The sequence below is a fragment of the Brienomyrus brachyistius genome, chromosome 6 (assembly GCF_023856365.1).
Source record: "Brienomyrus brachyistius isolate T26 chromosome 6, BBRACH_0.4, whole genome shotgun sequence".
Taxonomy (NCBI): domain Eukaryota; kingdom Metazoa; phylum Chordata; class Actinopteri; order Osteoglossiformes; family Mormyridae; genus Brienomyrus; species Brienomyrus brachyistius.
This window is the reverse complement of record NC_064538.1, coordinates 28,943,691-29,012,510: the sequence shown is the minus strand read 5'-3', so window position 1 is coordinate 29,012,510 and position 68,820 is coordinate 28,943,691. Positions and strand designations below refer to the sequence as shown.

Below are 68,820 nucleotides of genomic sequence, written 5' to 3'. Positions count from 1 at the left end.
TCGGGGCAGAACTCGGGGTTTAATAGGGAACTAGGACTAGGAACAGGTACACCATCACCATACCACAATGACGGACAGCGGAGACAAGCAAGACCAGGACTTAAATAGGACAGGACCAATCAAAATAAGCAGACACAGATGGAGACGATGGTACACGTGGTACACTATGTCCGGGGTACCACTATGTCAGTGGTACACGTGGGTAATCAGGGGGCGTGGCACACACGAGGAACGTACGAGCCGGGCATGACATTTTGTGAGGGCAAATTTAATTTTTAAATGATAAAGTATAGTAGGTAAAATCACCACTGACAAAAAGGTACAGCTTACGCAACATGTGAGTAATGATTTCTGTTTTATAAAGTACTGCAGCAGAGACTCACTGGATTTACGTGTGGAAAAAATGACAATGAACTAGGAGTTCGGCTAAGGTTCCCAAAAAGGACTGGTTATTAAAGAAATCTGACAAAACCAGCTGGGTTACCATCTATTGTAAGGAATTAATGAAATTTAAGATGCTGCAAGAAATATATTACAAGACTTTTTACATTTTTTTCTATGCACACTTAATCAAATGTAGGTTAAAATTCAGATAGTGATGGCAAGGAAAAAACAGCTCATTGAACTGCAAAATATATAAAACTGGAGAATGTTTTCTATCTCTAGCTTAAGAAACAACGCTACAATTTAAACTATCAATTAATCTGAATAGCGGAAAAGCAAGCCGAGAATATGGCTGCTTCTCAAAGCTCAGGACTGAACTTGGCTGCAGCTACTATTCCAGCTGTGAGTGAGCTGTGATCCGCAGAGAGTTAACACCCCCGAGAACAGGGAGGTGAATAAAAGGCTTGGGAACAGGGCATGAATATACAAGGGCTTTCCCATAAAACACAGTATCTACATTATAGCCAGGAAAAATAGTCTAGCCTATAAAAAAACAGATTTCTGCTCTAGGAAATATCCATGTATGATATATCATGTGTCCTCAACTCCCAGTATCAAACTCTGTCCTATGCGCCTGCATATTTGCGTCTCTAAACGCAGAAGAAAGTTTTTTTTTTTGAGTACGCTTCCCCTCCTTTCATGGGTATTGCTGCTTACAGAACTTTTTGTCTAAATATCAGTAGTTTACATTGTCTTCTAGGTTGTAGCATTCATAATTATATCTTTGAGTGAGAATCTTGAAACCCGGAGTTTAGGTGTGGATGTATATATGATGTTGATAAATGTTTAAATGTTCTTCATGTTGGTGTATGATGTCTGTCAGAGTGTGTCAGCTTAGCCAGTTAAAAGCCTCTCCGAAAGGCATCCCAGCATTTGCAGTAGCCATCCAATACACTAATGTATTTCTTGACTCAATCACCACCTACTTACCATGTTTAGTTAATCAATGCCATATTGAGTTAGTGGACTAATTAAGTTAATTAATTAAGTGAGCTGTATATGAAACTTAAGAAATATATGGAATCGCTTAGGTGCCACTGAGGTGAGGTTTGGGAACTGAAACGATGTTCTTCTAGTCAGTTTTTGGAGAACAGAAGAAATTCTTTTTGCTTTTTGCTGTGTTATTGTTCACTTCCATATGTTCTAATGATATATTGTTTTCAGAAAAAAATATACAATTACTATCCACCCACCCATCCATCCATCCTCTGTATACACTTCTCCTATTCAGCGATGCGGGGTTCGGAGCCTATCCCGGTAGCTACAGGCAAAAGGTAGGGAACAAGCCAGGATGGGGCACCAACCCATCACAGGGCACACTCACACACCATTAATACCTTTGGGACTGTAAGGGGAACCGGAGAACTCAAAGGAAACCCCAGAACAGCATGGGGAGAACATGCCAAGTCAAAACATGTAGAGCGGGTACTTACTATTCAGATAAACATTGTAAAACATTTTCTTGAACTGCAAAAAACATTTGCACTGTACTGTGCTGTTATATAATTATATACAGTCGTGGAAAAAAATAAGAGACCACAGCACAATTTTTCTTTCACTCATTTCTGAATTAATAGGTAGGTGTCTGTGAATAATATATTTATTTATTGCAAACTGCAACCTGGTTCTTTTCTGTTACTCATTAATAAAGGGCGTCTTCCTTACCATATGGGACTTCAGTCCTGTGTCTAGGAGCCTGATACGATCCTATCCTAGCAGTGCACTTCACACCTGCACTCAGTGTCTCCCATTCTTTTCGAAGGTCGCTTCATATCATTCTATAATTCCCGAGAAACTGTCGGATAAGTTAACAGTAATCTCTGCCTTGAGAATGTAGCTTTCGCCTTTTATCTGGCTGGTTTATGGTCATTCCAAGTGTCTCCTGCTTCACCTTATTCTTGTGCGCTGCTGTCTAAGAAATAATGAATTTGAAAACTCCCAGGAAATTGGGAGAGAGCAAAAACGTGGACGATCTGGGGGTCCCCGAGGACTGGGTTGAGAAACACTGCTCTAGGTTGCCCTATGAAAACAGAAACTTAAATCATCCATGTTTGCGACAAAAACTGCTGTCGGCTTAACCAGTTTAAAGGGGCTGAACAAAAAATCCATTAGGGGAACAGTGACAGAAAACAAATACTATGATTAGCAAACAATTTATGAAACTAACACTGATTGCTGTGTTTGTGAATGTTGAAAAATCAGCACCAATATGGGTCTCACAATGTTCAGGGGCAGGAAAACAGACAATTCATGGTGCGGGGAGCTGGAACCGGGGCAGGGTGCTTTTAGTGTGTGTAGGGGAAATATCAGGAGAGGCAAACAAATGCAAATTTCTCAGGAAAAAGATGAAAAAAATGGCTGTTGCTCCAGTGCAATAAACATACTTTAGTATGGTCAGATTCTATGACTGAGAAGAACAGAAGAAAAAAAATCAAACGGAACAAGCAAGAAGTGACATCATGATAATGATTAGCTGTCACTGAACGAAGATAATGAACACACCCTCATGTCACGATCTGTCGAAGACGGGGAAGGTGAACAAGCAGGGAAGCAGGCTGGAGGCAGGCAAAGTCGGGCAAATGGGGATTTATTGGGTAGACGGGGAGCAGGAAACATCATACGCAGACTAACATCAATGACAGACAAGGACCCAGGCCAAGACGCGGACTGAAATACGCAAGACGGAGCAAAATAACTAGACACAGCTGGGTACGATCAGGGAAGCACACGTGGATAATCAGGGGGGCGTAGCAAACACGAGGATCGTACGAGCTGGGCGTGACACTCAACTGCTTCCTCCACTGAGGTGTGGCAACAAGCAACCAATGAAACACGGAGTACAAACTGAAGTATTATTAACCATGAGAAAATGTAACAAAACCTGCTGTACCCTACTTCTGCAGTCCAACTGAATCAATAAGAGGGTTGTTTTACATCTGCTATAAATTAGCGGTCATCTTCTGGTGAAATGTAATTCCTGTGGCAACGAGGGATGTACTTGAAGCAATTTTGTTTCCAATTCTCCAGTTTTACTGTATATGCAGTGCTGACAAGGTAATAAAGGCCCCTCCACAGTATATTGTACCTTTACTACAGTACCTACTGGATTTACTCAAACTTTTCTGAAGCTTAATATTTTGAATAATAGAGGGCATCCAATTCCAATTACCATCTATAATAATTTGTAACTTTAATACAACCATGTTGATTTCTGAATGTGTTTCAACATATTTTGATATATGCCAGGTGTTACAGGAAATGGATTTGGCAAAAACAAGTCTTAGTCCTGGTTGAGAATTCTAGGTTTAAACAAAATATTATAGAAATTCAATAAGCCATAGAGAGACTATAGCCCTTTCATAATATAGTTCAGCTTGCTCCCATCCGTACAAACTCTGTCACGGGTAGCTCCCAGAATTGTCAATAATTTTGACACTACATATACTGTACATACTGTGGGGGCGGCATGGTGGTACAGTGGTCAGCACTGTTGCCTCACACCTCTGGAACCCGGGTTTGAGTCTCCGCCTAGGTCGCATGTGTGTGGAGTTTGCATGTTCTCCCCATGTCGTCGTGGGGTTTCCTCTGGGTACTCCGGTTTCCCCCCACAGTCCAAAGACATGCTGAGGCTAATTGGAGTTGCTAAATTGCCCATAGGTGTGCATGTGTGTGTGAATGGTGTGTGAGTGTGCCCTGCGTTGGGCTGTCCCCCCATCCTGGGTTGTTCCCTGCCTCATGCCCATTGCTTCCAGGATAGGCTCCAGACCCCCTGCGACCCAGTAGGATAAGCGGTTTGGAAAATGGATGGATGGATATACATACTGTATACATACGACTCAAATAATGAATCTGAGTAGTTCTGCAGGGCCCAGTCAAAGCAACAAATATATCAGATGTTTTCATAGTGCCCAGTCTAACTATGCAGATCCCTGCCAACTGCCAAAGGGAAGGGCATGTTAGTCTGCACAGCTAGCTTGACACTACTAACAGCTCCTTGCTATGGTATTTCACTTTCACTGAATAAAAAAGAAGGGAGAAAACAGATGAAAACCTAATATTTATTCCACTTTTCCTGTGTTTCCTGTAAAATCTGTGTTAGTGTGCATGTGGATTCGGTCTATATTACTTTATGGGGCCAAATGTCCCCCACAATTAAATAAAAACGAGTTTTTTTATGTTGTAGGGACCATTTTTCGGGTCCCCACACAGATCTGTGAACACAATCGAAAAAGTAAAAATGTCAATAGTCTCATATTTTGTTTTCTTACTTATGGTTAGGGCTGGGTAGGGGTTAAGGTCGTCATGTAGGGATTTGAGTTTTCCCCATAGAAACGAATGGAGAGTCCCCACAAAGATATTACTACCTGCGTGTGTGTGTGAGTGTTTGATTATCTCGCTAGAAGGTACTTTCTTATCTTGTATTTCTTGTGTCGTAAATAATGCCCCTTTGTTCTTTCCCATTTCTTTTAGTTTTGATTTCTTTCACCCCCTAATTTCCTCACCTAATTGATGATTTACCTTTAGGTTAATGAAGACATAGTAGCTTAATGTGTTTAAACTACATAGATTAATTCTGTTTAGTTCGGGAACTTTTGGCAGAGACTGAACCAAATGCAATGACGCAGAAAGCTGCATAAGGAAATTATATCCTTCATGCTTTGCACGTCCTAAAGAAGAAAAGGCTAAAAGTCTTCCTTTAACCTATCAACCAGTGTCATATGTAAGTGATCTAGAGTTGCTTTAAAGCATCCTTTTAATGCGCTTGCCCTTTGCATCAGTACACTGTAGAACTTACTCGGATGCAATTATAGAACCAGGGATTTACATAACTGATATGCAAGTACGCATTCACCATATACTTATACATTATGCATACTTCAATTGTAGTATAAAATAAATGTATGATCATTTCTTGTCATAACAGTCCAAATACACATAAAATAAGTATGCATTTGTAGCAAGAAATTGCTGGTCATATTACTTTATACAAGAAATGTGTACTTACCAGTTATGACAATACCTGCATGCAACACTTTAATAAAGTATTAAATATATTTGCTCATGCAAGGTCACAAGGAGATTGGGGGCAATATGACGCCTTTATTGTCATTGTACATAGCAGGTGCAGTGAAATTCAACTTAGTTTACACAGTGAGTGAGACTTGGATAAAGGTTAAAATAAAGCTGATATTATCCTATTACACTACACGTTCAATTTTACATTGCAATTAATATAGCATAAGTAAAAACTGATGTTAGTTAAATCACATTGTTAAAAGACATTTGTGAATAAAAATGAGAGTGCAGGCTTATGGGGGGTTGCCCCCCCCCGAGTGCCCTCCGAGGACGTATTACCATAAGCACGTGCCCAAAAGTCAAGCCAATTAGTTACTCTCTCCTGTGCTGCCTGTACTCCAAATAACTAACTACTGAAACCTGCTAGTCTGATGGTTTGTCTAATTTAAATGTAACTACTTTGACATAACAGAGAAAGAGCACCTCTTCAGGCCTCCTGACCCACTTTTTACACTGAGCACTGTCTATTCGTCTGCTATTTAGCAATATAAAATAAAAAATAAACGATCTGTTCAAAATAAATGTGCATGTAAATTTGCTAAGGCTGCGAGTAGAGAAAAGGTGAATGAAGTAGATGTGGTGCCCCTCTGTCTCGAAAGTTTATAGGTATGTACCACCATCTGTTTAATATCAGACCCCCCCCCCAGGGGGTGACAAAGGGCACCACGTGTTTATACTAAGTGTGTGCTGTATGCTTTGGTGCTTTACATCTTCGGCTCCCAGAGAGTTGCTATCTAAGGGGGTTTCTCCAGGGGTCATACCATACTTGCAGGTATTACTCTGCTTTCCTTATTTAGCACAGCAGACATAAATGTGTCTAATGTGCTTATGGGGCCCAGTACAGACCACCTGGGCAGTATAGGCTCCAACCATCAACATTTCTTCAACCACCTGTCCTTCAATCTCCTGTGTGAGTTGGGGAATTCATGCCTTGACATTTGACATCTCTTCACACTGAACAATGTCTTTATGAGATGTTTTCAGTCCTTGGTTTCTCTCATTTGCACCATCGGATTTCTGAGGTAAAATTAATCTCACCTACATCAAATGGGTGTGAAGTTCTAGTTACAGTATATTTCATGTTTACCCTTGCCATGCCATATGTCAAGTGAAAATTAATACATATCTGAAGGGTATGTCACAAACACTATATTAATATGGTGTGTACATACTGTACTGCAGTGAAATGATACAATACTCTATTTCCTTTTCCACACTTCTTTTTGCATGTCTGCTCTTGCTCTCAATTGAGACAAACACAAACTTACTGTTGAAAACGAAGCCTAGATTCCAAATACAGGGTAAGTCATTTATATAGGTTCCCCTGGAGCATTTTTCGGTGGTTAAGGGCCTTGCGCAAGGGCCTTGAATGCATTTCTGTCAAGGATAGGATTTGAACAGGCAACCTTTTGATCACAAGCGCACAAGAGTCACACATCACGCCTCAGGTACACTTACTAGTAAATTTATTGTTTTGTGTCCAGTTCACCAGCATGAACACCTTCATTTTATGGGAAGATATTCTGTATTGCGACTCCATCACACTTGAAGAACACTTATACATCTACGCATTTAGCAGGCACTTTTCTCCAAAGCAGTGCAGTTGTGAGAGAGCTAGGCCAGCCAATTGCTGGAGTAATGGGGGGTGACGCTCAAAAGAATGCTGGTGAAATCACTCTGCCACGCATGGAATTTGAACAGGTGACCTGATAACCCCAGTATTTATTGGGTTAGTCCCGGGCTCAAACCCAGAACCTTTCACACACCACGACCGACCTGCAACCTTTTGGGCCACCCAGCTGTTTTCTTCTATAGTTTTAATTTGTAGCACCAGCAAAATAGTGCAAAAGTGTTAGAAACATCATATACTGTTGAGTGCAAAAGTGTGCACCCCCCATTGACCTTGGGTGAATAATGAAAAGAAACTCTGTTGTACTGTTCATCTTCAAAATAGCCTTGTCCAAATTAATCTTTAATATCAAATTCAAAGTTTACATCCCCTTTCATAAACCATGTAGGTATTTAACTTAAATATGTCAGATTAGGTGCCTGATCTTTAAAAAGCAATGTCAGCACTTAATGCTTGATGAGTGGCATTAGGTGTGCTTGCATGTTATTTTTGCTAGTGGGTAGATCTCCAGCAGCAAGCTCAAGCAGTTTGCTGAGAGCAACGAAAACAATGGGATCAGGGAAGCAGCTGTCAGATGACCTCAAAGTGAAACTGGTAAATTGTCATAAAGCTGGAGAAGGATACAAAACAATCTCAAAGTGTTTAGGGACACCAGTACCAACGGTGTAGACCATAATCCACAAATGGAAGAAACCTGGACATACTAAGACTCTACCAAGGAGTGGAAGCGAAAGATCTGCTAGGAGATTTGCCTGAGAACTGCATAAGGATCCAAAACAATCACCAGTGCACCAGAAAACATCCTTAGAGGTAAATGGAATAAAAGTCTACATCTTCACAGTCAAGTGCAGTCGGCACAAGTGTGGAATGTTTGGGAGAAAAATAGGCAGGAAGCCACAAGAAAGCAAACTTGGAGGATGCTAAAGAGCATGTGAACAAACCAGATGAAATTTGGAACAAGATTATGTGGTCTGATGAGACCAAAGTTGAATTATTTGGTCATAATTCACACAGGTATGTGTGGTGAGAAAAAAAAAAACTCTGCTTATGAGGAGAGGATCACCATTCCCACGGTCAAACTTGGTGGAGGATCGCTGATGTTTTGGGGGTGTATGTCTGCATCAGACCCTGGAGCTCTGCATGAAAGTAATAATGAATGCAGTCCAATATCAACAGATTTTAAGACAAAGCCTCCTACCATTAGTCAAAAAGCTAAAAATGAAGAAGCAGTGAATCCTACAATAAGACAATGATCCAAAGCGCAAAGCGAAGTCAGCTCTCAAAGGAATAGTTTAAAAAGAATAAGGTGAAAGTTGGGGGCAGCATGGTGGTGCAGTGGTTAGCACTGTTACTTCACACCTCTGGGACCTGGGTTCGAGTCTCCGCCTGGGTCGCATGCGTGCGGAGTTTGCATGTTCTCCCCATGTCGTCGTGGAGTTTCCTCCGGGTACTCCGGTTTCCCCCCACAGTCCAAGGACATGCTGAGGCTAATTGGAGTTGCTAAATTGCCCGTAGGAGTGCATGTGTGAGTGAATGGTGTGTGAGTGTGCCCTGCCATGGGCTGGCCCCCCATCCTGGGTTGTTCCCTGCCTCATGCCCATTGCTTCCGGGATAGGCTCCAGACCCCCCGCGACCCAGTAGGATAAGCGGTTTGGAAAATGGATAGATGTTTTATTCCTTTTTTCATTTCCTTTTGTATTATGAAAAAAATCAGGCTGAGCTAGAGAAAGGGAGGGAACAAATCAATGCCTGAGCTTAAAAATCCGTGTAGCAGAAATGTAATTTTGAAATGTAATTTCAAAGATTCTGTTTTGCTGCCTGTTATTGTGCTATTGGATCAAACTGTGTTAGTCTTGGCAGAAATATACTAACACAAGAGCAAGGTTACCACATTTTTTAAAGTCACCAGTGGGCACAATCCCAGTCCACTCCAGAAAAGCCCAGAAGAGCGTCTTCCCGCAGCCTTTGTTGAATGTTGTCTAAGTGAACATCATGTCTCTGGGATCACACACCCTTTCGCTGGGCTATGGGATTGGTAGCTGATGGCCATTCATCCCACTGGAGGACCCCTATTGTAATGAGTGAGAGAGCTTCACTACTACAAACAAGATATCTTCAAGGTATTGAATATTGATCTGGTAATAGGTTGAAATGTTGAACTTTGACCTTTCCATACTGTTATGTGATGAAAACCTGCAGTTGCTGAAAAGAAGTAGCACACTAATGCAGATTGATTCTGTAGCATTTTCCGTCTTTACCTTTAAGTTAAAACATTTCTAATTTCAAGAAAAGGATCTAAGATACAGATGGACATCATAACATGAAAAATTATAATAATTCCTATTTGCCAATTCATTTTATGAGATCCCAGCTCTCTTTTAGCTTGACCACTGACTGTCTTGTTGCTTTACTGTTGTCTTCAAACCAAACGCCTTTTGCGTGTCACAAATCTATCTCATCTTCTGTTTAACTATTGATCCATGTTCACATTAATACAACACTTGCTACTTTTATTATGACAGTTGGCATTTCAGGTTCATCGATCCCAGCATGATAAGAGGTTTGACTCACAAAGGTAGTAATCAGTTCCTCACATTTCTAGCTTGGGTGCACTTTGGCACAGGTCATTTAACAACAAATGCTGTTACAGCTCCAACAAAAGAAAATCACAAGGGTTGCTTGTCACGTTCCACATTATGGTCCTAGACCTGACCTTGATACCAGAAATGCAGTTCAAGCTGTGAGGCAGCTTAGCAGCAAACACACAGAACCTTTTGGGTACGCATGAAAGTTCTTTGCTCTTCGTACATGAAAACCTGCCACACAAAGATTATTAATGGATGTAAAATATTTAAATGGGAAGAAGTTCTAATGTGCTTGATGCTATTCATAGCTAATAACACACAGTGAGACTGAAACAGAGCTAATTGCCAATTTTATACTTATTGAGTGAAGAAATAGCAGGGATGCATGTTTTATAGCTGGGAAAAGATCTGGACAGAAAAATAACATGAAACCACTGTCCATTATTGCCACCTTGTGGAGATAAATTGTTAACGAACCAATGATTGCTCTTGTATACTGAGATTTTGATGTTAAATATTTAAATACATTTTCCTCTTTGGATACGACCCCATTTTACTGCCCCCTCCCCCTGGCACTCCTCCCTACCTTAAATTAATCAATCAATCAGTCTTTATTTATATAGCACTGTTTCAACCACAGGGATTACAATGTGCATTACAAACATTTTAAGAGAAGAAAAATACATTAAAATAATAAGATAAAATTATAATAATAAATTATGATTAGCACAAATGATAAAATAAAATATATTAAAATACCACCAAAAACGCGTAAGAACACCCATGTTCTCCATAGGGGAATTTAACCTTTACCGTAAAGGGGATTCTAGCCTGTACTGTACCTCACAGGGGATTCTAGCCTGTACCTCACAGGGGATTCTAGCCCCTACCTCACAGGGGATTCTAGCCCCTACCTTAAAGGGGATTCTAGCCTGTACTGTACCTCACAGGGGAATCTAGCCCCTACCTCACAGGGGATTCTAGCCCCTACCTTAAAGGGGATTCTAGCCTGTACTCTACCTCATAGGGGATTCTAGCCCCTACCTCTTCTGGGAAGTGACCCCACATATTCTCAGAAATAAATCTATAAAGTAACTGATTATAATACGTCCATGAAATAAATTCATAAAATAATCTATTATTGCAGATTATTATATGCAATGGTGAACAGATGCGCTTTCGGCCAGGTTTTGGAAGTACTAAGAGATTCAGTAGCTCTCAGGTTTTCCAGACTTTGTGACCATAGTGACTAAAAGCTGCCCCCTCCCTCCTCAGCGGCGTTTTAGGAATAATCAGTTAGTCTCCCTCAGATGATCTGAGACATCTGCCTGGGACGTAATTTACAGTCATGTCGTATCTACAGATAAGACGTCTATGTAAACATTTAAAAATTAGCAAAAGGACTTTAAAATCAGTCCTAAAAGACACAGAAGCCAGTGCAGGGATTTAAGAGTAGGTGTGATGTGATCCCTGTGTCTGATGCGTGTTTGCATTCTAACAGCGGCATTCTGGACCCGGTGTAGGTTTGAAATAGATTTCTTAGGTAGTCTAGATATGCAACATATGATAACACACCCCAGACTATGGCGATATTATGAGTGTGACAGTCTGCTGTTTTGCAGACATTGCTGATATGGCTGCTAAGCTAAGGTCACCATTGAAATGGACTCCCAGGAGTCTTCAGAGACACTGATTCCAAGTACACCAGTATATCCCTCCTCTGTCCTTAATTTCCAATAACAAGAATCTATGTTTTTTTCCTTGTTCGTTTCATAAAGTTTTGTGACACCCACAGGTTTATTTCATCTATGCATTCAAACAGGAAGCAGATAGAGCCATGTGCATCTGGAGCTGAAGGCAGAGAAAACTGTGTGTCATCTGCATACTGATGAAAGCTGAGTTTATGTTTATTTCTTACACTTGAAAGTGGTAGCATATAAAGGTTAAATAATGTAGGGCCTAAAATTGAATTTTGGGGGACTCCGCATGTAAGACTTTGAAGTTTGGAGACATAGGTACGAAATGCAACACAGTATTCACGCCCACTTAGATATGATCTGAGCCAGTTTAAGCCTGTAGCAGAAAGGCTAATCCAGGTGTACAGCCAGTTCAGCAGAATCTATCTCAATCTCAATGTCTATAGTAACAAAGGCAGCATTGAGATCTTGATCAGCATTTCTCAAACCAGTCCTCGGGAGCCCCCAGCAGTCCACGTTTGTACTCTCCCCAATTCCCTGAGAGTTGGGATGGAGCGAAAACATGGAACATCTGGAGGTTCCCAAGGACTGGTTTGAGAAACACTGATCTAGAAGAACAAGAATGGCGTGGTTACCCGAGTCTCTGTTTAGTTTTAAATCATTTAACACTTTGGGAAAAGCTGTTTCAGTACCGTGACCTGTCCAAAATTCAGATTGACTCACTTCATAGAGATTATTAGTGTTAAATAATCAATCAGCTGAATAGACACAATTTTCTCAATTATTTTACCAAGAAATGGAATGTTACAAATTATCTTATAATTACTAAGTATGTACATTACCACCAAGATTGTTTTCTCCATCAAACACTTAACAATATCGGTTTTTAAGACAAAAAAATCCTTATTTCAAAGAAAGATTAACAACATTCAGAACATTTGCCAACAACGAACTTAGAACATGTTTTAAAAACTTTGTGGGAAGAGGATCAAGAGTGCAGCTGGATAAAGTAGATAGGAGAAAATACAGACATTATTCAGTGTGTGGATTAATATCCAGGTTTTGGGGAACTCTCAGTAAAAGTGCCCGGCGGTTTTGGCAGTCGGGGGTGGCAGAGGCAGCTTCAGGTGGCCTGCTGTCCGTCATTTGGAAAACCTTGCTTTAGTGGTTCTCAATAATGTAAATTTAGTTCTTCTCAGATAAAAACCACTAAAACAATAAAATCGGTAAAATGTGGCAGCAAACGCTATTAAAAGTAGTTAAACATTCTCATATGATTTCCTATGAGTAGAGGAGCGAGGAAAACAGCATCTTAGTTGTTCGAAGTTCAAAGTTCCAAGTTAAGATAATCTAGAAACAGCAATGCCCCCCACTTCCTATCCCTGGTCAGTGAATCGATCCAGTTCTGTTGCCCCAATGACAAATCCCTCCCAGCACATATATTACTTCATCAACCTCCAACACTTAGATATGATGTGATATGGAAGTAATATATTTCTAAATTATCACAAGTGGTCCTTTCACACCCCACTGAGAAGTCTAAAACAGCAGGTACAAAAGGCAGTATTCCGTGTTTCTATATGCAGGACAGCAAAAGGTAGTGACGGTGACAAAGGATAATCGTGTTATAAAATATTAACAAGGAAAACCCTGTCATAATTTTTAGAAGGTAAGGTAGTCGTGTTTGTGACGTCACCGTCTTCCGCGAACTTGGAAAATGGCTGCCGTTACAGTGCCTCCGAGGTGGCGGGCTTTTATTCATTTAATGGTATTTGTATGGGCTGTTTATGTAGTTAATAGAAACTGCTCTCTCGCAATTACCAAGCGGCATCCCGGGGTCAACTCATACGGAGGACGATGGAAATATTTAACTTTCATCAATCTTGTAAGGCTTCATTATTCATCGATAGGTACAAGTTAGCAGCATAACTAGTTGATCGTTTTAACTAGGATTGCACGTTTAACCTTGCATAAACGATTACAATTTAATAGCAGGTGAAGCTGTTTTAGGTTTATCTTCAATAAGCGACAACATCCGTTGTTAAAGTATAAACATTTACAGCAGCTAGACGATGTTATTTAACAACGTGTTCCTTTATGCTGTACTAAAGGACAACTAGACGGTATATCTGTAAAGTGCAAGTTGTAATTTACGTAATTTAATTAGCCATCGGTTTAGTTTACTTCTTCGAGCTCGTATTTAAGACGTATTAAGTTCAAGCTTATTTATGCAATGTTTAAGTTAGGCCCATATTTAACTCTAACACAGTGTATTGTTGTGGGATAGGTTTGTATTTGTTGATTCACAATAAGTGTAGCACCAAAGCAAGATCTTTACGTGTCTGTGAAGGATTTCATTTTTGCCGTATTAAAAATACCGTATTAAAATCGGGTGCGTAGTCTTCACGTTTTTTCATGTTTCCTTGTAGACATATACAGTAAAGCTAAATTCCATTTATGTAAATCAAACAAAAACGTATCAATATGTCTAATACATTCTTCTTCTATAGGTTATGCAGGCATTGTTTTTTGGACTTTGTTGTTTGATTGATATGATCCATCAACTATTTTATGCCCCTCACGGCAGATGTCCAAAATTTCTCATTAAAACACAAGATATCTTCTTCACTGTGTTTGTGTTCCCAGTTGGGACGGTGAGTTTTCTTCAATACCTTTTATGTTTTCTGCATGCTTGAATGCCTGATGTCACACATCTCTACAGATTACTGATTAATATGGTTTTATTTTTGCTGTTTCCTCAGTTTGTATTTATCTCTTTTTGGTTCCTATATGCCATTGACCGGGAACTGGTTTATCCTAAACATATAGACAGCATTATTCCTCTGTGGCTCAATCATGCAATGGTAAGTTTTGCAATACAATAACAGCACTGTCGTACGTAGCATTTAGCCTGTGCCAATGTTATTTCTGTAACAAGAAGGGTTTCAACATATTTGTTTGCACTTTGTCTCTTTTGCACTATGTGTTTGTATCTGTGCATTTTATGTATCTCTCTGCTGCATTTCAGAAATTCTCCATAAGATCAATAAAATATGTTATCTTACCCCACAATACGTACTGCATGTAATATGCATGCTATGCCTAATTTTGGTTTTAGTTCAGATGAATAAACTGGGTGCTTTTTTGTGTCCATAGCACACAGTCATCATGCTCCTCCTTTTGATAGAGCTGTACCTTCAACCTCATCAATATCCCAGAAGAATGAAAGGTCTTATGGGCCTGGCACTCTTTTCTGCTCTCTACTTGGCCTGGTAATCTCTCCTCTATTAATTAAAGGCGTTGGCATTCTCACATCATTTGTGCTACAAATAAGCTGATTACAATGGAACCTCATCGAAAGCTGTTAAATTTACTGTAAACTTTCATTAGATTTCTACAAAATGCTTCATATCTGTGTATCTTTCTGTATCAGAATATGTATTAATCATTCAGTTGCGTAATGGTAGCACAGAGCCCTCTTCTTTGAAAACTCTGGCAGGATCTTATGGGTGCACCAGGCATCGGGGATTTGGGTATATCCCATTCTGGCCCATCTAAGCCCTGTGAAGATGGTTCTCTTCTTTGCTGCCTCTGCACTCTTCATGGCTCCCCTCTACCTGCTGGGGGAGAAGCTTAGCCACAAATACTGGGGTGATGTAGGTGAGTGACTGGCCTTATTGATAAAAAATAATAAAGATATTGGTAATAATAATTATAATACTATATTATTGTTGATGTTGTTTCATTAATATTATTATTATTATTATTATTATGGAATTCTTCAACCAGGGAAAACATTGTGACAGTTGATATGCTAGAATGGTCAAGGCTGATAACTTTTCTCCCAAATCAGTAGAACAAAAACTACTATCATTATAATTAAACAAAAGTTTGAGGTGCAGTTCTGTGCCTTCAGTATTGACATGCTGTTCATATACAGACTTGGTTGTGTTTCTGAAAGGGTCACAGAAGAAGAAGTAAGAGACCATCTGCCGTAGGAGGTGGTGTATGCTTGGTACCGCGGAGGGCTTTCCTGTTGTGCAGAATGTCTACACCAAGCAAGTAATTGTATCTCTGTGACAAGACTTTAATAGAGAGACTTGATCACTGTGAGAAGATCAGCAGACTAGGACACCATGCTGTCAGGTCAAAAAAAAAATCTGATACTCTTTTAAGGTTGTGAGATGTACCAGCTCTACATCACAGTATCTGTCACCTTGGATCATGATTTAAGCCAGTGGACAAATACCATTTCTGCAAATTGATTTTCAAAAAGCCTTTTAAAGATGTTTGGGCTTATGGTACGATGATGTACTATAATATGTATAATAATGACATTTTTGAACAAAATTTAGAAACTACTGTTTTAGAAAAAAACTGCAGCATCTCATTTATTAAACTGCTTTACATACAGTACAGTACATCTTAAGTGCAATGAATTCCTTCACTAGATTGAAATATGAATTACAAAATGCAAGCTAATGGTTTTATTCAAATTCAAACTCCTTTACTAATATCCACAAAGCTTTTAATTGTAGTTTCACTTTGCCTAGATAGGTATCGTTTATTCACTTTATGGTTTCGATTTAATTTTCATGATTTCCATTCTGAGGCTGTATTCTCATGTGTAATAAAGACTTTTACACGTGCTTCCTGGGTCCTGGTGCTACTTTGCTGCCTCAACCAGCAGAAACATCATGGACATCATTGATTACCTCCTCTGCTTTGGTGCCATAATGCAAGACGTCTTATTTTTCTTATTGGTTATTCAAATTGTAATTAATATATATGTGAAGTATAACGTTCATCTAAAAAAAAAAAAAAAAAAAACTCCTTTTAGAAAAAAGGAACTGCAGGGACAGGTTTTGAGATTTACATGAAACAGTTAACACTTCCTGTCCCAGTAGAAATGTAGTTTGGATAGTTGTGCAGTGATATGAAACGTCTGTTTAAATAAATTTGCATATTTCTTCAAAACAAGGGTCTTAAGTGTGCCAAAATAGAATGTTGTAACGAAATGTCACAGTTGAGAGGAGTTTTTAACATTAAAATGGGCAGACTGACAATAATTATGATAGATATATTATTATTGTCATTTTATTTTTATTTTATTGTTTTGTGTAGGGAGGTGAATAACACGTCAAGAAACATCCTCCGAGGTAAAATCCTTGAGGATTTTAAAGTTTCATGTTTAATTCCAGTTAACTTGCTTGAATGTTACAGGATACATAATACATGTTAAACGATCTTGTATTAATGAAAACTACTAATATGATTTGACGTGGATACAGTGCTACCAGCTGACGTAACAGCATTACAATGAAGGGATACATTTTTTCTTACAGTTTACCAACGTTTGAATACTGTAGTGTCACCAGGGGGCATGCACACAACAATGCACTTCAGGAAATACAATTAGTTCAACATTTTGTCAAGACTGCGCTCAAGACTTGGAAGACTTACAGGGGGAAAGAAAAAAAAACATTTTTTTGTTACTGAATGTCAGTGTAATTTTAATGGTTCGATACCAAGTGCGGTTCTTAGGGTTTTCTGATTGTAAACTGGTTCCAGGAGGAATCGTGCTGCCTCTTTCTCCGGCGTTGTTGTGAATTGATCCAACATGGCGACCGTACCCGTTTATTGCATCTGCAGATTACCGTACGACGTGACCCGGTTTATGATTGAATGTGACGCCTGCAAGGACTGGTTCCACGGCAGGTAAAAGCATGATTGCATATTTTGTTTTGTTTGCAGTTCGTGGTTTTTTTTTTTTTAAGTTTTGACCTTTACCAGTCGCTTTGCTTTGCATCTGAAATAGCAAAAGCGAGGCCGCTTGAAAAAAAGGCGGAGTTTACATTATGTTTAGATTAACCGATTTATTTAATACGCTAATATTATGGATAGCTAAAAATGTTTAATCGGAGATGTATTGCTGAATTAGGATCATTGCTTGTGTTTCATTGCTTATCTTTTACTGTTAACCTTTTTATTGTCGCGCCGTTGCAACACTGAAGTGATGGGGAAGCCTCGGTACCTTTTTGTGCCAGACACCCGGGAAGCATGGATATTATTCCCATTTTCAAAATCCATAAATTGTGACATAAATGTCACAGTGATCAGGCGATTATTTTATAGATTGGTAAATTCTATAAAACTGTTTTACATACTTGTTTTTTTATCGCGCTCGAAACAAAGCAAATCAACTAGCATTAAGAAAACAAAATTGCAAGGGATTTCACAAGATTCGTATAGTTAATGGGTGTTTTGTACATGCCGTTACATTTCTTTGTATTATTCAGGGGAGTGCTGGTGAATTCATGTTGTTTTCGTAGGGAAAGCCGCTGAATTGAAGTTGTTCTTGCACCGGTGGAACTTTGCCTGTGATTTATAGTATGTATAACATACGATGTGATAAATAAGTGATATAGTATCATAATTCGCAATAAATATCAAAAGACTAGTACTTTTAATGCAAGCAAACGATTTTATCCGAAAGATCCACCGCTTTCCTGGTTTAATTTACTTATCAGATTTACGCGCGTAATATAATGAATTCGGATTCACTACAAAATCGGAGCGTTTAGAGGCGACGCCTGGTGATTGTTCAGTACCTGATTTTAATGGAATGTTTAATGGAGTGAATTGTCTGTTTTCAGGAATAGTGCTGTGTTTCTGCCCTGTGTTCCTGAGGACATTATGATACATTATGTAAATACGATATAGGCATTGCTCCGGAATCCTAAAGCTTTTGTACATTTTGATCGTTGTAATAGAGTGAAAGTTACAGTGACTTGGTTTTACGTGTACGTGTCTTTATATATCATTTTTTTAGAACCGCGGAATGGGTCTTGTATCATGTAAATACAGCCAGTCCGGTGAGTAAGTCGCTGTTGTTCGGGTTTGTAGCTTTATTTCATACAGCTTACTTTCAGTGCTTTGCTGATTTTCGCATGTAAGCGTAATGTTTTATGCGTTCATTCTGGCTGTGCTGAGACGTTGTTAACATGAAGAATATCAGATGGATGGCATAGGCCTAATATAAACACTAGTGTAATTGTATACATAATTTCAGTTGAAACAATTGAACTGACAAAACAAAGCATTGTAATGTACTGTAAAACGCCCTGAGTTGTAATGTCCTGTAAAACGCCTAAACGTGCTCTGTAGTAGCAGTTTTTTAAATGGCAAATACAGGGGGATTCGAATATAAAAAGCACAAGTCAGATCTCAGTGTGGAGTTATCAGTGAGGTTGGGGGCATATGGTCTTATTTAGAACTGACAAAACTAACACTTCCAAATTGAAGCTGAATTAAATACTGCAGCATGAACAGATTTAACTCAAATTCTGTGCTATTCTTAAAATATCTCCCTACATGATCCAACTCCAATTTGTTCCATGGCGTCTACCTGTGGCGATTCCTGCAGCAGTAGAGCGCATGTCCCTGATTGCCATTTCAGTTCCCCCTGCACTGCATCGTATGCCTGTTTGCCTGTGCAGGTGTCAGGGTCTGTTAACCAGGTTTCAGGGCCAGTTGGTAGCTTGTCTCCATCTATCTATAGACATACTGTGTTGTCTGTGGAGTTGGATGATGAGGAAAAGTGTTTGACAGGTCACAAACATTTACTTTCCAGGGAAAACATCTTCTTCTTTATGATTTCCTACAGATACCAAGGCCTTGTGCAGACCGCATATATACCAGCACAAGCTTGATGCGTACGCCAATCAAATTGTTGCAGTGGCATGTCGGTCATTTCAGATTTTGAGTTGCATGCTGCTGTCTAATTCTTTCAGACTATGTGCATTAATTAAGTTAAATTAGGAGGGGCATATAATTCAAATGTCAGTACAAAAATAGATTTAAGTTATTACGATACTGTTATTTGAAGAATTTTCAGCATGTGCTGACCAGGTGGGTTATGGGTATTTTCATATCTGTGCTTGTGTAGATCAGCTTATGAATGAGGATTTGCTGGAAAGCATAGAATGTGGTGGTGTGATCATGGGGTGTCACTAATGAACCAGAAACTGTGGCTGGGATCGCCTCTTCTCTCTACCAGGAGACAATAAATGGGTGTCATATGGCCTGCAAACCTAGCCAATGTTACGCCTGGACTTCATGTAGCAAGACAAAGGGAAAATTGTCTGAAAACACTTTACGCACATTGTCTAGACTTTAGGTACACTTCCCGTCCACTTTAGGTTATTTTTAAGAAATAAGCAGACTAAAAGACAGTGAAATTAGTGTGATTGTTTCAGCGATTTTCAGTGAACTTCAGAGCATCATACTGTAATTCCTTCACCCATTTGAATAACTACTTTTTTTTTGAAAGCAGGTAAAATCTACTTTCTTCCCAGTTACTGTAAGTTAAAAAATTGTAACCAGCAGACCAAGTAACAGGTGATTATTTTATATACAAGTAGTAAGCATCCATATGTATTATAAGAAATTGTGACTTGTTACGGCAGGTTTTTTTTTTTTTTTAATGACCAAATGTACGAAAAAGTTTGTGTGATGAACTTTGACCTTGAAAAAATAAACTTATGGTACAGTTAAGTTAAAAAAGTTACAGTGCATAAGAAAAAAAAAATCTGAGCTCTGGAATGTATGTGTAATTCACACGCCAAATTTAATAAAAATCAGAAATGGTAATGCAAAGGCCTGTTGTTGAATTAACATAGAATGAAAGATCATATTATCATAGAGTGAAACTGCTTTGTGAAACACTAACAAGTCATGATCAACTAATTCAAAACTCACAGGGTCTCTCGCCAGAGAAGAGAAATTTCCAGGAGTCTCTCCTATGTCAGTCATTTATGAGTCTAGTGTTATTAACCAAGATATAATTACAAAAAAGAAACAAACGGACTGGCTGCCTACACATTGCATGCTTGGAGGCTCATATTGTGATATTGTAATGCAGGGGTGTCAAACTCCAGTCCTGGGGAGCCGGAGCCCTGTGTAGCTTAGTTCTTTCCCTGTTCCACCACAAATGATTCAGCTCAAGAGCTGTGTGGTAATTAGCACAAGGAGTTGAACCAGGTGTGTTAAATGAGGGGAAACCAAAAACTGTGCAGGGTTCCGGCCCACAAGGACTGGAGTTTGACACCCCTGTTCCAATGAATATTAGTTTGAATACAAGAAATGTTATGAACCAGTTCCCAACTCCCCACATTGGGGTAAAGCTGCCGTACTAGAGACTCTGTCCATTAAAGACATTACTGTTATGGATGTAGGCCATGAGTCATATGTGGTGGATGTTGAAGTTGGAGGTTAATTGAGCATGAGTGGGTTTTAATGAGAATATAATGTTCATGACAAGGGATGTCAGTTTTACTAATTGCAGAAACACCCATCAAATTAAGAAAGATGAACAATGAGCTGGTGTTTTAGTACTTTATAAAGTTTCTGCTTTACATTCATTGACACACAAAGAGAACTCATACAGACCTGGCCAAAAGTACTGGTACCCGTCTACTTTCTAAAAAAAGAATGAGAATTTTCAGTGAAATAATTTGAAACTAACAAATGTAATTGGCATCCACCAATGCTTACTCCTTTTTCCACAGAGCAGATATTTTGATTTATGACTAAATTTATGATTTATAAATTTATGATTGATTATTGTAAATAAGTGCAAAATGGCATGGACAAAATTATTGGGACTCCTAACAAAGAAATGGATTGCAGTGATATTTGAAGTGGTGTCTCACAGGTGTCTTCAGTTTTATAATCAGTCACTTAGCTTATTTGAATGGAGAAAGTGCTCACTCGGCTGTGTCATTGTAGAAGATCCGGGAAGACTATTTCTGAAACACTGACACAAAAAATAGCCTGACTAGTGTTGATTCATGTTGATAAGCCGCAGTTCAGAGACTGTCATTTGGACAGATGAAACATAATTAGAGGTTTAAGTCACAGCAGCTGTATGGTTCAACTGAACATCTATGGAAAGAGCTAGAACTCGCAGTTGGGAGAAGGAACTCTTCAAACATAAGAGGACTAGTGTAGTATGCTCAAGAGGAGAGGGTCCGATTACCAGTGAAGAAGTGTGGAATTCTCATACAAAGCTACGGAAAGTACCTGAATGCAATTACTGCCTCAAGAGGGTATGCTACAAAATATTAGGTTAGAGGTCACAATAATTTTGTTGATTTTTTTTTTAATTCGTTTTAATAAAAAAAAAATGTTGTTATAAATCAAAGCAAAGTATACGCTCTGTTGAATAATGAATGTTGGATGTGAATTACTCTTGTCAGTTTCAGCTTTTTCTTTTTTAAATAGTGGAAGAGCACCAGTACTTTTGGCTGTGTCTATAAGTGAAGAAATGTATACAGTATACTGAAACCTAATTCAGTATAAGAAGAATATGAAACTACGCACATGCAGACAGATGGGGGGGGCATATTCCCACAACCTTGGAGGTGTGAGCTGATAAAACTACCCACTAACCACCTGTGTCAGCTGAGCGATTCATGCTGCAGATGACGGCATAACCCAACTCTTCTCTTTGAAAGAGGTTTATTCATGATGTTGACAAGTTTGTCGCGGCGCCCTAGAGTGAACCCCACGCTTCGGGAAGCTCCTCGGCCTGTGTGTCCCGCGCAGGGCTCCGCATTGGGGATCGGCTGCCCCAAATGGCAGGAATCTCGTTTTGCTTTTTGTTTATGACTGCAGCTGCAGCTGTGAGAATTGCCAGAGCATTTTTCTGTATGTGCTGGGTGGGTCAAAGGCACTTTTGAGTCACATACGCCGGCACTGTGCAAGCTGCCTCAGAAATACACATGAAGTCTTTATATGAGAACTTTGGGAAAAGGGAGGGAATATCCATATCGTGGCCTTTCATTCTGCAATGTGGAGCTCACCCTCATTGGCTGAACCGGGTCTGATACTGAACTGATAAAGTACTGTTACCTTCTAAGAAGGAGTTAATGTGGTTGTTCCTTTGTATTGATACTGCAGTAGGTGCCATTCAACCCCAGTTTGTTAAAATACTGTAGCTGGTACTTTGGGGGTGAAAAATATCCCTTCGAAATACATTTTTGCTATTATTCGCGTATATATCGTACAATAACTTGTAAGTGATAATTATATGGATATAATTTTCTCTAATGAAAACCCCTACTAATGTTGCATTTTCTTTTAACTGTTTAGTTAAAAAACACCGCTTGCTTTTTAGAAATCTTGGTTTTAAATCAAGTCATGAAATGCATATTCAATACATTTTTATATATTTCCTTCTACAACGCAGTTGCCTGAAAGCACTCGATAAGAATGTGTGACATTACGTTATTATTTTTTGCATGCTTAATGGTTCATAATATGGGTGACATATATATATATATATATATATATATATATATATATATATATATATATATATATATATATATATGGAATATGGAAGAAGCAGAAACAGGACCAAAATTTTCCTAGTTAGGGGAAAAAAATGCCCCCTTCCCTCTAAATGTGAGATCTCAACTGTGGTCAGTGTCAGAGTTAATGAGCTAGTTGTCCATGCAGCTCGTGGTAAGTGCAGATTTTAGGCTCCAATCATCATTTCATACTTCCATGGGACTAAAACATTAGTGCCTTTTTTAAATCTGAAACTTACCTTGCAAATATTTATCTCTGCTAAATTCTGCTGATATTATAAACACATGGTTTTTATTTCGGTGCTACTCGTGTAGGCCAACATAAAACTTGGATTACCCTGTTTACGCAGGAGAGAAAAATCTTATGTTTTTTTTTTTTTTGTCCGTATACTGAGTGGGCTTTGCTGAACAAATGTTATAGCTCCCTTGGCAGAGAGAACATTACATTTAAATTTGCCTGATTTTTAAAAAAATTTTTTATTGTACAAATGCTAATTGTTATTTTATGCATTTTACACAACAGTAAGTCAGCTAATGTTGGAAGAATGCTATAGGCACACCTTGATGGAGTATATTTATTAAGCTAATTTTTGTCTCTTTCAGCTGTGTTGGGGTGGATGAGGATGAGGCTGCTGATATTGATATCTACCACTGTCCCAACTGTGAGACTCTGCATGGCAAGTCCACCTGTAAGTTCATAGAGCGGAATCCACCATCACAGAAATCACTCTTTCTGAGCATTAATAACTAACTGCTTTTCGATGCATTTGTATCATACTCCTCTTATATTGTTTTAGGTTATGTTCTGCTGCTAATTTTGGTTAATTCTGTTTCCTGAGGTGAAAATCCAGACCAAGATTTTGTTTCAACCAACCAGTTAAGCATAAAGAGTCAGAGGCGCAGAGCACTCAGCTGGTTGGCTAAAACAAAATGTTTGTCTGGATTTCTGGACCTGGACTATCCACCTCTGCTCTGCACCAAACTTTCCTTTCCAGATCTATATTGGCTGAAATGGCCTGACATTTGAAACTTTTATTATTTTAAATTATCTATGCGGATGAAAAACAGTCTGATTAAATGCAGAGTAACAGCAGTTTTTACATGTGCTATAGTGCCCATTTTTTCCACACCTTTCATAATATTTTCCTTTCCTGACCAGTAATATAATGCAATAGCATTTTTTTCATTTAAGAATAGATATCACGATCTAATTCAAATCAATATTTGTTTACTTTAAGGGTCCAGTTTTGCTTAAAATTCCTTTAAAATTCCCATAAAGCAGATTCATAACATGAAAAATGACCACAAATTGAATGTACTGCAAAAAAGGAATTCAATTCAAATAAAAAAATCATATAAAAATAAACTTTTTTTGACGTCGGACGTAACACTAGAAAATGCTGACAGTGCAGGATTTGTTGCTTTTCTCTGACTGCCTCTGCTTGTTCCAGGGGGAGAGTTTGACATTGAATTTGTGACTGTAAACTCTTGCATTCTTCATGTTCTACAAGTTGGAAATGCTTCAGGTGGTGAAATAAGTTAGTATTTCCAGTTTTGGTTGGCATCAGTTTTCAGCAGAGTTTACAGTACACAGCCCCCGTCTGCTGTACGCTGGATTTTAACCAGCCAATGTACCCCCACACCATCAGTGTCTTTTTACCATTTGTTATTCACAAAATCTCTCTTTTGTTAAGATGCTGTGGCTGCTGAACTGTCATTTTCTTTACAGACACGCAAACTTTCTCCCTCATACAGTATACTGCCATATTCACTAACTTAACCAACCTGCTGTACATTTGTCTGATCTTAAGACTGTCATATGATTGGAATCATATTTTTGTCATGTAATAGGCTGTTGAGTGCTCTCCAGTAGTGTTCCTTATCCACAGTTTAACAAAGTTTCTCATTTTCCTGTCATTTTAAATTTTATATTGCAGTAATTGTGGGCTATAGTGTTTTTGTATCCTAACCCTACAGTGTAGATGCCTAATCAGTACAGCTGAGAGGGCCTGAAACGAAAAATAAATGAGTACATTTGTAAAATGTCAGTGTATTTGTGCTGTTATTTAGCTTCTGATGGAATGCAGTGTCTTAGAGGTTTAACCAAAAGTCCAGCACAGGTGCTCATGTTGATAAATACTTTGAGTGTTGTTTTGTATAATTAACACTTTACTGATTGTCTTTATTGGGGCTCCCTCAGTGAAGAAGAAAAAGACCTGGAATAAACAGGACACTGGACAAAGCGGAGATGTCAAACCAGTTCAGAATGGCAGTCAGGTTTTCATAAAGGAGCTCCGAAGCAGAACCTTTCCAAGGTATGCACGTGTTTTTTTTGTTTTTTGTTTATTGAAATATTTCTTCTTCTTGAAATGTGTTCTGTAAATGCATTTCAAAATATAATTTTAAACAATACTCCGAATAACCAGACCATATTGGAGGGTTAAAAAGCATACAAAAAGGTGATAGTAAATTATTATAAAGGAAAGAAAAGAACAAGAAGAAAGAAAAATAAAATAAAATCAGCTTAAAAAATACAATGAGTGTTCCCTCAAGTTTATATGTAGACTGTTGAGAGTGCATACTATCTTTTCCCCTTGATGGTGGGCATGTGTTGAGTGTGTGTGTGTGTGTCTTTTTGTGTGTTGGAGAAGATAAAAACCATACATTGAGAGGTCGAGATGGAAGAGAGGAGAGGTAGGAGCAAAGGGAAGATTGATTGGAGGAAGGTTGTTGTTTGGTCAACCAAGGCAGGCCAGGCCCAGTGTGCACTGTGAGTGGGCCTGAGGGAGAGGTGTGGCAGCCCCCCCCCCCTCCATGAGAGCCCTACCCCAGGCAGACCACTCCCTGCACGTCATACTACCCCTATTCTAAAATGGAATTTGTTTGCTTGTTTTTTTTTGGCCTGTCTGAGTGAGAGAGAAAGTGCTAATCTGGTGTAATGCAGTAAAAAGAAGCAGATCATGCAGGTTAGTCCAGCCCAGGGAGAGATCAGTGGGTGGGAAAGTGGACACAGGAGGGCCACCACCCCATTGACTCATCCCTCTGTTTAGCTTTATGTGAGTGAGTGACTGCCTGACTGAAAACACATTCTTTTTTCCTTGCTGTTGTTGTTGTGCTGTTATTGCTTCTGTTGCCTGTTTGGGATCAGTAGATAAATGCTTCTGATTACAGCAAACTTCATTTCATTTTCTGTGAGCAGGTGGAAAATTTAGTTGATAAACACCAGAAAACTCTAATCCAAGGCTTTTCCATGAAGCATGATTTTATTGCTCATAATTCCTAAGCTTTCCTTAATTCACCCAGTATGGTAGGGAGACGGATTACCTTTTTATTACTCCAGATGACAAACCCTATTGCTCTTGACTTCATGTAGAACAAGGTTGAAGGATTTTTTTTTCCCACATTACTGAGCTGCACCAGTATGGGGATCTGATATATCACCCGATAGTCCAATATGCTTTCAGAAAGGAGGGGAAGAGAATCTGCCATAGAACATTAAAATACCTATGTTTCTATCAGAATACCTTTTGTAGTAACTGAAAGTGAAAGTGGTAGCCGTGACAGGTTACATCATGAATAGAGATCGTCAACCTGTCTGTCTGTGGCAAGGCTTGTATGTCAATGTTCAGTATGCAAAATATTTAACCAGACCTTGTGTCATTTTTATTACAGTTCTGATGATGTGGTTGTGAAGCTGAGTGGAAGTCAGCTAACCTATGACTATCTGGAGGAGAATGGGTTTACCGAACCGATATTGGTTGCAAAGAAAGATGGACTCGGGCTGTCGATGCCAGCTCCGACGTTCTACATCAGTGATGTAGAAAACTATGTAGGTGAGTGACAGTAGGATGCTTTGAAACTTTTTATCCAGCTCTATGTTAGCAAATATTTGGTATTTTATGTATTTTGTTGTTATCTTCAGGAGTTTCTCTTTTATACTTGGTTAATTTTTTCATGACTTATTTTCGACTTATTAGGTCCAGAGTTTGTTGTGGATGTTGTCGATGTCACCAAACAGACAGACAACCAGATGAAACTTAAGGAGTTTGTTGATTACTACTACAGCACAAACCGGAAGCGAGTATTAAACGTGATCAATTTGGAATTTTCAGAAACAAGGTAATGCTCTCTAAGACACTCAGCTCTTTTTATGAACCAGGATCCAGCGGCATCTGCCTTCATATGCTTTATATATAATACGTTTTTTTAAGTCTTTCAGATTTTGACCTTCACATTTTTCAGTTGGAATTTATGACAATGCAAGATGATACATTGAGTCAAAAACTCTCTTCTCTGAAACAGAATGGCAAGCTTTGTGGAAAGTCCACAAATTGTCCGGAAGCTTTCTTGGGTTGAGAACTACTGGCCAAATGATGCACTTCTGGGCAAACCTAAAGTGACCAAGTACTGTTTGATGTGCGTGAAGGACAGTTACACTGACTTCCACATAGAGTGTGGCGGGGCATCTGTCTGGTACCATGTCCTCAAAGTAAGTGGCGTTTTCCTTTGTTGAGAATGGTTCATTTACATTTATATTTATTAATGTAGCAGACACTTTTATCCAGAGCAAAGCACAATTGGAAAATCGGTATCAAACAGTACCTGGGGCAGATTTTAGGAATCTCTTTTCGGTGGTATTGTAAGTTTTCATGGGTGGCAGAATAAATTCTGCAGAATTGAAGCACTGATAGGTATCACACTTTCCTTTCAGGGCGAGAAGATCTTCTTCTTGATCAAGCCCACCTCTGCCAACTTGTCTTTATATGAACGCTGGAGGTCTTCATCCAGTTACAGTGAGATGTTCTTTGCGGACCAAGTGGACAAATGCTACAAATGCATTCTGAAGCAGGGCCAGACTCTTTTCATACCGTCAGGTTAGGGTGACCTTGCAATCTTCATTTCAGTGTAAATTACAACATAAAATTATGTAAAAGTTACTGGGTTTTTATGGAACAGTGTTATCTTGTTAAAGCATTACCATGTTAAAATGAATATTACTATTATTTTTTAATTAAATATACACAAGTAACTGAGGGGCATTTTTATTGGCTGCAGAAAGGTGACTGGCATGTTAATATCTTAATCTTTCTTGTTGTTTTTTTTACTCATTCAGGGTGGATTAATGCAATTCTGGCCCCTGTAGATTGTCTAGCCTTCTCAGGCCACTTTGTCCACAACCTCAGTGTAGAGATGCAAATGAGGTAAGTATACAGATGCAAATTAGATCTTTTTTACTTTATTAATAATATTGTCTTACTAAGCTGATCATTTCTTCCAGAAAACTAATATACAACTGGATATTAAATATGCGTTACTATAATTCTAAGGATGTAAAATGTCTCATCCATGTACTCCATGAAATAACGTGAGGTTTGTTTCTTCATCCCAAGTGCTTCTACACCCGGTTAGCTTTTTGCTAACAATTACCTTTTACCTTCCTCAGAGCATATGAAGTGGAGAAGCGACTGAAGGTGGCCAGCCTAACTCCATTCCCAAACTTTGAGACTGCCTGCTGGTATGTGGGGCGCCATCTGCTGGAGAGATTCAAAGGTACAGCAGAAGAGAAGAGTCGCGGACTCAACATGGGATGGATCTGCACAGTCGTTCTGCAGGTTCACCCTGCATATCAAACACCTACACTTATTTAGAGCTGAAGATGCTTAGAAATGCTGGTCAGCTTGGTAGCTGATTTGTGTATGATTTGGAATAATTGTTTAATTGTTGCATTGTCAGTAGTGTTCACTTTCACTTTTGCAGGCTTGCACAAAGCTAATAAGCAACCAGCTCCGTACCTGATTCTTGGTGCCAAAATTCTCAATGCGGCCTTCAGATCATGGACTAGAAAGCTGGTAATTTTTATATAAATCAATTAAAATTCTTTAACATTGCAGCTGCTTTTGTAATGTGGGTATTCGTATGAATACATCTTTCCTGCGAATGACTGAAGATGGTAATTGAAAACTTTCCACCTAAGGTTCTATTTAGAACAAAATGTTGCATGTCACACTGCCTTAAGCTAGAAGATAAGATAAGATAAGGAAATACATCCAGAATTGACCGTTAAACCTTTATCTGTTCATTTTAGAAGAGTGAAAACCTAAGTGATTTTTTAAGTTGCTAATACTAATACAAAAAAATGATATGTTATTATTCAGACTGAAGCTGAAATTCTATAATTTTATAGAATTACTATAAGTGGCAGAGAAGGTGGGAATATATTGAGAAAATTTTTTTAACACGAAACCTGCTTCTTATACTTTGTAAGTTTGGAAGGGTGTATTATGTTAGCTGTGAGTTGCCACCTCTGGAAGAGTTCAGTCCATCTAGCTAACGTGCAGGTTAAGCAAAGCAAAAGGTTTTATGTTGATTGCTTCATGGGATTTTGATTTGTGGTCTATCAGGGCGAAACTGACATAGATCCCGAATGGATGTGAATTTCACCCGCTTGACCAAAAAAATCCTTAGCTAGGCTGTTCAGTACTTTTTGATGTTGGGTGCTGAATTAGCTGTCCCCTGCTATATCACATACTGTATGGGTTAAATGCAGAGGACACATTTTGTTGTTGTGTGCTGTGGTGTGTCAACAATGACCACTGATCACTATGTTCAAATAATATATACTGCCCCCTTGTGGCCTGGAGAACTTTTATTCATCCCATGCAAAGCACAGTTAGAGAACGGAGTAACATTTTGGAAAGACATGAAAAATAAAACAATTAAGCAAATGTCAAAAAAAGATCAAGAAGACACAGAAAAAATATTTTATATTTCATTCTTTCTCAGTGTTAATTTTTGTGTTTTCATTTTCTTTTGCATTTACTTAAGCCTTTTTTATATTTGTGTGTGTGTGTGTGTGCGTGCGTGTGTGGTAATTCTTTTCCAGTGTCTTGTGTTTTTTCCCTTTCTGGGCCAACATAGCACAGTGCATTGTGTATTTTCAATAATGCTTTCCATGGTCTTGGGCACATGTTTATAGAAAATTGAAGGAAGAATGTTGTCGATTATATTACTCTACATTAGGTCAGAAATAACTCATCTTGTCCTCAAAAATAACTGCAAATATTAAAATATATCAATGTTATTTTTTAAAGGCTCTTCTTGAACATGAGGATGAACTTCCAGAGAATATGAAGCCGACTCAGCTTATCAAAGACCTTGCCAAAGAGATCAGGTTATCAGAGGTGTGGCATCATTTGTTTCTGTGGAATTATGTTTCTGTTTGTGAGGAATATGTGTGACCTTAGCACCTTACAACACGAATGCATTAACGTTTCTTTGTATACAGTTATATTCAGTTTTCATTCTTCTCAGATGTATTTTATTGGTGCGTGTAGTTGTACATCTGTGATTCATATTAAAGATCATTCTCAAGTATACTTCTTTCTTTCCAGAAAAGCGATCCTTTTAAATCACGAGTCCAGTTTATAATTAAGCAGTAACATACAGGAAGGAGTGCAGTTGTACTCCAATATATCATGGCTGTGATTATCTGGGCCTGTGGCCTCTTGCCTACGATGAAATCACCAAATCGTGACATATTGGAATACAACCATACAACTTTGAGTATGTTATTGCTTTTATACAAAGTTCATTGAGTAGCATTTATAAGGTAACAGTAATAAGCCACAACAGTTAATTACTTTATTATTTACAGTCCTCCTCAAAAATAAACAGCCGACTGTTGCCAGGCAACACAAAGATTCCCATGCAGCATAGCTCACTTGCTCCCAACTACTTTGCATCATGGTTCTTAGATATACCTGTTAAGCAGAGTGATACATCTGATGTGTCCGAGTGCGGTTATACTCTGAAAACAGCATTCATAGAATGCCTCTTCTCCATCCAGATTTCTTGGTCAGAATTAACTGTTGTATGAACTTGATTATTACTACATATTTGATCATATGGACATATATTGCAGTATCTACTTGCCTCCTCCTTCACCAGAAGTATTTGAAACTGATGGTGGTTGGAAGGGGATGATATTGGTGTTTGGGACTGAAAAAAAAAAGTTTTGTAATATTTCTCCCTCCTTTGAACTTCTGAAGAATGCAATGAAAGGCACCAAGGAAGACCCTGTTGCCAACACATCCATGGAGGAGCCCCCTGCCCCACCAGCTGAACCAGAGGAGCCCTTATCTCCTGCCCATGTTCCCTCACCTCCCAGGGAGAAGCTGCCCAGGAAGAAGGGGACCAAAATGGCCAAACCCCCAAAACCACCAAAGCTTCCAAAGGCTCCCAAACCTCCAAAGATTCCCAAAGTAAAGGATGAAGGGAAGAAAAAAGGGAAGAAGATGAAAGAGGGTGCGAGTTTGACCAAAATACCCAGCTCACCTTGCCAGGAGTCAAATGAAGAAGAGTTTCTCGACAAAGAGAAGGTAAGTGGATCTTCCTGATGTTCCTTTGAGCTTGCATTAAGGAAGTTCTAACAGTATCAGCCAGCAAAAGATGTGGGAGATTCTCTGGAAATCAGCAGTGCTGGCATGGTTTGACTATGATAGATTTGTAAAGTTTTTAAATGTGATTTAATGGTGTTTATTTTTCTATACCTTGTTCATTTCCTGTCAAAATTGTCTTCCAAATCTTTTCATTATCATGCTTTATCACAGGCAGATTTTTGTATCCTCAATGAACAGGCTGTAAAGAATGGATCAGAATCTACGGGGAGAGACAGTTTGAGTAAGAAAGATAATGTGCAAAGTGTGTCTGAAATGCGAGAGCAGAACAAGAACAAAACGGAAGCAAAATGGAAATACAAGGTGAGTCAGCTGGTCCTGAATGTAATGTGAATGATGAATGCAATATATTACCGTAAAATCCTTAAAAAATGATGACGTGATATCTGAATGAAATGGCAATAAAACACCATAGGGTGCTAACTTGATGTGAGATTGTACACCGATCAGCCATATCATTAAAATCACTGGCAGGTGAAGTGAATAGCTTTGATTATCTTTGTGCAATGGCACCTGTCAAGGGTGCAGTTATGTATTAGACAAGGAAATAGTAAGTTCTTGAAGCTGATGTGTTCGAAGTGGGAAAAATGGACAAGCGTAAGGATTTGAGTGTAGGGCTGACACTAATGACTATTTTTCTGTCAGATGATCTATCTGCTATTTCACAATTGGTTGATTTAATCTAAACAATTCATTTTCCTCCAGGAAATCATATTGACGATGTCATTTAAGTTAATAAATATAATAATATATATAATATAATATATATAATAATAAAATAAAATTTTATTTTAACGACAATAAACTGTATGTCTCTGCAGGGCTTTAGATAATGGACGCTGGCTTTTTCACATTATATGGCCTTTACTTACACCTGCAATTCTAAAAGTATATTAGTAGCACACCTAAAATATTATTGTGATGCCCAAAAGTTAGTCATCTGTATAAATTCAGTAGACCCTTGTGTTTATTAAATTTGGTTAGTGGAGCACGCCACATGTGAATGTTTTGAAATAGCATGTAAGTATTGAGCACTGTCACGGTGTAAGTCACGGTGAAGAAAAGGATGGCTCAACAGCCACAGCATATTTTATAAGAGGTGAGAGAGTCTGGTTCAACAAGGTAAAAAGACGTGGCAGTACTTTTTGTAGTTTAAAATCCGACACTTTTTTTGGTAAATATGGTTTTAATTTTAATTTCAGTTCACAAATTATTTTTTAAATTTATTGTCCATTTTCATTTCAGCTTTTAGTTTATGATAACACTGGTCCCAACAAGCCCAATTCGCATGATCACACACACTGGCACCGTCAGTCACGAATTAGCCCAGATTTTAGCATGGAATAGTAATGATAGAAATGTGTCATAACACACAGAAGATTTCAAATTTTTAGGTTTGGGGCTACTTAGCCGCAGACTGGTCAGTGTGCTCATTCTGACCCCTGTCCACTGCTGAAAGTGTCTACAATGGACATGTGTTGCAAACCAACAACTAGTGGGCATGTGTTGCAGATCAAGTACACCTCTTCAGGGCAACAGTATTCCCTGATGGCAGTGGCCTTTTTCAACAGGATACTGCACCCTGCCACACTGTAAAAATTGTACAGGAATGGTTGAGGAACATGAAAAAGAGTTCAAGATGTTGACTTGGCATCCAAATTCCCCAGATCGCAATCATCAAGCATCTGTGGGATGTTCGGGACAAACAAGTCCGATCCATGGAGGCCCCACCCCGCAACTTATAAGACTTAAAGGATCTACTGTTAACATCTTGGTGCCAGGTAACACAGGACACCTTCAGAGGCCTTGTAGAGTCCATGCCTTGACAGGTCAGAGCTGTTTTGGCAGCACAAGGGGGGCCTACACCATATTAGGAAGGTGGTTTTCATGTTATGGCTGATCGGTATATATTGCTTGGTACTTAAACTTTTTTTCAGAATGTTGACATTTTTTAAAAATAAAATGGGAACTATATTTTACAGTGTTTTTTTTTTTTATTTCAGAACAGTAAACCAGATTCCTTGCTGAAAATGGAGGAACACAAGAAGTCACTTTTGTCAGGAAATAAAGACAAATATGGTTTTTCATTTTCAAATAAAAAAATGTTAAGGTATGTAACTATTTTGAGTAGAACTGTGATATACTATGCAATGACATGGAGATGTATAAAATATTATGACATGTGGGACATAGTATGTACAAGACATTAATATGCATATATGCTATTCAGGCTCTTTGGCCTCTTTGTGCGTGACATTCCTGATCCCAAGTCATACGTGTGTGTTTTTGTTTTTTTTTCTTCATTTTCTTTTTTTTTTTTTGTTTTGTGTTTTTTTTGCAAAGCTGTAAAAGCCTGAAAACTCAGACTAGCACATCTGAGTTTGGGTCCTTGCATGACTTCAAGGAAGGCAAAGTCAAGCCAGTACGAGACGAGTATGAGTATGTCTCAGATGAGGGAGAGCTGAAGATCGATATTTTCCCCATGAGGAGGAAAAAGAGCCCCACCAAAAGGCCGTTATCCCGTGAGTGTACAACATGAATCACCCAAAAGGCCTCCTGGCCTTGTGTCATAGTCGACTGTAAAATCTATGTACAACCAGTGCATTTGAATGCTCAGTCAGCCACATCTAGTAGCTAGTATCAAGTTAAATGTTAACTTTATCTGGCTCAATCAGGTACCCAGATTGGTTTCATATTTCCATTCATCCATCTTCTAACCACTGGAGACTGGAAGCAAGGGTGAAACATGGTTGTGATTCAACTGCATTGCAGGGCACATAGAAGCAGATTTTCTCATATTGCACATGTGGAGATTGAGTGGGGATTCAAACTCCCAACCATGGGACTGTTAAGCAACAGTGTCACCCACTAATCCACCATGCCATCCTCAAATTATTATTTATATTACAAGTTTCAAGCATGATATGAAATATGTTGTATCTTTTTAGTTTTAACAGATGTCAAAGAACATATTCAACCGTCTAAAAAGCCAAAGATTCAGAAGAAAATTGACAAGGTAGGTGCAATAGCTTAATTTGCTATGTATTGTCTTAATCGTCTCGTATTTAGTATGTTTATTTACTCATTTTCTGATACGTATTTTAGCATTGTTTGTCTGTGTTCCCATTGAACAAGCATAATCTGATTAATTCCATTGTCTATGACATCCTTTTCATAACATTTGTTGCAGTATCTAAGACGTGATGCATTTGATCCTTGGTGTGTTTATCTTTAGTCCTGAACAACAGGTCACTTGACCTTTCATTTGAATCAGCTCCTCTATAGGTCATTTTTATAATGGGGACTGTGCTCCAGCTTAAGAAAAGAGACTTAGAAGTATAATCATAACAGTCTGCAGTTTTCGGATACGTTGATTGCCATTTCATCTTCTCTGTCATAGGCTGAAGACCACATTTTAAGCTAATTGCATGAGGAAATGTTCAAACATGAGGCACACCACATAATGATTATGGAAATGAATAACTGGCTCACTGAAGTTGATTCATTCTTGAGTTTCTTAGAGACATGTTAAACGCTAATATAAACCAAATATCAGTGGTAAATATTTATTTATAGCATGCAGAGTGGCTGTAGATGCCTTTTAAAGTGTTTTGCCAGATTCTACTAGATTTGTAAAGCCCATTTCCATTTGAAGCATAATCAACATTTGCAATAGATCAGAAATTTTAAAAGCTTTGAGACACACTTGTGTACTTTTCATAGTCATTATCCTGTATTTAAAAGTGAAGTAGTAACTAATGTTTAACTTTTTATTAAGATGTTTTAATTTAAACAAGCTTTACGCTACTGGAAATATGAATAATAAGCCAGTTTTATATATGTTTACCAGTTTATATATCCATCTGCAACTTGCCAATAACAATTTTCCATAAAAGCCAGATGACTCGTCAGACGATGAATCACTCCACATAGACATAAAAGGCAAAGCCCAGGTCAAAGGTCGAGTCTCAAAGGTCAAGAAGGAAAGTAGCACTGCAGCAGGGATTCTGGATCTTTTGCAGGCAAGCAAGCAAGTAGGCGGAGTGGATTACAATGCAGACAGGTATGGCTAATGTAACATTGCTTTTTTCCCTAGAACCTACATTTATCAGAAAGAAATCTTTAATGGCAGTAAACTGTCATTGCATACTGCAGAATAGGACTGCAGTATGCAACGGTAAGAAAAATTCATGGTATATCCCAAAATTATGATTTTAGTATTTAAAAAATAGGGTTGTCCACGGTTGACGTGTTAAAGCATTAGCATTAATTTTTAAGTAATAATGCATTATTTCTTTGATTCTTTGAATGCTTCTGGTATTTTGAAGGGAAGTTTTTAATAGAGACCTATAGTATTTCTTCCTGATTGTAAACAACATGAGAGCTTTAGTCTTGACCTTGCACAGAATCCCAGAATTCACAGCCAAAATCCAAACATTGCACCTCATTCACCAATATCATCCTTTTATTCTTAACGTTGTTCTTGAGAAAGGTTTGTATCAGATTTACGTTTTCTTAAATCACGGAATTGTTTGCCAATGTGTTTTTATAATGATGAATTCCATTGTTCCATTCCATTCAATTTTAAATTGAAAGCCTAATTTACATAGGTAAATGCCCCTGCAATACCCATAAACGGACATGAGACTAGGGCCATGTGCAAACACAAAAATCACACAAAGACAATAAGAAGTAATGATGAGAGAGAAGTCAAGAATGCTCAAACGAAAATCTAAAGACGGTGGTCGCACCGGACTCCAAACTTAAGAAAACTTCAGTAATGTAGTTCTGAAGTGGAGGTACTGCTGCAGGAAGTGAGCAGCAAACGAGCCGTCATTTTTAGTAGCATCAGTAGTGGATATAAAATAACACAAAAAGAAGCATGTGGTGGTATTGCTCATTTGAATATTTTAGTTAAAATAATATTTGTTGTTATTACAATTATCATTGTTTCGTAAAATTATAGTCATTAAAGGATTATTTATATATATTATAAATGATAAAAGTCTTATTGCAATTTAAGTCCCCTAATATCATACAAGTGGATTTGAAGAAAACACAATAAGCAATTATTTTGCACAAACTTGTCAGCAGACAAATGTACGTAAGTGTGCGTAGATTCTGTTCTTACCTAAGTTCAAATCCCGAATTACAGAATGAAAGTTGGCATCTTTGTAAAAACTGTGTTACGTGGGTTATAGGAAGAAATTTCTTCTTAAGAACAGTTGGTGAATGGGGCCCATTATGACTTTGTTCCTTTCATTTTAAAACATTGCCAGACAACTCAAAGGATAAAAATATTGTGATTTGCAATATTTAAGTTTTATTGAAGGCTAATACATTAAAATGACATTTCCAGTGATGAAATGCACTTTGAGTGATTGTCAGGGTTTTTTAAGGGTGCAGTTTGTAGTTATTGTTACATGCACCCTCTGTTTCCTTAGAATACACCGACATCTTCGGATTATTTTAGCTAGCTGTCCAACTAAGCAAAGGATGTTATTCATTGTGGGGGGAAGTGTCACGTCTGGGCATGTTTTACAGTCACAGTTTTAGGAATTAAGTCTGAATTAATGTGAGTTGAGAACATTAGATGTAACTCGTTTCTCATGTAATACAAATATGCTAGGGGCAACATGGTTTTTGCAGTGGTTAGCACTGTTGCCTCACACCTCTGGGACCCGGGTTCGACTCTCCGCCTGAGTTACATGTGTGTGGAATTTATGTCATCGTGGGGTTTCCTCCGGGTACTCCGGTTTCCCCCCACAGTCCAAAGATATGCTGAGACTAATTGGAGTTACTAAATTGCCCATAGGTGTGCATGTGTGAGTGACTGGTGTGTGTATGTGCCCTGCCATGGGCTGGCCCCCCCATCCTGGGTTGTTCCCTGCCTCATGCCCATTGCTTCTGGGATAGGCGCCGGATCCCCTGCGACCCAGGGTTGGAAAATGAATGGATATACAAATACGCTAATAATGTATTATTGTGTGTCATGGATATTAATGTGTTGTGACATCATCATTTAAATAGTGATATAGAATAGCACTAATAATTTTGTCATGTATGAGGTCAGATCATTGTGCTCTACTGCAGAATAAATCATGCTGATCGGTTTTTTGTAAGATTTTGGGTCCAATGCCTATCTAATGCCAAACTTTTAACATACGAGAAGCACCACTAAGAACCATAATACCAATAATAGTGGTTATATATTTATACATAGGAGTGCATGTGTGAGTGAATGGTGTGTGAGTGTGCCCTGCGATGGGCTGGCCCCCCATCCTGGGTTGTTCCCTGTCTCGTGCCCATTGCTTCTGGGATCGGCTCCAGACCCCCCGCGATCCAGTAGGATAAGCGGTTTGGAAAATGGATGGATGGATATATTTATACATCCTAAGAGTTGCTAATATAGTAACAAAATCAAACAAACAGTTCTTTAGCAGTCTTGTATAGAGAAAGAGAGAAAGAAATGTGGGTAAAATATAAGCAGTCATTAATAACTGAAATTATGAAATAGGAGTCAAAACAAATTTTCTGTCTAAATGACACAGGCTCCCATTTTGATAGAATTCTACAAAACTATTTTTCATTGGTGCGTGTACATTCCTCTAAAACAATGTGTCAAATTTGCTTACATCAATGACCAGTTTATTAGGCACACAACCCGCTCCACCAAATAGTGACTCATGTGGTTGCAACTGAATACATCCAGCAAGCAGACTGCGTTCAGAGGTTCAGTTACTGTTTTGAGTATGAGGTTCATGCTGTGTGATTTTAATCTTTTGATTGTTGGTGCCATACTTAATGACATTAGCTTCTTAGAAACGGCAATGTCTTGACTTCACTGAAATGGTGTTTTAAATAAAAAAACATCTAGCCAATGGCATTCAGTCACAAAAATTCACCTATCCAATAATAGGTCAGAGGAGAATGGGCAGACTTTTTGAAGCTGACAGGATGGATATAAGTGTCTGACTAACAGCTAAGTACAACAGTGGCCTTTAAAATGAATTTTCTGAATGTACAACTTGTCTTGAAGACTAGGTGTACCTGATAAAGTGGCCACTGAATATTTGTCACCAGCTGGCAGTTATCCTGTTATGTAAACTTTATGGCTGTCATGGTAACAGTTGTACTTTTTCAAAGCCGGGCTGTGTTCACTCCCACTTTTAACAAGCGTGTTGTGTATTTCTTATTAACGTAATTACAGTCAGCCACCTGCATCGCCCAGCACGCAGGAGGCTATCCAGGGCATGCTGTCCATGGCCAACCTGTCGTCTTCGGACAGCTGCCCACAACCAACGTGGAACAACAATCATTCCAAAGGAAACTTGCATGACACATTGTTAGGCAAGAAGCTGGGAAGTAGTAGTGGTGGCAATAACAAAGGTCCGGCCAAGCGACTCCTGAAGAAGACGCTGAGGAGGAGCAGCAGCCTGGAGAGTCAGGAGATGTATGATGATGAGCAAGACCACATGGATGCCTGCTTCAAGGACTCTGACTATGGTAGGGCCCGTGATCAGTGGCCATGAGAGGGCCAGCTCCCAGCTCCGTGATCACTGACCTAGCTGTTGCTGTAAAGAATTCCAAAACCCTTGCAAAGTTTTTATCCTACTCGTGCTAATTTTAAAAGGAAGGAAAACAAGTTGGAGAGGCGTCTGCTTGCTTTATTATGGATTGTGAGTCAGTACAGTTGTTAAAACGATGGCACGGTATCGTCAAAAAGTGCATTCCGTTTTTAATTGATTTAAACAATATGGCACATTTGTTTTCCAGATGATTGGGTTTGCGTTTATGGCTTGTGCTGTCAGTCCTCCTCAAAGCCGTATTGAAGAAATGACCATTTCTCTTAAACAGAATGTAATCCAGAAACACTCAACCAACACGCGGCTGTTAGCATTTTGTTAGGGGAACATTGTTTTTTTTTTAAGTTTTTGAGTAACTTTTTGTGCTGCATTTAATTTAGTGTAATTGTATATTTAGAATGAAATGGAAATGTAGAACAAATAAAATCAGATTTTTTTTATTCTAATAACTGCAAGTCGAATTGGTAATAATGTGTTAAAAGTGATAAAAATAATTTAGATAATTAAACATATTTTGACTTAATGCTAAGCTTCCACTAAGCATCATGTGTTTGATTGTGGTTTTTTTCTTAAAATGATATACTGATTATATAGAATATTATGTCGCTTCAACCACTACAGCTGTTAAAAGTGTCACATGCCAGGCTAATGGAACCAGCTTGAAAGAAACCAGCAGATAGACAAGCTTTCTAATGAAGTCAACATCTTTTGCAGTTTACCCCTCTTTGGAGTCCGAAGATGACAATCCTATTTTCAAGCCTAGATCAAAGAAAAGGAAAAGTTCGGATGATATTCCTTACAGCCCAACAGGTATGACCATTAAGATACAGAGGCATTAGGCAAGAGTAACATTTTCCATTAGAATAAAATTTTAAGATGGCAGAAGTTCTAAATCATAGACGCAAAACTACTTAATATTGCTGTTGAGTCACATTTTATTGTTGACCTGTTCAGTCAGTATATCTGTCTTGCGTCGTTGTGTTGCATAGTCCTTTTTGTGTCTTTGTAGCTAGAGTGGGCCCTTCGGCCCCTCGACTGGACAGGCCGGTTCGGGAAGGGGCCCGGGTGGCTTCCATAGAGACGGGACTGGCGGCGGCAGCAGCCAAGCTCTCCCACCAGGTTGGTGTCCACTTCCGGCCTTCAGCTGTCAAAGACAGGAACAGTGGAAGAAGATGTACAAGGTGTTTTCATGGCGGCAGCTACGCAGTGACATTGGTGATAGCGGTGAACCTCATGAGTGCGCAATGTCGGGTCAGTCTCAAGGGCAGAGTCTTTCGCTGTAACCAGGAAATTTCTGCCTCAGCTTCTGCGTTCTTGTGTCACCAGGAGGAACAGAAGAACAAGAAGAAGAAGACCTCAAAGAAAAAGACACCACCGTTGGTGGAACCCGGGAAGGTTTCCCAGGAGTGCTGCTTCCCTGAGCCTCAGCTGGACTCTCACGGCAGTAGCCTGACAGACCATGAGTACACGACCGGCACAGGCAAAGTGCAGGGAGGGCCTCAGCCCATGGCTCCAGGGGTGTTCCTCACGCAGAGGCTTCCCTCCACATCGTCTCAGAACCGGACCTCTGCCAAGGGGGAATGTGCTGTCATACCAGAAGCTAAAGGTGAGTATAGTGGTTTGAAAATTGAAACCTTAGTTTAATTTACTTTAATATTCAGGGGTTTTCTGGAATGGAGAAAGCACAAAGATGGTTATACCAAGTTCTGGTTTCCATTATGTTAAACTGGGCTCTGGACTCCCCCATGATCTTTTACTGGATGAGCTGTTGGGAATGGATAGGTGGCTATCAAAAAATGTAAAATAGGGGCAGTGGTGGCCTAATGGTTAGGGAAGTATGTTTGTGATCAAAAGGTTCGAATTCCTAATCAGCAAGGTACCGCTGAGGTACCTCATGATGTGACATACAGGTTCAATGCAAAGGACCCGTTTTGTTGTGTGCTGTGGTGTGTCAACAATGACAATTAATCACATGCTTGAGAGCAATATGCTCTTGGCATTGTTTTGAAAATGTAGTTAGCATTTGTATAAAAAGCAGTAAGATGCTTGATACTGGTGAATATAATTAAAGGTCTTCACACAATGCACTCTAAATAATAAAAAAAGAATATATTTCTGATACATCATGGGATTTTGGCTCTTACTGGATTATTATATAAAACCATCCTTGAGTGAAATTATGAGCATTAAAAATTGCTTTCACAAGAAACAGCTGTAGACCAGGTTCAGTGATGTGTCAGAACTGAAATCCCAAGTGAGAAATAACACTCAAACTTATTAACTTGTCTTTTTTTCTAGGCAAAAAGCTAAAGAAAGGAATGGCTACAGCCAAGCAGAGACTGGGGAAGATTTTAAAGATCCATCGAAATGGAAAACTCCTTCTGTAAAACAGACTGAGGAAATCAGACCTCGCTGTGATATGCGTGGTTCACATGCTAGAATTGAGCTGCATTCATTAACATTAGGAACATCAAGAGGGATTCGCAACATTGGCAATGGACGGGGTCCCTAACATATATTTTTGATTTGAAAAAGATTACAGCATATACACATTTTTGCCTCAGTTTATCCTTCATAATCTTTTGAACAGAAAATGTATAGAATATCTGATATACATATTTTTAATAAAGGTATATCTACCATACTTTGCTTAAAAAAGCAAAACAACAAAAAATACGAACCCCACGATTATTCCCACCCCTAGGGGTAATATTTAGTGGTAACGTCATACACTCCCTTTTGATTCATTTTTTTTCCCAGTTATCCCATTCTGATACCGATTCTGATCTTTATTTCATTGTTCTGCATGATGTTTCACAAATGGCTGTAGTGGTAACGGTTGCTGAGAAGTCTAGCTATCTGAGTGTTGTGTGAATATGGCATTTCATAGCATATCTCTCAGAAAGGGTTTCCTGTTGTCCCTTCAGTTTATCGCCAACAAAGAAAATTTCGTTGCCAATTCCAAAGCCACATGATGGATTCGAAGTCTGTGGTCATTAACACAGCAATGGACAACATTGATTGCCCAAATACAGCTACCGAATCTGATGTTAAAAATTTGTAAGATGAAAAATCTTGGTATTTATGAAGAAAAGCATTTATTAATTTTGGTGCAAGAATAATCTACAGGGCAATTTTTTGTACATATGAATGTATTTATTAGGTATTTATTAAATTTAGATTTTAAAAAATATATATAAATATATTTATTTTTTTCTCTTAAACATAAAATGTATGTAAACTTTTCCCACTTGAAACATCATTAGTATTTTAGGACATTTTTAATTCTGTTTTTGATGTTTTATTTTCTAGTAGCGATTTACTAGTAGTCAAGTATATCTGACCCACATTTAGAAGCAGAATAAGTAAGCAAAATGGGTCAGACCACTTTTTTATGTATTTCCTAGAATAAAGTTATATGCTTTCAATGGTGCTGCCATATTGAATGTGTTCCCCTGGGACCAGCAGGTTTACCTGGGCATAGATATCTGTACTTGCATAGAAATACTAGCACAATCGAATGGCAGTTTGCAGAGGGGGAGTCCCACGTCTGTATAAACACTACGTTGAACCTAAAGTCCATCTGATCCTTCCATTGTTCTGGGTTTCACAGCCTCAAGTGGAACTTTCTGCCCCAAGTTTATTTCTCAGGCAGCTTTGGAGCGCAGATGTCATCGGAAATATGCATTTATATGACGTTCTAATGAAAATAATACATGCCTGGAATGTAGCTTGTATATAGCGTTTTAAAACGACCTTTTGTAACATTTTCCCTTTTCTTAAGTATACATTTTTATGAATTTTTTTGATAATTGTAAATAAAAATTTACAATGGCACAGATAATGGTATACTTTTTCAGTGAATTAGATGGTGCCCTTTTTTGTTTGCTTGTTCGCAGACGTGTTGTTTGAAAAATAACATGACTGACTATGGCCCACACAAGGTAACTTGGACAAATGTAGTATTACATGGGGAAGTTGGTGGGAAACTGAAATGGTCAAAATCAAAAATGTCTTTTTGTAACCAGCTTCTTGTTGCAGTAAAACAGCAGAATCAAATGGTTTTACTCGCACCTTGTGAAATTGCCTTTCAGTGTTTTGTATTTTATATTTGTACATTTCTTAAGAGCCTTTTTTAAAGGTATTTAATCAGCCACTGAAAGTTCTTATTTAGCAATCCTAAATTAACATTGGCTTCTGTCATTTAAATTTAATCTTTGTATTTAATCTTTGTTTCATTGTAACTCCTTCACTGTGTGTGTCAGGACTGCTGTTGACATCACTGCATATCTGAATGTCATCACTTGCTTCACAACTGTGTAGGTATAACCATCGACTGTGCTTTTTGTTTTTTTGTGACTCAGTATGCACAATTTTTACAGTTTACTGTAGTTACCCATCCCTGTGTGTTGCTTACCTATAAAAGTCATGTGACTCCTATGTATTCAGGTACAGACTGCTTCTGTAATTATTTAACTATTCTAGACTTCATTTGACAAATGTGTGATGTGGTGGCTTACTTTTAAAGATGTTCCCATCATTAAATATGTGCTCTGCATTGCAGCAGTGTAAGGTACCTTTGTGGTCACCTTCCTTTACTAATGAATGTCGGCTCATTTTGTTGTTATTTCTGTCACGTCCTGCCCATCATGTCAGTTCGACCCTCCTGTCTCCTCCCTAACGTGGCCCTGAGCTACACCTGTTGCTTGTTACCCCTCGTTTGTCTGTGTATATACGTACCTGTTTTTCCCCAATCCAGTCACTGATGTCGCTCCTCCTGTGTGCCTGTGTCCTCCCCCGTACTCGCCTGCTTGTTTTGACTCCTAGCAGTCTTGCTTGTTTCCCGTAAACCCCTGTTTGAAGACAGCCGTTTAGTGAACAAGTCCTTCATCTCGCTTCTCGTGACATTTTCCTTCAATTAGGTTGTGGAAAGCAATTCCGATACGAATCCTGTATATGGAGAAGTTTGTGTTCCAGGTATGTTAGTTGGGATTAGGAGCAGCATGGTGTGCTGCCCACTCGGCAGTTTGACTCGAGTTCATAAAAATAGCAGAGCCACTCCACAAGTAGTTGCAGTGTAAATACAGGCATAAACATTGTGGTTATCTCTCTTTAATTCTTTTCATCTTATTCATGTAAACAGCCTTTAAGCTCCAGGCCCCTGATCACTAGCAAGAAGCTAAGATACATCTGGCATGGTTTCGCATCACACAAATTTCAAAATGTTGTTTAATAAGCCTACATCACCATTTTTGGTAATTTGTTAAAACAACCACAATGTTCTTCATAAGATGCATTCAAAGGAATGAAAGGATTCAGTAACCCCAAGCAAGGACTCTCAGCTCTCAGAATTTTGAGCCTTAATGTATTATACTCCGTCATTAATCCAAGACATCTAGAAATAGTTTCTTTTTGCCAACTGAACAACAGATTGTATTTGGCTATGAAGCCTCAAATTTGGATCTCTTAAATATTTTGTGGTATAATTTACACTGAGTAGTAACTGAAGCATATATCACATGTACTGCCAGTGCACTTTTATTGTAGTACTATCCATGTATATATATGTATATGTATATACATGAACAAAACTTGATAATTTTGTAATTGTGACTTGGCACAATGCTTTTAATAAATCGGCAAATTTGTTTTACACTCTTCCCTGGCCTGCTAGCCCCTATTGTTACAAGAATTTGGCTATTCTTATGTATGGAAAATAATTTGGACATGAAAATATAAGTCTGAAATAAGGATCAGAAATATGTTTATTGTTGATACCAAGTAGTGATATAAATGTTCCTGTAAAAATCAGAAAACAATTTAACATAAAAATTATTATAAAATGTGTCATAACACACAAAATAATCATCAAACTATCTCATTTTATTACAGCATGTTTCTATGCCAAACATTTTCCAACGTATGTCTGCTGTGCAAAGGTCTTGTTGGATGTTCACAGCCTCCACAGAGAACTGGAGCATTTTTGTTTGCTTCATGTTGTTAATTTATGAATCCTTCTTGGTCTTATTGTAGAAAGTGATTGAGTGTAGAAAAGAGTAAAGCACATGGAGTTTCAAAGATGGTAAAAGCCTCTGAGAGGAATGTCTGGGATTTATCGGAAAACATTTGTAACACATCAAGAAAATATAACAAAGTACAGATGTACCAAACAGTTTGTTGTTCTTTTTTTATTTGCATTCTTTTGTCTGTTTTTAATTTAATGAACAATTCAAAAGTTTTTACATAAAAAAATGTTCATTATAGCATGTGGACAGGTGTTTATTTCAGATTTTCATTTCAGAGTTGGAGCTAAAAAAAATTAAGTATTGAAAGCATTTGAACTAAGTACTCTAGTCATAAAGAAAAAAAATATATAATTTAATGCTTTAAATGAACATCATACACTAGCAAATTTTCAAACATTTTTTTTGCATCTACAGTAGAAGTGATTCACTATAACTAAAATGGCTAAGAAAATAATCCAAATTTAAAAATACCTTATCAATGCTTTTAATATGAGTGCACTCTCCAAATTGTATAAAAATTTACATGAATTTTTACTTATTTTACCTGAAAATTGTATTTTTTTATTTTGAAAAATGTGAACGATTATATACTATCCACTGTCTTAGTAGGTATTATAACATTGCAACCACATAGTGGAAATTATGAATTCAAGATTGAAATAAATCAAACCATTGTTTCCTAAAAGTGATCAGCAGATGGAAACTATGTGAGTTCTCTTTTCATACTTTTCTGATCACATGGTAAAAGCGAACTGTTCCACAGATTTCCTGATTGACCAGGGCTTTGCAATAATGAAATGCAACAGCCAGTTAAGGGATTGCTCTGTTTTTCTTGCATTTCAGAATTCAGATGCTACATTTCCATAAAAAATTTGATATACCATCATCTGGTTCTTGCAACAGAGAGTGTTTTTTCGCCCCTTTTCACCTGCAAACACCTGGTGACAGTATTTCTCTCTCCAGTAGAGAGAAACTGCCGAATCTTCAGTATTCCTGGTGACACCCCAACGTCAGGGGACAGTCCAGCTGTTTCTGATAACTGGGGTCTCAATGATTCTGCATGAGGGCAAGAAGCTTCACTAAATAATCCCATCTCTACCCACAGTGGACTGGGCAGCACATGATAACTTCAGTCTAAGATGAATCTTATCATTTAGTTGAAGTTATTTATTATGGAATTAATTTGCTGACTTTCCCGTCCTTACACACTGCAATTAAACATCAAATCATATGCATGAATCAAATCATTTTATAGAATTTTATTCTATAAAACTTTTTTAATAGTTTTTTTTTATATATAGACAAAATAAAAAAGCATTTCCAATGTATGAAGTAGGTCAGCCATTATCAGCCTTTCATTTAATGAAAAGAATAGAATGTGTAATAAACAATGGTGTATGCCAATTCTGTTTTTAAAAGTGGAAAGTTACAAGTACCTTTGGTCATTTATGTATTGCACTACTGATGAAGCATCCTTGCCTTGGCAGAGTACAGTATTTAACTCCTGTATCACACGCACCCATTCACTCAATATTAACAATAAATGGTACACTAAGAAATTTTAGTTACTATTTCTGAGTTTTGTTTTCAATACCGTTCACTTTTCAATTGTTTCCTATCCCCACAGAGCAGGTCCCAATTTACAGTCTCCTTTTCAGTTGTGTTATTTATATTCCTTTGGCCAAAAATTTGGGATTTTAAAATAGGCCCTTTTTGATGTGAAATTGCCTTCAGATGGGATTTGGGAGTTAACCAAAGCACAGGGATACTGTTTACATGCAGTAGTCGAGGTCGGAAATTGCTTTTGAAAGTATGCTTTAAGGGAATAGCATTTGCAACAATGTGTTGCTTGATTTTCAAAGCATAATATCAAGCATTGCCATGCTTCAAGAAGTACCTCTGATGGCCGTCCAAACATGTTTAAAAACCACACCAAATGGCAGCTTCATTTGCTTGTATCATTTTGAAACAAAGTTCAGGTTTAGTCATAATGACCAGGTGCCTGTCTGAGACCAGTGAAGAAATAAATTAACGAAGACATGTAACAGGTCCAAGGCAGGACTACTTATTTATAATCATTACTTAGAGAACTAAAGGAATTTATTATTGTTATTATTATTTTTTAATGTAGCACAGCCTTCACAAAAACAATCACTACTATGTTAGCACTGAATATGTGTTCCTACTTTTTCCAGACAATATATTTCCCATCGGTGCAAGATTTGCTGTCTAAATTGCTTAATCCAGTATGCTTGCCATATGCTGCTCCCTGGCTTAATTTCCGTATGACCCCTAAAATCACATGTGACCCCCCTGACCACAAGCACTTCCTTAGACTATTAATAGGGTGGTTATTTGAAAACCTTCTGTGAAAGCACGCACTTTATTAGCTGATAGCCAATCAGCCTAAATGCTAAGTGTGCTTCAATCTGAGGGTCGGCCATGTAATGTGGTAAACTGACAAGTAATGATGCCATGGAGAGAGGCAGAGCATGCATGTTTACCTTAATCTCAGTCAAAGTCAATCTTATGGCAATTTGAGTTTCCTAGGAGTTTAGTTTGTGTTCGTTAAAGAGAAATCATGTGCAGATGGCTACTCACTGCATGGAAATACTGCATGAAGGCTGCCTGCCCTCCATACCTGTTTCCATATGCCAGTGTTTCCTCAGCACCCTGACTGGCACCCAGCCCACACCTACAATTATAGGTGATTTTACTGGAGATGCAGGGGGTGCAATTGCACCCCCTATTGGTCAGATGAAATTGGTATTGGAATCAATGTGTAGTAGTAATTTATTGTAAACATATTTACTGTGTTTATGGGTAGCTAAGTTTGGCATAGCTTGTAATGAAATGAATGAATGCCTGTACGACTCCTCTCACTTCTCTTGGGTGGAGATCTCTACACCAGCCCACATCAAGCACTGGGGGGTGCTATACCTTTGCTGCTTCTTGTTACCTTTGGACTGCTTTTAGCTGTATTTATTAATTGTCATCATCATATTTTCCTTTACTTGCATTTTACCATTTTATTTTTCCACATGAATTCCTGATTTAATTTGCATTATATTTTATTATATCTTTTATTGTATTATTCCTGGTATATGTAAGTACAGTGATCAATGCCTTGGCACAACAATTTTCCTCTGGATAAAAGTTTTATCTAATCTTGTCACTAACTGGGCCCTCTCACCTTGCACCCCATGAGGGAAAAGCCCGGATTCGCCTATGTCTATAGCCAACCTCCTTGCTTCATCTAATTCTCAGGCCAGAGCTGAATTTATTGGAAAATCATGCACGAAGTTCTTCAGATTCAAGCTCTTCAGATTCATGACTAGGCATCATATCCAGCTCCCATCCACATGACTGCCACTACCAATGTATGATTAAATGTTATAATTAATTGTTATATCCAAAGATATGCCACAAATTACATTTTCAATAAAAAAATATTTTATAATGGTATAAAATTAAAAATGAAGAGTCTATCATGATAAAAAAAAATATTTAAAAATGATTCTGATATTTACAATAAACTTAATCCTGAATAAGAATTCAGAGATGAGGAACAAGGACAAGGAAAACCCATTCAGCTCTATACTGCCAGTGCTACCTACTGTATGACAGCCCATAATTGACAGAATTCTGTATGGTATGAAATCTATGAAACTTGAAATTGTGATCGCAATAGCTTTAATCCACTTACATAATGATATTATGTAAGCACTAGCAATGCACCTCACCTATGGCAATAAATTGAAGATAACCTGAAAGGGAAACCAGGCTAATGAAAGATGAATGACAGAATGCAAGTAGCCTGTCATCAAGTTCGGCATTACTGTGTTTATTAATGGATGAGACAAATATGTAAACGCCATGCTAATAGTGCTCATCTATGGAATTTATAAATAAACACTTGAGTCAAGACTGGTATAAGATATGTAGTTTGTGCTTTATTCTGTTATTTATTATTTTAATGATTAAAGTTTATTTAATCACTGTGAATCACAGACGTCTCAGTTGATATAGCACAGATCTACATGCTTTGACTGGATTTCCAAATCAAATCAGTTTTTCATTACACCCTCAAAGTTTTGCCGCCATGTGGATTAATTTAGCTAAGTATCTAATGTCTTCCTCCATGAACTGGCATTCTCAAGCATGTGACACCACCATGCCAAACATAAACATGTTGGGGAAACTGCATATAAACCAGCACAGTCTCCTTTTTATACAGCCATCTTTCCCCTATTTACCATTTGCATTCGAGACATTGCATGCTTAAGGCAGAACTGCCTTATCTGGAAAATATCCTTGATGTAAAAGACGTGTAAAAATTAAATGGTTTTCACAGATAATTAGGACTTAAAGTAAAACATTAAGAGAAGGAATATGGATGTCATCATTCTGTGGAATTTAGTCTAAGAATCTTGGCTGAGTTTTACCAAAATCATAGACTTCTTGCTGTAGTAAGTCAGGCTGAGGCCCAATCGCAGAGCGATCCCCGATCATTCGGAGGCAACAGGATCCAAAACCCGAATGGAAAGGGAAACAAAATCAGACAAGGAACAGAGCAGGGCAGAACAATATCAGAATCGGAATCCAGTACATTAGTAATTGGTGTTAACTAATGATCGAAATCATAAGGAGAAAATTTCAGTATGGATCCGACTCTGAATACCTCACAAGGAACTAATGCGAAAACTGGTAATAAATTGATCTAGCAGGATTTTATGCGCAAGTGGAAATAATAAACTGCAGAAGACTATTTAGGAAGGGAAAAGATTCATTTACTCAGGAAAAAATGGGGATCTACACCAGTGCTCAGTAACTGTGCATGAGACAATCCCTCACACTGATTAAATTGGTATATAGCCCTAGGTAATTAGGGCAGTGAGGTACAGCTGTCAGTACGCAGGGAGAGAGACTGGTACCGGGGAAAATCCAGGGGTCCCTGGCCCAAACCCAAGGCAAAAAGTCAGAGCATGCTTGGGTCAAGTGATCCTGTTATGAACATACTATGAACTTGCTGATCATATCATCAGAAATGGAGTGATGAGGCCCACAAGAAAACACATATCTCAAGGAAACTGACATCTCAGTCAGTTATCTTGGTCAAAGCCGACTCATTCATTACAAGCTAAGCCAATCATTTCGTGTTGCAATCTGTCTACAATGTCTTGTTCAGCCAGACAAACTATTTTGCTGGAATTATCCTGAGACTCCAGCATCCCAATTGTGCTAAAGAAGTAGATCCCTGGAGTACATCCTTAGTTGTTGCTTAGATACACTGGCAAAGGGGCGCTATTGCTGGCATCATAACCAGGTGCTGAGGGTCAATGAGAGCAAACAAGAAGGTCTTTGCTTTTGTCAAGGCAGGGGGGACAAAGTCACAGCTACACCCAAAAGGGACAGGTGGGATCCTCATCTCTGCATGGAGCTGTCATTTGAAGGTTTAATTGGGGAAGCAACTCATATCTTTTACAGAAACCTTGAAAGCTTGAGTCAGACATGGTACTGATGTCTGAATTTTGACATTACATGTCCACACAGCAGGAATTCCATCAAGAATATTGTAGAAGCTGCATGGAGGATACCAATGGCGTACCCGAGTGGAACCACAAAGAGATGTAAATTGATGTAAATACTGCGTGCTGTACCCTAGCTGTATTCACAATGACATGGTCTGGCCCCAAAGAATGACCAAACTCAGCTGGACGCATGAGCACCATCGGATTGGTCGAAATGTATGGATACACTGGTGTTTTCCATGCATTTCTATATGTATGGATTATCTGACGGAAACAAGTGCATATTTTTTATATTATTTTATAATATTATTAGCACTGCCTATCGCCGTATATTGATGCCTTCCAGATAACTCAGAACTTGAAAATTTCCAACCTCCTACTTAAAAAGTGCTTAAAAATTAACTGAAAGGCATCAAATTGTAATGCAAATTCACCCAAGCTAATGCTAATTCTGCTAGAGTTTGATGTTAACATAACACAGACATTCTCACAGACGTGCTAGTGGAAATTAGCACATAGTAAATCATAATGTACACTGTGTGAACAGTAAAAGAAGCATCTCTTTAGTTGAACGTCATTGTCGCTGTCCTACTGTAGCCTGGTAATGCTGTGACCAAGCTCACCCTTCTGCAGTGGAAAATGGAAGCAAGCTGGGACAGCACTGTACCCACTGTGCCTTTGTGGTACTGCGGTACGTTTCCCGAAAACTCCCATAAGCAACTTCCAAACTTTGATGATTCCAACTATGTGAGTTGCTAACAAACATTAATAACTTTGCTTAGTGCCACAAGATGCCTCTGGATAAAGAAGGGTGACCTGTTAACCACACATGCTACTTGAACAAACCACAACATTGGAAACTAGTCAAAACTGACTTTAGACTATTAATTTGTCAAGTTAATAACTTTTTACAGCGGGACATCTCCAGCTCTGAGGAAGCCCTCCGCTGCCATCCTCCAAGCCTTGGAAATCTCAGCAAATTTTATGCAAGGAAATAGCAGGACAAGTTGCCGCTGCCCATTCTTGAGAAACGCTGAGAAATGCTACCAGTTTCTCAGAACCAAGACTATTCAGCATCTGAAAACCTTCTTTAATAAAGCTGTGAAGTTATTGAACCAGCCCTCATGATGCCTAACCATGTGTACTAATATTGTATATATATATATATATCCATCCATCCATTTTCCAAACCGTTTATCCTAATGGGTCACGGGGGGTCTGGAGCCTATCCCGGAAGCAATGGGCATGAGGCAGGGAACAACACAGGATGGGGGGCCAGCCCATCGCAGGGCACACTCACACACCATTCACTCACACATGCACACTTTGGGCAATTTAGCACCTCTAATTAGCCTCAGCATGTTTTTGGACTGTGGGGGGAAACCGGAGTACCTGGAGGAAACCCCACGACGACATGGGGAGAACATGCAAACTCCACACACATGTAACCCAGGCGGAGACTCGAACCCGGGTCCCAGAGGTGTGAGCCAACAGTGCTAACCACTGCACCACCATGTCGCCCCTATATATGTATATATATATATATGTACCATTTCCATTTGTATCAGTACTCTGGGGACAGCATCCAGCAATGGGGGTGTGGTTGAGTTGCAGGGGGTGGATCAGAACTGAGCCTTCCAGGTAAATTATGAAACTGAATTACTAATTTGATCTTCTTTGCTCCTCTTAGACTGTGCAGTCAAACCTGCAGAAATAAGTTACTTATATGCTTGGCTCTTGACAAATGAAACTCAAGCTTACCATTAGACTCAAGACAATAATTTACAAAGTTGGATCTAACACTGAAGTTCAGTTATATGATTGTTATCTTTGAACAGGTGTCATAAATAGAAATAAACATAAACATTTTTGGTAGGTGTCAATAACTGCATTTTGGAGATGTCTGTCATTATACATTTATCATAGAGTAGTAATATGGCTTTCTGCTGAGCTTTTGTTAAAATTTCTCTTTTTTAGTTGGAAGTTAATGTGATAAACACAGTATTGTGAATAACATCTCCTGAAGTGTTTCATTAGAGAAGACCTGAGGGTCTTTGGTATCTCCAAGCACTGCAGATAAGAACGACGTGGGCATACAGTATGTGTGTCATGGATATTGGTCTGGCCAAGGAACCTAATGAAAGTGGAGAGTATTTGTAAACTGTCTGCGCTTTCTCAAACATACCTTAAAGCTTCCCTGAAGGAAATGGAACAGCTACAAACCCACCTAATTTGCTGAAATGCGTGGGGCGCACGCTTGAGTGAGCATAACTGATGTGGGACATTACTTTAAGCTTAACTACCTCCAGGCTCGTATTGCCTGACAGCAATCGAAACCACAATAAATCTAATCACTTGTTTGTGCATAATACTTGGCCGCAAACCTCCGGAGTTCCAGCACGTGTATGTTTCAATATAATTTGATAATGAATATCTGTTTTGTGAATGTGAGTCTATTTAGACTGAAATGAGGTGCCAGTAAAATGTACATGAAAGGTTTATTCATTATTACAGCTAGAAAACTTAGAAATTTAAAGCAATGTTGTTAATTTTCACTGTACATGATTTCTTATACCTGATTATTTTGTTGTCTTCAACATTTTGGCTATAATCAATGTTACCAACATGCACAATAGCAGGGAATACAACAGTATAATCACAGTTTACCTTTGTAGACAGGGATACACATTATAAATATTCCACAGTACCCCCTGGATGAGCAGTGAGAATTATTTGTGATTGATAAGGTGTTTTTAACAGAGACGGTACGGAAAATTACTCCTGACCAGGCAGAGACAGAGAGAGAGAGAGAGAGAGAGAGAGAGAGAGAGAGAGAGAGAGAAGTCTGATCTTTATCAGTCTTTACATGGTAAGTGTTTATGTGCTGTGAACAAGTGTGGAGGCCCAGCTGCCACGCCTGTGTTCCGTCACGTTCTCTGATCTGGCCCCTGTCCCTCTCACATTCCTTTTCTCACATTTCCTGCATCTCTTCTGCACCTGTGCCCATACCCAAACACATAGACAAAATACAGTCATGCATTCAAAATGGATTCATAGAACATTAATGTCACATGTAAGTATACCATGACATCCTAACATGCCTTAACAGCTTTAAAATACATTTCTAATTCTTTGATTAAGATGTTTGCTATCATCGTGTAATGTTTGTTATTAATGTATACTGCACAGTGGTGTGTGAGTGTGCTCTGCAATGGGTTGTTTCCTGCCTTGGGCCTGTAGCCTCCAGGATAGGCACTGGACCCCCCACAACCCTGAACGGGGTAAGTGGTAACATAAAATGGCTGAATGGATGGTTTACTACAGTTGTTAAAGTATGTTAGGAAGTTAAGGTATATTTACATGCCTCTTATGAATGTTCTATGAATGTGTTATGAATGCATTATGAAGGTGCAGTTAATTTAAAGCAGTGGTTCTCAAACTCGGTCCTCGGGACCCACTGCCCTGCTTGTTTTCCAGCTATCCCTGCCCTACACACTGCTGATTACCTGGATCAGGTGTGTTCAGTCAATCAGAAGCTGAAAGACAGCTGGGACTTGTGTGTGGGGCAGTGGGGCCCGTGGACCGACTTTGAGAACCACTGATTTAAAGTGTCATTGACCGCTCCGAGGAAGCTCCTATGACGTCGCATGCGCTTCCCTTCCACGCCCACGGGGTATCCCGAATTGGAAGTCTAGCAGTGGCCAGAGTGCTCCCTCCCTGCCTGCCCCGGGAACCGGTATCTATACACCTCCCTCTGTCAGCTGAGCTCCATCTGGGTTAATGAACTATCAGATTTATTCACATCTGGCACGCGTCTGCCCTGACCCTGTTCTGCCTTTCCGACGTCGAATCTAGCCTAGCCCTCTAAGTATTGACGAAGATCGCCTGAATACCCGCCTGTCCCTGGATCCCGACCACTGCCCGTACCTCAACCACTATTACTGGATTACATTTTTGGTTTTTCTCTCTGGATTGCAAGCAGGATATTAAAGCCCTTTCACCTGCCTGATCCGCAGAAGTCTCACCCTTATTTACGCGACCCCCCCACCATGACAATAAAAACTGAGCTACAGAAAGCTCCTGTACTAGTTGCTAGAAATAATTGCCGTAGAAGCTTCTACAACATAACATAGACGATACTTTTTGGAAATACACTAGAATGTACTTATGGGTACACAAATTTTAGTGATTTTTCCACAACTGAAAATGATACAATTTACTGTATATTATATCAAATTATACCTGAAATTATATTTAAATGTGATTTTTTAAAATGGTTTGTTTTGTCTTTGAACTGGCTTGTCTGAAATATAGCACAGATCTTGCGGTTTATAGAGACTACATTATTACATAGTTTATACAGGCTTGATATATATTGACTATGGCGGGACAAACATTTAGGATAACGGTGCTTGTCATTTGAAACACGTTTGCAGGCAGCCACCCATTTAGGATATGTTAGGTTATGAGGATCATTAACTGACAGGACTGCAAGCTACTTGATAAAAAGATTCTAATTTCACCTTATTTTTATCTGTTTCCTTTTGCAGCTTTGAATCTATGCAAAGGAATTTTAATTTGTTTTTTGATAACCGAGAAGCTCAGCCTGTGTCACACTCATGCACCAGTACAACCACTGCATGTGTTGTCAGCAAGGGAAAGATTTCATTCGTGCATAGACCTGCCTTCGAAATGGTATGTACCCCAAATAAAAGTATTTTTCAAAACCTGTCACATGCTGTCCTCAAACCGGCAGGCTTTCCCATTGGCGTTTTTTCAAATTTATGGTTTTGAAGTGTCACGATCGGTGAAAGCGGGTAAGGCGTACGGGCAAGCGAGCGGGCAGAAAGCAGGCAAGTACGCCAAAGTCGAGGAAAACGGGATTTTAATTACGGACGGGCAAGACAGATCACGCGTACTGACGCTCACAAACATCAATGACGGACAGGGCAAACAGCTAAGACCAGGACTTAAATAAGACAAGACTAATCAAAAAAAGCAGACACAGATGGAGACGATCAGGGAAGAACACGTGGGTAATCAGGGGGCGTGGCACACACGAGGAGCGGACGAGCCGGGCATGACATGAAGATTTACAGCATTTTATTTAGATATACATGCTATGAAGTTTCAGCACATCAACAATACATAGTTCTGTTTTATTTTTCTTAAGAGGTAAAGCACCAAAATAACAGAATCAGTGAGACAGAAAACAGAGTTAAGACTTATACGAAAAGAGGCGAAACAATCACTGACAGCTGCATTGTTTGCCAAATTTCCCTCAGCATTTAGCTGCAATCAGTGGAAATCCAGCTGTTCTCCTTTTGAATACCCAAATTGCAATAATCAGCCCCAATTAATGTGTCATCTTGCGAATGTGAATGTGGGTGATCCAGTTATTTGTTCCATTACTTCAAAGAGCAACACCAGTTTTTTTGGTTGCCAATGTTATATGTCAAGAATGCCAGACTGGTTTAGGTAACCATAAACAGTCAATTATCTATGAGCATACGTTCAGACTGTAAAGGGATTGGGACTCCTTAAACTACACTCCTTATTTAATATTCGAAACAATATCTTCTTCGGATTTCATTCCTCTTTGCTTTGAAGGGTTGAAAACAACATCTTTAAGATATTAATCTATTTTTTTCTATCCCTTAATGTAGACATATGTTGTATTTCTACAACTGTGATAACCTTATCCTGCTAGGAAGCGGTGAGCAGTTGACATGTGCTCTCACAATTCCTGTACATTCCATCTTTTTACATCAAATCAGCAAGTGCTGTGTGGAAGGTTAAAATAGATATGGAAGGAGTGCCGTGTCTGCTGTCAATAATGTGAATAGACTTAGAGGGACATACTTCAAAAAAACTGAACAGAAATGCAAACCTACCTACCATTATCTCTCAGAAAAACGAAGCCAATTCATCAGCAGTGAGGAGCTCCCAGTCACAACTGAATATTGATCAGAATATTGTACCATTTCAAGGTTGGAGAGAAATCAAATCGTACGTGAAGCATATGTTCTATGTTTAAGTGAAAATCAGTTGTGAGGTACTGTACAGTATCCAAGGTCGCAGCACGATGTGGTCCAGACCGAGAATTTCTCTCCTATGTACAGTAAAGATCACAGGAAAGAGGCTGATGTTAAGGAAGGCAAGTAGTGGGTCAAGACTGAAAGTTGTCTTGCTGTTTTAATAATTCATCCAGATATGTATCCTCAAAACTACATCACAAAACTATTTTTCCTGAATAGGCAAATAGACATCACATGCTCTGGAAAAGTCAGATGATGATAAGGCCACAAAAACCATAGGCAAAATATATCAGTGATTGATAGTACCTTATTACAAAAGCACCAGCCATTCCACGGATTGTATGACAAGAATAATCACTGCAGACATAAAAGAATATATATTGTACCATCAAATGCAGGAGAGATTCCCCATAATGAAAAACACAGATAGGTGTTCAGTTTTCCAAGATGTTGATGAATTTCTGATCAGAAATGCTGATGTAATTCAGTGTTTCAGTGACAGAGTCTATATGTCTCTATATGTGCCATACCGTCTGAAGACACTCCCACGGTAATGGAAGTTTAGGGACACCAACAAACATGAAGAGCATCACTTTGGATGGAGGAGAGAACTCGGACAGGTCAGGACCCACTGCGCTGTAATTATTATACAGCCACAGACTCATCACGCTGATCTAAATGTTCAGACATGGTGTGGAAGAGCAGAGCTAATGTAATTATCATGCACGTTAAGCATAATGAGTAATAACAAGTGAGTAAAGGTTATTGCATCCTTGAAACAAATGTTTTGTCACTAAATCAGGCGCAACAGTGGTTTTGAACCAAGGATGGACTGGCGAGAAAAACCTGCAGTCTGGGAATTTTTCCGGAGGAGTTATGGGTGGAGTTATATTTTGCTGCCAACTGGGGTGGAGGGGGGTCCCCCATGGTATATTTAATATTTTACTGATGCCAATCAACTGGTAGGCCACCAGTAAAGTAATTATGTTCTGCGATCGACCTGGAACCATGCCAAAATCACCCCCCGGCTTGGGCACCGCTGATACTGTACATAGGCTATATAATAACAAGGTTAGTGACGAAAGACGAGCCCTCGAAAGACCCACCCACTGGGAAGATTCCTGAACGTCCCGGTGGTCAGTCCACACCTGTTCTGTACATATATTACAGTCCTTAAAAGGTGTTTAACTATTATGTTAAAAAGGGACATATGTTGACCTTTTTGCTATCACCGTTTCATAAGAACATAAGAACATAAGAACTATACAAACGAGAGGAGGCCATTCGGCCCATCAAGCTCGCTTGGGGAGAACTAAACTAATAGCTCAGAGTCGTTAAAATCTTATCTAGCTCTGATTTAAAGGAACCCAATGATTCAGCTTGCACTACATTATCAGGAAGGCTATTCCATACTCTGACTACACGCTGCGTAAAGAAGTGCTTCCTTAAATCCAGCTTGAAATGTTCTCCCGCTAATTTCCACCTATGGCCACGAGTTCGTGTATTTAAACTAATGCTGAAGTAACTCATGTTCAAAGAAGTCCTACCAAAGTACTCCTCAAGCCATTACAGTTCAATAATAAAATTCGATGTTTTTTTTTCCATAATTTAAAATATATTCAGCGTTAAATTTACACATCCTCTTAGTGTGGGAGACTCAACCCAAATTCCACCCAAATTGCAGGCAAATCATTTGCAGCCTGGAGAATGTTAAACTTGTAATATCCCACAAATAATGTCAAATAAATTTGTTATTGAACAGAAACATATACGCCAAAAGTTCATATAAGTGTAATGAGTAGCAAGCAGAAAAATTATGCGTTGAGAGTCATATAGGGTCAACAGTGTTCTTATGCTATTCCTCTTGGACAAAGCAGTGAGTGGTTCCAGAATCTCTCTTCTTTTTGTCTGTCATTATGTATACACACCATGGGTCCGTTTCACATCTTCACTGACTGTCAAACTTTCATTACATTTTTCAGTGCATTTAAATTAAACAAGCATAAATAAGCAGTAACACATTTTTAAAGTTCCACTGGCTGAGTGTTTCTTTTTCTTAGTGTTCTTCACAATGGACTTAGTTTATTTACATTTCATGTCTTTTGGAAAGTCTAATTAGAAAGAGACTTTTTTTTGCGACTGTTACAATTTATAATTGCAATGATATAAACAATGCAGGGGTAAATTTAAAGGTTTTGATTTCACAATCTGATATATAGCGTAATGTAGCAATATTCAATAAAGTTTATTAAATGAGTTTGTAAGTCATGTAATTACTGGTTTCTTTGTTAGATGAAGTAGAAATGGGGCCACAGTTAATAATGTTATTATATACTTTTTAAACTTTAAAGTGTTTTGGCTAGAGCAGGAACTGTATGAGAGTGTAAGCAAATGTGACATGAATTTGTTCAAAAGTAAATATGAGCTTAATTACAACAACCATCCTCAAATAACCAAGTGGTTCAAATGCAGAGCAGCCGGGTTTATTTCAGGAATAAAAAACAAGCTGTGATTACAAGGTTCCTAGAATTTAATTGATGCCGAATCAGACTCTGGGCAGGAGGATGGGACATTACAGACTTTAGTTGGTTTCAGCTGATTACTTTTTAAATATATGGCTCATGGATAAAGCAATTTCCAGACACTAGAATCAAATTAAAAAGTTATTGGTCTTGTGAGCCAAGCTGGAACAGGCCAACACTTGATAAAAGAACATACTGTACATGTCAATAGCAGCCATGATGGCTTGAACATTCACAGGTCAAAGCTATAATCCTTTAGGTTCACTTCTCTGAGATATCATGCTCACAATTTAACCGCAAATATATTTTAACCAGCTTCCAATAACAACCATTACGCTCTCAGGGAAAGTCAGTGATGGACTGTGGTAGGTTTTGCATGAACTTGTATTTGCGCTCTCAGACTGTTTGCTCCTACCCCAACCAGAATGCCATCGATTATCTCCACTGTGCATCTGGCTCTGAAGAAGCGGACAGTGGCTTTCATCTCTCATGGCATGGACCTCATTTACCGGCCATTCTTAAGAAGAAGTTTCTGCTTAAAAGAAGGACAATTCTTTTTTGTGAAGATTCTGACATTCATCAATGTTTTCTTATTTGAGATTTGTTCTTAGGTAAGAACAGAATCTGTGCACACTCAAGACCACAGTCATGCACATTTGAGTGCTGACAAGTCTGTGCAAAATAATTGATTAATGCATTTTCTTCTCTACAATTGTATAATATGATGCTTATATTTAAAAGAATATCTTTATCATTTCTAATATTTAAAACTAATTATTTCATCATTGTAAATTTAATTATCAATGATTGTTGAATAATGATTTGACAATAATAATGATTAATATTGTTATTATTAATGAAGAAAATTAATTGATTATTAAAATGAGCAATACCATCCCATGCATCTCCCATGCATTTCCTTGTGTTATTTTATATCCACTACTGATGCTACTAAATAAATAAATGAATAAATAAATAAATAGCTTGCTGTTCACTTCCTGCAGCAGTACCTCCACTTCAGAACTAGACTACTGAAGTTTTTCTTAAGTTTGGAGTCCGGTGCACCACTGTCTTCAGATTTTTTTGGGGGATTCTTCACTTCTCTCTCAACTTTTCTTCTTAACTCAGATGGTGATTCTGCCTCATTCAATCAACACTTGTTACCCAGTATATAGAGTTATTTTTTCCCCATCTTCCTGGGCTTGCACTCATTTTGTGAAACCTGTTCTTTCCTGTTGTTTAATTTATATGTACCCCTGTACCTGAGATAACCAATCGGATTGTACAGGAGGTGTGTCCAAACAACTACAGGAGGCAGGACCAAGACAGCTGATTGGTTGGTCCCGCTTCCTCTAGTTGCTTGGACTCACCTCTTCTACAATCTGCTTGGTGATCTATCTGGACCATTTTTCATTCTGCCCTCAGAACATTTTTCTGTAAGTAAAACTCTCATGACGCAAAACATCCAGTAGTGAGGAAAAAGAAAACACCAGACTCATACCTGTGCACCTTGCACCTCATCATTAGCTCTCTTGGTTTGTTTGAACAATTGCATCTGTACCAATGTCTTTTAATTTGGAAACCTTTTTATCAGACCTGGGAAGTAACAGCTGCTATGAGCTATTCCTGAGTGGCGGGTAAATGCAGGCTAGCATGTTGTGACTCTTGGGAAGATTTATCCGCACATTTCTATTTGCTTCGAACATAATGAGATCAGCGTTTGTCCCAGACACAAAGAAGAAGGCAGACAAGTCAACTTGCGCCAGTGTTTTTGATTGTGCCTGTGTAATGGCACAAACAGGAAAAACCCCAGGAAAATGCTGAGATAGCATTTTGCTCGCATTATGCATAGCCGAGAGTCTAAAAGCCTCCACTTCAAGTTTCTGCATCTTTTCTGTTTCTTTAGCCTCAAATCTCATATGGCAAAGCTCCAAGGAGTGCTCAACCTCAGCTTGCCGTGCTTCTTCTTCTGCCTCCAGCTGAAAATGGGCTAGACGCACTCTGACCCATGCCGTAAGTTGGGGACCAGGTCCTTCAGGGGAAAGAAACTCAAAACGGGGCAGGGTAGCGGGGGCACCTAATTTGGGCACTGTCTTAGAGGACCTTTGAAGATTGCTGAAGAGCATCTTACCAGTCTTTAGAGGAGTCCTGAAACTGTGCTGGACGACATCTGCCGATTTAGAACGTGCTTGTAGCTACATGCTTTCTGGCAAAAGAGGCTTTGGCTTCTTCCCAGAAGGTCATGAAACATCATTGTGACAAAAAGGCTGTGTCTCGTGCTTTCAAACCAGGTGATAGAGTCTTGTAAGTTTCACCCTGGAACTGCTCCTTCAACCTGTTTTGGTCTATATGTTGTGAAGGACCGACTCAGTGAAACTGACTATGTCATGTGCACTTCTGACCGTAGACGCCAGACCCACACTTGCCATATTAATATGATAAAAGCTTATCACTCCAGGCATGGTGCAGTTAAGCAGAGCCTGCTGTCTTTTCTGGTGATACCTGGTGAGGATGGTCTGATGATGTGTGATGCTTCCAATCAATGGCATATGGCACATTTACCAGGCATCCCTTACCTGATTGGCAGGAGGTAACATGCATATTAACACTGTGAATGGAGCAATATGAAAACAGATCAAGCATAAATACTCATTGTACTTTACAGAACTTTATTTATCTTGTAATGAAACTCACATCTGGTCTTATGTTTTGCAACCTGTAATTCATACCAACATTCCTATGAGAACCACGGTCGATCTTTGCAGCTATTACATTAATTTAGCTACATGGTTACAATTTCCTGTAATGGTTTACAACTCATAAGAGCCCTTGGAAAGAAAGAAAAAGGCCCCTTACTGATTATTCCGAAGTCTTGGATGTCGGTACAAAATAAATATACGTGTGGTGATACTGCCCAGAGTTCAAGATGATTAATACATTTATGAACATTGTTACTGTATAGTGGTTCTAACTCAAAGAACAAATGAGACAAAAGAGAAAGTTCGGTAAAAGCGGTAACAGTTGTAGGCAGACACTCTTGAAATTGTTATTTTGGGTTGGGGCAGAATCATTGTAGAAGGCATTGTTAACTAGTGGTATACACAATATTATAGCCAATGGGGGAAACACACTGTAGAAATATTTAAGTCAAAAACTGTAACAAAGTGGTGATAAGTCTGTTATAATGAGGGCCATTTCAATTCATGTTCACTTGTAAATTAATTTGTGATCCGACTGCGATTTAGACTGAAGACAGTGAACTATAGAAATGCTTTTCACAAGTCCAGAAGGAAATTCTTAAGGCAGTCAATTTGCAAGATGCAGGCATAAGTTCAATAAATATTGTCCTCTGTCATATCTCAAATAAGAAACAAGACAGAACAAAGACAATTGTACACATTTAGAGTTTAAAATATTGTATATATTTACCTGTGACAAAGCTTCAGCATATTTGAATAGAGGATGCTACTATTAAACCTATTCTTTTGGAACACTTCATATTTGGTTGTGTATATCAACATTGAAATTTATTTTAAAGAGAGGCAAAAAAGCAAAGCTGCCTCTAGAAGCCAAACACATTTGGTTAAAGGTGAAAGCACCATAATAGTCAAAACATCGATTGCAACTGCAACTGAATGTGCTGAACACACAGCTTTGAGCTCAAAGTGCCCCATTGTGTATCAAGGCTATATATTCCATCTGGCCAACTTATGTATTTTCTAAAGAAAATGATTGAAGGCAATGAATTATAGCTATATTTCAGTCTAAAAGAAACAAACCACTAATTGTAACATGCCCTCTAAGTCATTTGGTGAAGTCCTGAAGAGGGACTCCACTATTGAGAAACTCTTGTAAGTTTCACTCTTACTTTATTTAGATTTCACATGACAGACACTTCTAATTTGATGTGGGTGAGACCTTTACCCCGTTCTCGGGTCCCAAGGGTAATTCCTAATCAGCCTCCAGTTCGTGGGTCGCTCAGCTAGCCACAAACCTGGACAGCCTGCCTGATCGCTTTCTATTTAGCCCTGTTTTCTGTACTCCCGTGCAGCTTTCGGTGATTGGCTGGCGGGGTAATTTTGGGAAAGGGGTAATTACTTCTGGTCCTACGCACTAATCCTACTGGCTGTCACAGGGTAGCCTGTAAATTCTGGTGATTAATGGGATCTCCTTTAAAATGCTGTTATTATTTACAAAGTACACATAAGTGAAATGTGATAAAACACTTCTTTGCATTAGACATTATAAAAAGAAAATGGTTAGATGGGCCTAAACTTTATGATATCTATCAACATAAAACTTGCTCTTCTTATACTAATGTCTAAGTGAAAACCATTAAATGTATCTCAGAATAGTTCACTATTTGTTATGCAGTAGCTCATTCATATCAACAGGTGACACATTCCAAGAAACTGCGGATTATAGTGCACGACCCCATATATAACGTGATTTTTGTGTACATACATATGGTAAAGTTTAATTGATAGATTTTGCACAGACAGACATTTCCAACATTACAAACAGTAATAACAAAGTATATTACACATTATTATAGAGACCTGTACAGTACAGTATTCTTTCTCTCTCAAATGAAAGGGATTTGGACGTTTTAGCCTTAAAAGTGAAATAGAACAATGAAAAAATATCATGCATTAAGAAATAACAGAACAATGCAAATTGTGCCTTTTATGCATTTTTATAACATTACACTACAATAATGCGAAGAAGAATGCGATCAACGAAATCTCGAGAAGCAGACTGGATGAGAGTTTTCAGGGAAGCGTGGGAAAGGGAACAAAGGGGGACAAGAGATGTAATGGTGCAATTGGGCTGACAGATTTCAGCAGTTCATAGTGAAATTGTTATATACAAATTCTGCATTCTGATTTATTTAATAGTGTAGCGCAAGCAGGATTCAGCTAACTGTATCCAGTTTCCCCTCTCTTAAAATGTATTATGGCTCTTTATATGAAATGAATGACTATTTTGACTGTCATTGGCTGATTATTACTCCCAGTCTCGCTTGTGTTGTGCAGGGAGTGCCCTTAATTTAACTTCTAATTGCATAAAAAGTAAGCAAAGGGCTATTATAATGGATTGTAATCTCTGATCTTCAAATATCCAAGTTTGACCTGAAAACTAGTTTACTGGGCCAGGACACCATCCAAAATATTTTTCGTTGTTTAGCAGCTGATGCTTTGCAGGCAATTATCGACACAATTGTTTTTGCAAGGTTTCTGGATGGGGAACTAATACGCAAGGACTCCAGCATTAGTGTTTTGAAATCAACCCCCAAGGCCCAGAACTGAAATAGGGAGGAAATGGTACATTAAATATGAGTCAATGGCCATTTATTACACCGTGCTGCATTCGTGTGGTTGAGATCTGGGAACTTTCAACACCTTGCTGTTTTCTGCCTCAGTGCCAGTGTCAGTTCTTACAGCCCACCTACCAGGCCGAGAGGGAATGGGCTACCACCTTGCAGCCTCTGAAGGCAGGCGAATGCGTATCCCTTTGATATGTAAACATTCGGCAAGCAGGGATCTGGTAGGTTTTCAGTCACAGCCATTAATCTGTGGGCAGTGGAGCTTGTCCTGCTGCTTGGGATGCTGTCTGGGATCAGTGAGGTCTGGAGTCATGAGGCTCTGACCTGGGGCTCAATTTAAAATAAAAAAGAAATTGAGAGTACTATGTTCTCCCAAGGTGCCCGGAACACCTGCAGTTCATCAGGCTGTTTAGATTGCAGCCTGAAACGCTGATATGCTCAGCTGGGCCCCTTTCATTAGGCTGGCTACAGAGAATAACAATACAGTACACAGTCTGAAAACGTACAAAATTAAGTTTAATTTAAGACGATGACCAGAGCATAACCCACCCCCTCACCCACAGCGCAGTCCGCATGTTGTCTGTTTCCAAAATAAAAGGAATTAAACATCGCTAACTGCCTAAACTAATGTATGGCACTTACAGAACCCAGCCCCACCCGAGTGTGAAAATGCTCGTCTAGTATAAATATTATTTTTAAGGCATATTTAAACTTAGCAAAACAAAGTACTGCATTTGCTATTAACATTCTTTGGTTCATGTTTAACACATTCTGGACTGAAGGTTGGAAAACATCTGTTAAGCCAGTAGTATGCTGGGATTGTCTCTCGGCTTACTCAGAGCGCATGAAGCTCACAGCTTCTTGTAGTAATATATCCTTTATGGAATCTTGGTCGGTTTGAAATATAGCAGTGCAGTTAACCTTTATGGTTGTCTCTTGTGATAAGTGTAGCTGGTGAGGGATAGCATAAAAAAAATCACAAAAGTAATTTTATTTTATAGGTATTATAGTGTTTTGATAGTAACAGTGATAGAAACAGTGATTATGACATGATGTATTAAATAAGTATTAGCTGCAGCACAATATAAATCATCATTATGGAAAACAATTACCAAAAAAGCGCATTAAATAGCTGTGGCAAACCAATTTGGATGTCACACATGATTTGTGCTGAATTTTTTACAATGCCACCAGAAGTGATTTCTGGGGAAACCTGGGAATACTCATGGTGTAATACAGCAAACATAAAAACCGGGTTCTTTACAGTGGTTAAGTATTGTGACAAATAAAGCCAGATTAATTACATTCCAGACTCAAATGCTCTAACAGACATTGAAGACCATGTGTTTATAATCAATGGGTGACAGGTTCTCTAGACCGTGAAACCAGAGTGGGCTAGAAACAACCTACAACTGACGACTCTTGTCAGGTTGATCAAGTTATTCTGAGCATGTGTTTCTGTGGTCAGATCTAGGTGAACCCTAAGCTTCCTGCCATCTCAAAGATGACAGGGAAAAGAATACAGACAAAAAATATTTCATTTAACAAAACTGCTTTTCTGAGATATTTAGAACTCTAAATATTTGCTTCAGGACTATCATATTTATGAAATTAGGTACAGCTGCAACTAGCCTTATGTAAGATTATGAATTTTATAGGCAAGTGAAATGGGTTGGCATTTTTTGGAGTATGTGGTGAATTGTTATTATGTTTTTCTTGCTGTGGAATATTTTCATTTGGTAGAAAGACTATGTCTGACATTTAGTGTTAGTTGCTGTTTATTGAAATGTACACCGAGGGACTTTCTAAAACCAAGTCCATTACATATAGTGTTTGTGATTTTTACCAGGCTTGCAATAGTTCGTGCAGTCTTAGAATATTAACTTAATGAAATACCGTACATGAGATAAACATAGTATTACATTAATGTATTTGATTTGATTGTAACAAAATACATGCCTAATCATATTAATTCAACTTTAGCAAAACATTTCTTAAATTGATAAATAAAGGCTTTGAATTTAAATTTTTTCCAATATTTGCTACTTCTAAAACACTTTAAAAACAAAAAATAGTTCCTTTTCTGAAACTATTAACACTAACATCTCAATAATTGTTCATGTTTTCAAGTGTTCATGTAGAGATAGACTGGAAAACCAGAAGCTACAGAAGGTACTGTGCAAAAGTCTTGGACAGTCCAAAGAAATGTTAAAGCTGTTTATCTGGGTAGCAGGTGTACTTTGGCTTAGAACAAATAACACAATTTAACATTAGAACCTGTGCAATTTAAGAGTAACACAATAAATCTAGTAACACACTATGACAGGCATAATATCATAGTTTTACACCAACACGAGGATAATCTAAACATCATTTTCTTTGCCTGCCTAAGACTTTTGCACAGTACTGTACATGTAGCTCTTATAATAGTAATAATAACAATAAAAATAATAACAATGTTCATTATTATTATTGTTGTTGACGATGATGAAGATGATTTTGCAGTATAAAAGGCACATACATGAACCTCATTATAAAGTGACCAGATTTCCCAGCATTGAATGCCAGCATTTGCAATCTCTGCACATGACATTTAGTTAAACAGTGATGTGATGTGTCTGATCTGAAAGATGTCTCCTGAGAAACGGAAGATAAACCCCCACCTCTCTCCCCCAGCAGGATCTCCACCTGTAGGAGATGGCCTCCAGCGTGGGCTCTGCTAATAGGCCAGTTGCTCTGCACCCTGCTGAATGAGGGCTTCCTTAGGGTCAAACACTGTTAGAACTTGTGTTTATATAGAGTGGCAATATTTTGATCAGTGTATTTAAGGCAGCTCCCTCGTTTGCCAGATGGCTCCAGGGCTTTTCCTGCTGGATGCTTAGAAGGGTTCGGGTGCTGCCACTTGTATTAGAATGTCAGGAAATTTTCACAGGACTCAGTGCCATTTTTAGCGCTGCTCTAATAGCCTTTGGCAAGGATTGCTTATTAATGTCCAATTTCCATGTCAAGTAAAACAAAAGACTTTATATGATACTGAAAACAGCAAGACTTTGCCACGACTTGACAGATTTAATAATAATACTAATAATTCTTCTTCTTATTATTATTTTTATTATTATTATTACCACTTTATTGATCTCCATGGGGAGATTCTCTTCCTGCCTAGCCCATCTTGCTCTCTATGACACACAGACATATATGTAGGTGAGGGCAGTCTCCTGTAGCCTCCTGGCGTTAAGGGCCTTGATCAAGAGCCCACAGATGTGACTACTCTCAAGTTATGTGTGTCTGTAGGTGTGGCTGTGTGTGAATGAATAGAGAGTCCCCACAAAGACATAATTACAAACCTGTGTGTGTGTGTGTGTGTGTGTGTGTAAGTGTAAACCTTGTGATGGGTTTGCACCCCATCCTGTGCTATTCTCTGCTTTGTAGCCATTAATGAGATCGGCTCTGGATCCCACCTTGTATAGCACAAGCAGAATTGAATATGAATGAATTACTTCTCCTTACAGTCGGTCTTTGAACTTCAGAGCTTCAGAAAGAAAATGGAGAAGCATTTCCAAAATGATTAAAGAACAAAATGTGTCTCAAAGTGGGACAAGCCTCATCAAAAAAGCCCAACAGAGAATGTACTTCTTACAGCAGCTGAAGAAGTTCATCCTGCCAAAGACAATCATGGTGCACTTCTATGGAGCCCCCATCGAGTCCATCCTCAACTGCTCCATCACTAACTATTATGTTCTTGCCACCACCAAGGACAAGGGCAGACTGCAGCATATCATCCTCTCTGTAGAGAAGGTCATTGACTGCAATCTGCCATCCTTCCAGCACCTGCAGGCCTCCAGCAACCTGATGCGGACAGGAAAGTGTGGCCGACCCCTCCCATCCTGGACACAGACTGACTGAAATACTACCCTCCAGCAAGAGACTGAGGTCAATCATGACCAGAACCTCATACCACAAAACAGCTTCTTCCCTTTAGCAGTTTAACTCATCATCAAGTCCTCTGACCATTGTTGAAATTTGGATAAAAATCAAAACCTAAACCACAAAGAAACCATTGTCTTGTGTTGATTTTTCTAATAGTATGTCACATTTTCTGCTCTGATGCTGTCTGTAAACCAAATTGAAAAAGGCATCTCCATGTATGATGGTTCCTGAGACCGGCTGGAGGAATCATGAGGCATGTCAAACACATCTCCTTTACCATGACTGCTTAATAATAGACACCTCACCCTACTGGCAGTCAGTAGAACCCCGTATACCTCCCTTCCTTTGCTGGACATTTATTCATTGCCTTACTTTTTAATTTGCTTTAACTTATTTTTCTTAACTCACTGGCTCACTCCCGTGAAACTCCTGCCAAAATTGAAGCACATGTGGCGGATGGGTTGCCAGGTCCTGAATAAAAGGAGCATATTTCAAGAGCAAAAGTATTGGAGCTCAATGAAGGCTATAGGAGTCAAGTTATTAGGGATTCTCGGTTTTCCTCCAGGTTACCTTATAAAATATATTACTTGTAGGTTGT

At 38.7% G+C, this 68,820-nt stretch overlaps 2 protein-coding genes and 1 long non-coding RNA gene across 4 annotated transcripts; 2 read left to right on the top strand and 1 right to left on the bottom strand.

Moving 5' to 3' along the window:
- Positions 1-13,134: 13,134 nt before the first annotated feature.
- adtrp1 (androgen dependent TFPI regulating protein 1) lies at positions 13,135-16,082 on the top strand. The gene is made up of 6 exons (XM_049017901.1): positions 13,135-13,317; positions 13,943-14,086; positions 14,195-14,296; positions 14,589-14,704; positions 14,932-15,092; positions 15,394-16,082. The coding sequence occupies exons 1-6, from the start codon at positions 13,150-13,152 to the stop codon at positions 15,411-15,413; spliced, it is 711 nt and encodes a 236-aa protein (XP_048873858.1). The 5' UTR covers positions 13,135-13,149; the 3' UTR covers positions 15,414-16,082.
- Positions 16,083-16,765: 683 nt separating this feature from the next.
- On the top strand, positions 16,766-43,455 carry LOC125744373 (lysine-specific demethylase phf2-like). Of its 2 annotated transcripts, none has more exons than XM_049016112.1 (22): positions 16,766-17,150; positions 23,411-23,496; positions 25,008-25,122; positions 26,480-26,640; positions 26,785-26,926; positions 27,110-27,296; positions 27,519-27,681; positions 27,921-28,008; positions 28,251-28,357; positions 28,565-28,656; positions 29,899-29,988; positions 30,856-31,185; positions 31,444-31,566; positions 33,267-33,373; positions 33,607-33,785; positions 34,212-34,279; positions 35,160-35,326; positions 38,474-38,769; positions 39,564-39,659; positions 39,859-39,968; positions 40,176-40,455; positions 41,148-43,455. In XM_049016112.1, exons 1-22 carry the CDS (start codon positions 17,053-17,055, stop codon positions 41,234-41,236), a joined length of 3,174 nt encoding a protein of 1,057 aa, XP_048872069.1. In that variant the 5' UTR covers positions 16,766-17,052; the 3' UTR covers positions 41,237-43,455. The 2 variants fall into 2 exon arrangements, with proteins under 2 accessions (XP_048872069.1, XP_048872068.1); XM_049016111.1 differs by having other exon boundaries at positions 31,417-31,566.
- Positions 39,940-53,156, bottom strand: LOC125744399 (uncharacterized). The gene is made up of 3 exons (XR_007398362.1): positions 53,074-53,156; positions 43,590-43,702; positions 39,940-39,993 (listed from the first exon to the last, which is right to left on the bottom strand). It is a non-coding gene; the product is annotated as an uncharacterized LOC125744399 (long non-coding RNA).
- Between the last annotated feature and the right edge of the window lie 15,664 nt (positions 53,157-68,820).

Bases quoted from the DNA above. Each gene is read 5' to 3' on its own strand.
- LOC125744373 (XM_049016111.1), top strand. From the start codon at position 17,053: ATGGCGACCGTACCCGTTTATTGCATCTGCAGATTACCGTACGACGTG. The intron at 29,989-30,855 runs GTGTGGCATCAT...GAACTTCTGAAG, and splicing joins AAGAGATCAGGTTATCAGAG to AATGCAATGAAAGGCACCAA. The intron at 39,969-40,175 runs GTTGGTGTCCAC...TTGTGTCACCAG, and splicing joins CAGCCAAGCTCTCCCACCAG to GAGGAACAGAAGAACAAGAA.
- adtrp1 (XM_049017901.1), top strand. From the start codon at position 13,150: ATGGCTGCCGTTACAGTGCCTCCGAGGTGGCGGGCTTTTATTCATTTA. The intron at 14,297-14,588 runs GTAAGTTTTGCA...TTGTGTCCATAG, and splicing joins TGTGGCTCAATCATGCAATG to CACACAGTCATCATGCTCCT. The intron at 15,093-15,393 runs GTGAGTGACTGG...TGTTTCTGAAAG, and splicing joins CAAATACTGGGGTGATGTAG to GGTCACAGAAGAAGAAGTAA.